The sequence below is a fragment of the Zootoca vivipara genome, chromosome 6 (genome assembly GCF_965207765.1).
Source record: "Zootoca vivipara chromosome 6, rZooViv2.hap1.1, whole genome shotgun sequence".
Lineage (NCBI taxonomy): Eukaryota > Metazoa > Chordata > Lepidosauria > Squamata > Lacertidae > Zootoca > Zootoca vivipara.
The window spans coordinates 90,236,840-90,307,250 of NC_142589.1; the positions used below are offsets into that span (position 1 = coordinate 90,236,840).

At 47.7% G+C, this 70,411-nt stretch overlaps 3 protein-coding genes across 16 annotated transcripts in view; all 3 read left to right on the forward strand.

Annotated features, from left to right (window-relative positions):
- Window positions 1-9,210: 9,210 nt before the first annotated feature.
- Window positions 9,211-32,863, forward strand: ANGPTL4 (angiopoietin like 4). Its single transcript, XM_035120070.3, has 7 exons — window positions 9,211-9,887; window positions 13,178-13,288; window positions 16,835-16,970; window positions 27,138-27,251; window positions 28,798-28,896; window positions 30,392-30,667; window positions 31,264-32,863. The coding sequence occupies exons 1-7, from the start codon at window positions 9,390-9,392 to the stop codon at window positions 31,443-31,445; spliced, it is 1,416 nt and encodes a 471-aa protein (XP_034975961.2). The 5' UTR covers window positions 9,211-9,389; the 3' UTR covers window positions 31,446-32,863.
- A 7,707-nt stretch (window positions 32,864-40,570) lies between these two features.
- On the forward strand, window positions 40,571-57,847 carry RAB11B (RAB11B, member RAS oncogene family). Its single transcript, XM_035116891.3, has 5 exons — window positions 40,571-40,870; window positions 47,770-47,965; window positions 51,113-51,306; window positions 52,507-52,587; window positions 53,655-57,847. Exons 1-5 carry the CDS (start codon window positions 40,831-40,833, stop codon window positions 53,798-53,800), a joined length of 657 nt encoding a protein of 218 aa, XP_034972782.1. The 5' UTR covers window positions 40,571-40,830; the 3' UTR covers window positions 53,801-57,847.
- Window positions 57,848-62,313: 4,466 nt separating this feature from the next.
- Window positions 62,314-70,411, forward strand: part of MARCHF2 (membrane associated ring-CH-type finger 2) — a 15,624-nt gene continuing 7,526 nt past the window's right edge. The window contains exons 1-5 of one of the 14 annotated variants that reach the window (XM_088673012.1): window positions 62,314-62,499; window positions 62,795-62,888; window positions 66,905-67,159; window positions 68,832-69,060; window positions 70,133-70,411. The exon at window positions 70,133-70,411 is cut by the window's right edge and continues 1 nt beyond it. In XM_088673012.1, coding sequence (XP_088529138.1) covers window positions 70,384-70,411 — 28 coding nt within the window. In that variant the 5' untranslated portion in view covers window positions 62,314-62,499; window positions 62,795-62,888; window positions 66,905-67,159; window positions 68,832-69,060; window positions 70,133-70,383. The other 13 variants (XM_088673013.1, XM_088673005.1, XM_088673006.1 and 10 more) reach the window with 13 other exon arrangements.

A 70,411-nucleotide genomic window follows, 5' to 3' on the forward strand; every position in this document is an offset into this window, starting at 1 on the left:
GGCAGGAGCTGGGACCAAGCAACGGGAGCTCACCCCGTCAACAGGGATTCGAACCGCCAACCTTCTGATCAGCAAGCCCTAGGCTCAGTGGTTTAACCACAGCGCCACCTGGGTCCCATGTTAGATCATAGGTCCACCATTATTCAAGCATTTTAACAATCGTCTATAAACCTTTTTCATGGCTGGGGCAACCCAGTCAGATGGGCGGGGGATATGTAATAAAGATATCATTATTGATATCTTATTGATATCTTATTGATATCGTCCCTATTTTCACTGGAGAAACGTTGGGGGATATGACTGTGCAGGAGAGATGGAAAGCAGCAAGGCTCCCTCCATCAGCCTTGCCGAAAAGCACCTCCTACTGATCATTATAGAAGCAACTCTTAAAGAACTGGTGTCGAAGTTTGGTTTTTTTTCCCCCTCTTCCCTCCCTCTCCCTTTCCCCTTGTGTGCTGTGGTTTGTGTGTTCTGAAGCCTGAAGGCAGGGAATGTCTTGTTTTGATTGCCTGTACATGAGCTGCTCAGATAGACTTCCCGGCTGAAGTACAAAGACTCTGAACAAATAACGTAATAATAATAATAATTCTGGGAACTGTAGTTTGCTAAGAGGTCCAGGAATTGTACCTCTGTGGCCCTCGGCACCCTTAACGGCGGCAGCATTCTTTGGGGGAATCCAGGTCTGATAAAGTGGTATATGTTTGGGTTGGAGGCGTGCAGAGTTTTCAGGAGACGCCCAGGCAGAGATGATTCCTGCCAAGCCTGTAGTGGCAGGGAGTTCCACAGGGCAGGGCCCGGTCCCCACCACATGAAAGGTTCTGTCAGGGCCATCTTAAGCATATCCGGCGCCATGGTGCATAGATCCCTCCGGTGCCCCACCCCCCATTTCCCAGAGTTGCCAACCTTTTCCCGAGCCTCTGCGCGGATCACTCTCCTCCCGCGGAGGCTTGGGAGGCAAGCTGCACGCCCGCCAGCCATATGGCTGATGGGGCACACTGAGCGGGCGTGCAGGAGGGAAAGGGGAAGCCGCTGGCAAAGCCGCACAGCTCCCCTACTCACTGGGGCACCCCTGAGAGGCCAGCGCCCTGGCATGACGTGCCAATGGGAAAGACGGCTCTGGGTTCTGGCCGGCTGAAACTGCGGGGCGTGGGGAACCACCCAAAGTGCCCATCAGAGCATCACAGTGACTGAGGTGGAGCATAGCTCTTTATGGCTTTTCTGAAGGCAGCCCTGTACAGGGAAATAAGAATAATATTTATACCGTGCTCATCTGGTTAGACTTCCCCAGCTACTCTGGGCGGCTTCCAACAAAAGATTAAAAATACATTAAAACATCAGTCATTAAAAACTTCCCTAAAGAGTTTTTTTTTATTTTCATATATGTTGGAAGCAGCCCAGAGTGGCTGGGGCAATGTAGTCAGGTGGACAGGCCATTATTATTATTATTATTATTATTATTATTATTATTATTATTATTATTATTATTATTATTATTTATTTAGTGAATTAACACAAGAACCTTGGCCCAGTAGCAAATAGGCAAAAGAACTTGGGAGAAGGGTACGAACTCAGTGATGGAGCACTTGTTTTGTGCAGAGAAAGTCCCAGCTTATTATTATTATTATTAATTTATTATTATTATTATTATTATTATTATTATTATTTTATTAGTGAATTAACACAAGAACCTTGGCCCAGTAGCAAATAGGCTATTATTATTATTATTATTATTATTATTATTATTATTATTATATACAACCCTTCATCGAAGGATCACAAGACAGTTTACAACATAAAAACACAAAAATGTACAATAACAAACAAAACAATAACACCCCACGGGACACCCTACAACATTTACCCGATGAAAATAGGGATGTCAATAATAATAATAATAATTTCATTTTTTTATATCCCACCCATCTGACTGGGTTGCCTCAGCCACTCTGGGTGGCTTCCAACATATAAAAATAACAATACTGTAGAACATTTTTTTAAAAAAATTAAAACTTCCCTATACAGGGCTGCCTTCAGATGTCTTATAAAGGTTGTATGTTATGTCCTTGTCACGGTGGGTCTCATAACTCCGTCCCCTCCAGCGATTCTCCGATGAAAATAGGGACATCCTAAGGAAAAGCGGGACGTTCCAGGATCCATTGGGAAACCGGGAAGGCTTCTGGGAATCCGGGGCTGTCCCTGGAAAATAGGGACACTTGGAGGGTCTGCTGCTGCTGCCTGTCACTTTTCCGGTGCTACCTCGCAGGGTGGTTGTGAGGGTCAAAGCGGGCAAGGGAGGGAAATGAGCACTGCAGGAGGAGAACCGGGAAGGAAGGGAGGCCTCGCTTCGCTCCCCGAACGGCTCTCCCTTTGTTCTTGGCACTGCCTGCATGGCTTTGATGCAATCGGGGCTTTCGCACATCCTTTATTCCTCCCACACTCCCTCCTTCCTTCGGAGGTTACTGTGTGAAAGGTCGCCGGCAGCCGCAAGCAAAGGAAATCTGAGGTCTCTCTCCGGCAGGCGCCGCGCGATTGGCAGTTGGGGGTCTCCGAATATGAGCCCTCTCTTTCTTTGAGCAACAAAGCGAGCCTGCGCTTGCAATTAGAACCACATGGGCCCTCCGGCCAGTGCAAAGAACCACAGCTTCCCGCCTGCGCCGCCCGCGAGAGACGGCGCAGTTAGGGCCGCGGGGAATCTGAATTGCACTGAGGGCATTAGAACGCTCCCCCACCTGGCCCAGTATCGCCCGCACTGACTGGCAGCTGCTCCCCAGGGTTTCAGGGAGGGGTCTCTCCCCACCCGTGCCTGGAGATAGAAGAAAAGGGATGGAACGGCTACCTGGACCCTGAGATCACCCTCTGAGGCCCTTCTTTGTGTGCCTCCTCCGCAAGAGGTCTGGAGTGTGGCAACATGAGAACGGGGCCTTCTCTGCAGTGGCTCCCTATCTGTGGTATGCTCTCGCCAAAAGGGGCTCTCTTGGCGCCTTCATTACATATCTTTAGACACCAGGGGAAGCCAGTCCTTTCCCCCCTCTTTGGCTAATTCAACAGTCTTTTTAGACTGTCTCAGACGCTCCAAGTTTCCCTATTTTCCAGGGACAGTCCCAGATTTATAGAAGCTGTTTAAAAACAACAACAAACCACTTCTTCTTTTCTTAAAAAAGCAGACTTATCGGCAGTAGAGCTGTTGCAACAAGCCAGTCGTATGGACCCAGGGGTCAGCAAACTTTTTCAGCAGCGGGCCAGTCCACTGTCCCTCAGACCTTGGGGGGGGGGGGACAGACTATATTTTGAAGGGGACAAAAATGAATGAATTCCCATGCCCCACAAATAACCCAGAGATGCATTTTAAATAAAAGGACACATTCTACTCATGTAAAAAACACCAGGCAGGCCCCACAAATAACCCAGAGATGCATTTTAAATAAAAGGACACATTCTAGTCACGTAAAAATATGCTGATTCCCGGATTGTCCGCGGGCCGGATTTAGAAGGCAAATGAGCCGGATCTGGCCCCCGGGCCTTAGTTTGCCTACCCATGGACTACTCTGTCAGTTTTTGGTTTCTTTTAGTCAGAAGTCAGCAAGGTTTTACCTGCCTGGGCCAGCCAAGTCCCACGGAGATCTCTCCGTGGGCCGGATCGCGGGCACGCGATTTCTGGCGTCTGGGCATGCGCAGATGCAATTTCCGGCGTCTGGGCATGCAGACGCGATTTTCAGCATCTGGGCATGTGCAGATGTGCTTCCCACCACCACACCACACCAGTTTAGCACAGTGCACAGGGACTCGCCAAGCGGGCAGCTCGGTTCGGTGGGGGGACACGTAGGCTGGTTAAACTGCCCCCGTGGGCTGCAAGCGGCCCGCGGGCCACAGGTTGCCGACCCTTGCTCTAAGTTTTTAAGAGCTTAAGAACCAGGTCAAAGGGGGGTCCCATCCAGTCCTGCCTCCTGTTCTCACGGTGACCAACCAGATGCCTCGATATACAGCCCACAAGCAAGACCCGAGCACAAGAGCCTTCCTGCGGCTTCCCGCAACTGGCAATCTCATTCCCTCCCCCCAATCTTAAATTCAGTTCTTCAGATCTCCACAACAGTTCGTCAGTGTAACCACAGACACGAGGACCCAGTGATGCTAAGATGAAGGAAGCAGGGGAAAACCCAAGCTGTCCCACAAGGTTTCTGGTGAGAAACGTCCCCTGGGTACCCGGGGGGGGGGGGAGAGAGAGAGAAGGGATTTGCTCAGAGAATATTTCCTGGCTTACTTTTGGTCGAGACACTTGCACCAGAAAAGATGCAAATGCAGATGGTCAGATCCATCCATTTCCACTGATCTCAGCTTTGCATTTCCCCCAGTCCTGAATTCGCCACATGTCCACGGCAGTTTGCAAGTTGTTGTTGTTTTTCTTTTTTCTTAAAAGAGGCTGGACTACATGGGCCAGTAGCCAAAAGTGGAAAAAAGCAAAAGTTCCACTAAAGGAAGAACGGATACAAAAAAAACCCCCATGGAATATGCAGAAATGGCGAAACTTACCGGAAGAATAGGAAATCAAGATAACAAACCTCTCATAAAAGAATGGAAATGGTTTACTGAATATTTGCAGATAAATTGCAAACAGATAAAAAACATTAGCGGGATTATTGTACAGCAGATAAATAAACGAGGAAGTTAAATCAACTTGGATATGCAGAAGATAGAAAAAATGAATTGAAGGAACCGCAGAAATATGGAGGAGGGAGAAAGGTTGTTTTCTGCTGCTCCAGAGAAGCGGACACGGAGCAATGGATTCAAACTACAAGAAAGAAGATTCCACCTAAACATTAGGAAGAACTTCCTGACAGTAAGAGCTGTTCGGCAGTGGAATTTGCTACCAAGGAGTGTGGTGGAGTCTCCTTCTTTGGAGGTCTTTAAGCAGAGGCTTGACAGGCATATGTCAAGAATGCTTGATGGTGTTTCCTGCTTGGCAGGGGGTTGGACTGGATGGCCCTTGTGGTCTCTTCCAACTCTATCATTCTATGATTCTATGAAAGAGGGAAGGAGGAAGTCAAATTCAGAAACGTTAAATCGATTGTAAAACTAGTGGAATGTAGCTAATGGGGTGACTTGACACCCACCCCCCCCCCCCGGAAAACCAGCTCTGCCTTTCTGCTCCTTACGCAGGCCAGAAACCTTACAAATCCACAACATTGTTCTCTTCCTGGATGACGTGAACCGCCCACACCCCAACCCACCTCAATGGGTCACCGCAATCCATTCAAGTTTGTTCTGTCCTGAACTTTTACACACTGACTCCCTCTTCCCCCCTGCGGCTCCGAAGGTCAAGTGTGGGAAGAGGAGGAGAACAGGACAGAACGAGGGGATCACATTCAACCAGCAGATTGCACCGGATAACCTGTCTCTGAAATCAAAGCAGCCGTGTGCCACTGCAGCTGGAAAAACGGCGTCCAGGACGAGAGGCTGGGAACTGCAGCTGTGGGAACGTATAGGCGCCCTTTTTTTTTTCAACAACAAAAAAAAGAGGAAAACCCTCAAAGTGGTTTTAGGACACATCAAAACACCAAATAAAACCTTCCAGAACAAAACAAAATTCAAGCTTCAAGGAACATATTTCAACTCCTTCTCTAAGGGACATTTTGCTTTCCTCATTTTTATTCACCTTGTTGTTGTTTAGTCGTTTAGTCGTGTCCGACTCTTCGTGACCCCATGGACCAGAGCACACCAGGCACTCCTGTCTTGCACTGCCTCCCGCAGTTTGGTCAAACTCATGTTCGTAGCTTGGAGAACACTGTCCAACCATCTCGTCCTCTGTCGTCCCCTTCTCCTTGTGCCCTCAATCTTTCCCAACATCAGGGTCTTTTCCAAGGATTCTTCTCTTCTCATGAGGTGGCCAAAGTATTGGAGCCTCAGGTTCATGATCTGTCCTTCCAGTGAGCACTCAGGGCTGATTTCCTTCAGAATGGATAGGTTTGATCTTCTTGCAGTCCATGGGACTCTCAAGAGTCTCCTCCAGCACCATAATTCAAAAGCATCAATTCTTCGGCGATCAGCCTTCTTTATGGTCCAGCTCTCACTTCCATTCACCTACCAGTACTTAAATTTATACGTATAGCTGCCCCATCACAGAAGTACTCTAAGAAGACAGTGGTGTGTAGTGGTTAGAGTGTCGGACTAGGAACTGGCTCAAATCCCCACTCCTTCATGAAGCTCACGGGGTGACCTTGGAGTCAGTCATAGCCTCTTAGCCTTCCTGGCAGGGTTGTTGTAGGGATAAACTGAGGAGGGGGTTGACTCCTTGGAGAAAACGGTGGGTTATAAATGTGATAAATAAGCTCTTCTGCTGACCTGCTTAAGAAAGCTCAAAGGGCCAGACAGATGGAGATGTCAGTCGCCAACCTGGCGCCCAGAGATCTCCATGTGGTCGCAATTGGACCTGTGCCACTTGCAAAATGCGCCTGGCTAATTTCGAACACTGGCTACTACAAGGTGGCAATTTGATTTGTAAGATGCAATTCTGGGCTGCATCAGTAGGAGTATAGCATCTAGATCTAGAGAAGTAATAGTACCACTGTATTCTGCTCTGGTCAGACCTCACCTGGAATACTGTGTCCAGTTCTGGGCACCACAGTTCAAGAAGGATACTGACAAGCTGGAACGTGTCCAGAAGAGGGCAACCAAAATGGTCAAAGGCCTGGAAACGATGCCTTATGAGGAACGGCATAGGGAGCTGGGTATGTTTAGCCTGGAGAAGAGAAGGTTAAGGGGTGATATGATAGCCATGTTCAAATATATAAAAGGATGTCATATAGAGGAGGGAGGGAGGTTGTTTTCTGCTGCTCCAGAGAAGCGGACACGGAGCAATGGATTCAAGCTACAAGAAAGAAGATTCCACCTAAACATTAGGAAGAACTTCCTGACAGTAAGAGCTGTTCGGCAGTGGAATTTGCTACCAAGGAGTGTGGTGGAGTCTCCTTCTTTGGAGACCTTTAAGCAGAGGCTAGACAGGCATATGTCAGGAATGCTTTGATGGTGTTTCCTGCTTGGCAGGGGGTTGGACTGGATGGCCCTTGTGGTCTCTTCCAACTCTGATTCTATGATTCAGTTTGCCTTCAAAAGCAAACTTACCCAGCTAACAGCAATTCAAACCAAAACGCTGCCCGCCCCCCACTTTGAAATTTCCACTTCTCCAAATTCCGCAGGGCAGTTCTGCAGCCAGGTAAAGCACACAAAAAGGCACCCGCTTGGGTAATGCACACAATATTAATATCTGCACATTTTACTTGGCTGGAGAACTGGAGTGCAATCTTTGGAGACGTGCCCTTTCCGAAGGGCGGCTGTGTTTCGGTTCTCACCGAGATTCAGAAAGCATGACAACAAGGAGGAGCCTCGCTGTATCTTAAGGGCTGACACATTTATTGCTGCTTCAGCTCTCGGTATCAAAAGCCCGCGCCCCAATGACACGTGCTAGCCTTTGCAGTGCCACAGGACTCTTGTTTGTTCTTGCTGCTGCAGTTCTCTCCTGGAATATTGGCAAACCCCCATTCCGTGCCTAAGCCCCTCATATCCATTATGGGAATGATTAACAGCACATAGGATTGTTTTAATGTCTTCTGTGAGATAACGCATACCAAGGCTAAGTCTTCTTCTTCTTCAGTGATCCCTCGTAGCCGAGTAAGATTGTCTTCCATGAGCACAGTCTTAACCGTGAGTCCATAAGTGACCGTGGAGGCCAATTCTGGATCCACACGTCCTTCCACAGTGGGGACATTGGTTTCCGGGCGAGAGTTGATCCCGGTGAGGGTTTGCAAAGTGTGCCTTCCTCTTAGCACGTTTCTCCCTTTTGTCCTGAGTCTGCAAGTCTTCAAAGCCCACGACACCTTTGGGAAAGTCTGTTCTCCAATTGGAGCGTTTGCAGGCCAGTGTTTCCCAATTGTTGGTGTTTATACTAAAGATTTGCCTGAGAGAGAGTCTTAAGACCTCTTTTGTTGACCACCAGCATTACGCTTTCCATTTTAAAGTTCGGAATAGAATACAGTCGTAACCTTGGATACCGAACACCTTGGTCCTCGGACGTTTGGGCTCCCAAACGCTGCAAACCTGGAAGTGAATGTTCGGTTTGTGAACATTCTTTGGAACCTGAATGTCTGGCGGGGCTTCCGATTGGCTGCAGGTGCTTCCTGCAGCCAATCGGAAGCCGTGCCTTTGTTTCCGAACATTTTTTAAGTCGAACGGACTTCCGGAACGGATTCTGTTCGACTTCCGAGGGACCACTGTAGTTACTTGGGCAGGCTATTGCTAGGCATCCAAACAACATGACCAGTCCAACGACATTGATGTTGAAGAATCATTGCTTCAAGAAGAAGTAACTCAGCAACAGAGTAAATGCTCTGTGTGGAAGAGGCAGGGTGTGCCCAAGACACCATCCCACTTCAAGCAACTGGAAAGTGGCACCGCAACATGGGAGCCAACTCAAATCATAGCATCATAGAGCCGAAAAGGGTCCTACGGATCATCTATCTCAACCCCCTGCAATGCAGCTGCCCCATACGGGGATTGAACCTGCAACCTTGGCGTTATCAGCCCCACTCTAACCAGATGATGTAGGAGGCCAAGGTCCCTCCCCTCTATAAAATATTTGAGGGGGCTGCGGCTGCCTCCCCAAAATTGATAGACATTGCCATTCAAATGGGGTGTGTGTGTGTGCCTCTTGTCATCAATTTTGCGGGGTGCAGCTTACATGCCCCCCAATATTGTATTCAAGTTGGCACCCTTGGTTCTAGAATGCTTTGGCGTCAGTGCCGGATCAAGCTCTTTCGATGCCCCTAGGCAGTCGACATCTAAGGGAGGCCCCTTGCAAATTATCTCCTAATACGTTTTGGATGCTACCAACCCACAATTTTAATAAACCGATTTCAAGATCAAATCAATGTTATGTTGATACGTTGTCGCGGGGCCCCTAAAAGCAGCCTGCTCTGCCTCTGCCTGTTTGGTAACCCGGCACTGCTACGCGTGGGTCGCGGCTACCGAAAGAAACACAAAATCCTCTCCGCGACGCGAAGAGATAGTTCTGTCCGTTCCTCGGAAAAACAAACTTGCCCAACGTGACAAGTTAGCAGCCATGCGATAACAACAGCTCTGGGAAGCTGCCAGCGCTTCCGGGCCCCACCCTGCGCTCCCAGGATCCGTCTTTCTGCAAAAGAAAGGAGGAGCGCCGGGACTGGAGGGCGGGGGGGGGGGTGCGCAAGGCGAAGCTGCCGAGGCCATGTGCGCGCGGGCGGCGCGGGGCGGCGTCTATAAAAGGAGGCGCGTCCGGCGCGGCCTCTCCAAACCGTGCGCTCTTGGCGAGGTGGCGACTGTTGCGCGCTGTGCTCTGACCAAGTTCATTGTCTGCTGGGGCGATGCGTTCGTGGGCGCTGCTGGTGCTGAGCGCGGCGGGGCTGGCGGCCGCCGCCGCCGCTCCGCCTCCTCCTCCTGCTGCCGGTTCTTCCAGGAAGGAGCGCGCCTCCAAGGCAGCCTCTTGGGACGAGGTGAACGTCTTGGCGCACGGGCTCCTGCAGCTGGGCCACGGCTTGCGGGAGCACGTCGAGCGCACCCGTGGGCAGCTGCGCGAGATGGGCGGCCGCCTGAGCGCGCACAACGCCTCGCTCGGCAGCCTGGAGCGCTCCGCCGACGAGCAGCGGCAGCAGCTGGGGCGAGCGCAGCGCCTCCTCGACGGGCGCCTGGACGACCTCTCTAGCCGGCTCGGCGCACTCGCCGGCGACCTGGCGGCGCACGAGGAGGCGGTGCGGGAGCGCCTGGAGCGCCTCGATGGGCAGCTGCTGCGCCAGGTGGGCGCCGAGAACGCCAGCGGCAGCCCTCGAGGGAGCGGACAAGCGGCAGAGCTGGGCGACCTGCAGGTGAGAGTCCCGGGGTGCTGCCCCAGAGGGAAAAGGAGCGGAGAGAAGAGGCATTCTGAATCCGAAAGGGGCTGGAGCAAAAGCACTCTGCACAGGCTCAGGGGTGCCCTTTACCTGAGAGCTATAGAGATAACAGCCCTTACCTGTTCACAGTGCTTTTCTTCTAGAAAATAAGGTGCTGGAACTCACTCACCCTTGAAGTTCTTGCAGTAACCGCCACACTTTTAACAAGGTGCCCTTGAGTACCCCCAGAAAAAAAACACTGTTCAAAAAGTTACCTGGGGTCGCCCCCCCTGAAGGATGGAGGTAGCTGCCCTCTAGGAAATAGAGACTGAGTGGGGAGGAGAGAGAAACCTGGCTTTTTGTCTTGGCGTTCAAATATTATGGGCTTTATCTAGCCTCAAATGCTTTCTTGTTACTTTTCGGGTACCATACGAATATCTCAATTGAGACTTTTTCTAAGCCGTGCGAAGGGCTGTGAAATGTAAATCGTTTGATTAATAAAAGGAATAGGTCATGCAGGGAGAAACTGGGGCACCCCATAAATTGGCATTAGTGCCTCTTTGCAGAAGAGCTTTGTTGGACGTCTGTGTGGGCACCAGATACAATAGCCTGGAGGGCTAGCAAAGGTTGAGATAGGACAGTATTTCCTTAGGGCAGAGGTTTTCAACCTTTTTTGAGTCCACAGCTCCCTTGACCCAATTACATTCTTTCTGCAGCTCCCCTGTGGGGCGCAGGAGCCCATTTATGTCCTCCCTTGCCTGCAGAGCTGGCAGCTTCTCACCCTTTTTCGAACACCCCCCTAAGTTGAGGAGTGCTCCCTCGGCCTCCTCTCCTCTCTCTTCTCCTTGGGAGTCTTCTGGGTAGCCGCTGCTGCTGCCCCTGGTCTCTGAGCTGCTCCCCCTGCCCCAAAGAGAGGTGCCTCCTCACACTGCCCCACAGGGGCCTGGGAAGAACCCCCTGGCCTGCCCCAGAGGCACCATTTGCCTGCGGAGGTTTTTTATCCAGGGCTGCTGCAACACCCATCATTTAAGGCACCCCAGGGTGCTATGGCATGCTGGCTGAAAACTACTGCTTTAGGGAACTGGCAAGAGGTTGGAGAGGTGAGAGCCTGTCCCGAAAGGAGGGTGCTATCTATCCTCTGGGTTTTCTCTCCCTTAAGAAAGTTTCCCGTTCATAAAGATTTTTGCCTATGCTGGGTTTTCTCTATTGGCATCATTTGGAGTGGTATTGCTTATTAATTAATCAGTGTGTCTAATGCTTTAGTGAGTGCATGATAGGTCCCTCCTCCCAGCAGCATGCAATATAAAGCTTGAGCGAGGGAGGACAAAAACTTGACAGAGGGAGACAGAGAAAAGTATATGCAATCCTCAGAGAGACCCTGGAACCTTACGATCTTAGTATGTGGCTAAGGGGAGACAATGGAGAAAGAAGATGTTTAGGTGGAAACGGGTAAGCAGGGGAGGAATATGCAGTTGTTGCAATCACACACCCGTAGGCTCCACTCGCAAGAATTTATAAAACATGTAGTAATTTACTTGTTATCCAACGAATATGTGTCTACATCCCTTATCAAGTTGCGCCGTTTGCAATTGCAGCAAAGAAAATCCGAGTGTGGCTCGCGAGCCAAACGCTAGCCGTTTGCAAAGGTGGTTAACAGATGGAACTCGGAAAATTAGAATGTCGTCGAAAAGGGCATTTATTTCAGTAATCCAACTTAAAAGGTGAAACCAATATATGAGATAGTTGCATGGCATGCAAAGCAAGATATGTCGAACCTTTATTTGTTGTCATTGTAATTATTTGTCAATTATAAATGGAATGTAATTAATGAAATGTAATAGCAATGTTTATTTTTGTATTATTGTAACTATTTGTTTTATTGTGGAATTTCCAAAAGAAAGCATTTGTAAAAATTAAAATTAAAATAAAAAAATAATAAGTTGCATTACTGAAATAAAGGCACTTTTCGACGATATTCTAATTTTCCGAGTTTCACCTGTATTAAGAGTAACCCTGGGAGGTTCCAAGGTTTATTTCAATGTTGGTTCCCTTTTAAACAGAGCGTGCAACTGCCCATGCTTTTGTTCACAATGCCCTATTGATACGAGCGCTAAATATTGATTGGCCTTGAGTGGGATGGGCTTCTCCCGCCTTTGCAAGAATTCCTGTTGTTCTGCAAACAAAGCCCAAAGTGGCATTTCAAGTGTGGAGCCTTAATTTGCCGGGGGGGGGGGGGGAGGCTTCAGAGCTTTCATTGGTTCCCGGCACTTCTGCGAGACAAGCTCTGCTCTAGGGATTGCGAGTGACCCGCTTTGCAAGGTTGTTGTGAGGGCGAAGCAACTGCCTATTTCAAAAGTGCAGGGTGTGTAAAACGCAGAGGTGTGGGACATTCCTAGGCTTCCACTGTCATCCTTGACCGTTGGCCGTGTTGACTGGGGCTAATACGAGTTGGAGTCGGATAACTTCTGCAGGGCAGTGCTAGAAACTCATCTATATCTAGATATATCTTTCTTAAACCTGTCTAGGCGCCATTCCCCGTCTCCCCAATGGAGTTTAATATTGTTGTTGTTGTTGTTAATTTCATTTCTATACTTTTATATTTTAAAGAGAAAAACGCTCAACGTGGTTTACAACGCATTAAAACAGGGGTCGGCAATGTGCGGCCCATGGCCCGGATGCGGCCCACGAAGACCGTTTTACTGGCCCATGAGCTGCCACCGATCCAAGCGGCCTGCTCAACGAGTCCCCCACGTGCTGCGCTAAACCAGCCCACCGTGGTGCGGGGACTCACCGAGGGGTGCCGGAAATTGCATCTGCACATGTCCAGACGTTGACAATCACTTCTGCACAGGCACGATTTTCGGCGTCTGGGCATGCGCAGAAGTGATTCCCGGCATTGCGATGCGCCAGTCCGGTCCACAGACAATCTCCATGGGAGTGATCTGGCCCATGGCCGGTAAACCTTGCCGACCCCTGCATTAAAACATCGCATCAAAAAATCAAGGAAAACATTTCAGATCCTTCTCTGAGCGACAATTTTGCTTTCCCCATATTTATCTACCGGCTTAATTTCTAGAGCTGTCCCATAGCAGAAGGACTCTGGCCCATATTGAGTATACAGCCCCCCCTCCCCAATCCGACTCATTTAAAGCCATGAACAGGCAGGGAGGGGGCCATTCTTAACGCTAGAATATTCATTTTCCTATTCCCTTCTTTGACTCTGAACGGACAGCGCCGGACGGCTAGGGCCAGTCTGCTGAATGTGTGCCTTTGTTTCCAAATTTCAGAATTTGATGAGTCGTCAGAACCTGAAGATTGAGGAGCTGTTCCATAAGATTAAGCAGCAGCAGTACAGAATGGATAAACAGAACTTGCAGATCAAAAGTCTTCAGAGCAAGGTATGGCCTACAGTTCGAAATTCTGGTTCAGAGATGTACTTTGCACGTGCCTAAAAGCACCTACGGTACCTGCAGACTGAATTCGTTTTTTTGTGAGGGGGGAGGGCAGGGAAATATAAACCGCTCTTTATCTCCAAATGGGTTCCACAGCAGAATATATATATATATATAGAGAGAGAGAGAGAGAGAGAGAGAGAGTGGTGCCTCGCTAGACGAATTTAATTCGTTCCATGGGTCTTTTCTTATAACGAAAAATTCGTCTAGTGAATCCCATAGGAATGCATTGAATTTTTTTTTAAAAAAAATTTGCGCATAAGAACGCATTAATTGAATTTCAATGCATTCCTATGGGAAACCGCGATTCGCTAGACGAATTTTTTGTAAAACGAATTCGTCTAGCGAGGCAACCTCCGCTAGAAAAAACCTTTCGTTAAGCGGAAATTTTGTTAAGCAGGGCATTTGTTAAGCGAGGCACCACTGTATAATGAACATTATAGCATAAGGCGTAATAAATTTAAGAGGAATAAAGTAATGCAGCCAGCTAAAAAATGTTGCTGTCTAAAATATCTGGGCAAATAAACAAAAGCTTTTAACTTGGCAGTCCAAAAAAAAAATACATTGTCAGGCATACCTGAGAGAGGCACTTTTCTCATGCTTAAAGGCACTCTTTGCACATTTAAGTGCTGTGATAATGGCAGTATCAAATATGGGAAGGGTTTAAGAAAAAAAAAGATGGTTCTTGATACCAACATATTTCACACTAATCTGCAAAACTGCTTCTTCCCAGTCAGTCCATGTAGTGATTATAGATACTACTCATAATTTTATTATTTGTGCACCAGCCACTGGGCAGCTTCCAACAAACAAAAAAGCATAATAAAGCGTGAAACATTAAAAAAAACTCCCCTATTCCGGGTTGGCTTCAGATGTCTTCTAAAGATTGTATAGTTACTCATATTTTTTCCGTCTATAAGACGACCCCATGTATAAGACGCCCCCTATTTTTTGTGGCAACAACCAATCGCCAGTCCACCCATGGCACTACCGTATCCATGTATAAGATGCCCTCTAACTTTTGACATTATTTCTTAAGGGAAAAAACCTAGTCTTATACATGGAAAAATACGGTATCTCCCTGACATCTGATGGGAGGGCGTTTCCACAGGGCGGGTGCCACTACTGAGAAGGCCCTCTGCCTGGTTCCCACTTATTGCAGTGAGGGAACTGCCAGAAGGTCCGCAGAGCTGGATGCTGGTGTCCAGGGTGGAGACGCTCCTTCAGGCGCTCTACTGGGCCGAGGCCGTTTAGGGCTTTAAAGGTCAGCACCAACACTTTGAATTGTGCTCGGAAACGACCTGGGAGCCAATGAAGGTCTTTCAGGACTGGTGCTATATGGTCTCGTCAGCCGCTCCCAGTCCCCAGTCTAGCTGCCACATTCTGGATTAGTTGTAGCTTCTGGGTCACCTTCAAAGGTAGCCCCACGTAGAGTGCATGGCAGTAGTCCAAGTGGGAGATAACCAGAGCATGCACCACTCTGGCAAGACAGTCTGCAGGCAGGGAGGGTCTCATCCTGTGTACCAGATGGAGCTGGTAGACAGTCGCCCTTGACACAGAATTAACCTGCACCTCCATGGACAGCTGTGAGTCCAAAATGACTCCCAGGCTGCGCACCAATTTGTTGTTGACAAAGGACAGCTGTAGAAAGGGCCCCATTACCTTCAGTAGCTTAGGGCCTCATCAAACCTCAATCCGGCCCTAAACCTGAAGGAAAGGACGTTCATTGTAACTGTGTTTTTCTGGAGCTGCAAAAATCTATGCAAGGGGATGCGGGAATTGTAGAGGAAAAGTTTCCACCCTCCGTCACAAGCCACATGTCAAGGCACGAGGCAGGGATCTGGTCAACACAGAATTGCCTTTGCTCTGTGTGTGTGTGTGGGAGGGAAATCCCATACAAATTGGGCCGCTAAGCGTTCCGTCTTCCTTGCAAAAACAACTACAAACCTGATTTGCAAGATGTTTTGTTCTCCGACTGCTGCAAAACAGCTCGTAGTTATGTAAGTGTTCCTGATGGTTTTCCAGAAACGATGGCAAGTGCAAGTCTAGTCATGGAGAGGTCAGGCTCCATATTGGGGTAGCGGAGGGTTCGGATCCCGTTTTGGTCTCTTCTGCACAGGCCCAGCTGCCTTGGTGCAACAGGTTTAGAAAATGCTTCGCTGTTTCTAGCACTGTCTGGCTGGGGCTGGATTTAGGTTTGAGGAGGCCCTAAGCTACTGAAGGTAATGGGGCCCTTTCTATGTCCAGCTGTCCTTTGTCAACAACCAAATGGTCGCTGCTTTTTTGTGTTGAATATATGCTATATGGCAGGCATCCCCAAACTGTGGCCCTCCAGATGTTTTGGCCTACAACTCTCATGATCCCTAGCTAACAGGTCCAGTGGTCGGGAAAGATGGGAATTGTAGTCCAAAACATCTGGAGAGCCAATGTTTGGGGATGCCTGCTATATGGTAATTGATGGACCTCATAAGTATCTCAAGCCATTTGCCCATGTGGCCATTCAACCAGTCCATGCAGAATGTAGGCACCCTATATATAGAAAGGAGCAAACCAGGGATATTTTAGGGAGCAGGCTAGCAGGCGGGGCCCATGACTTACATCCTAGGAGCCTACACAACCCAAACACTGTTGCTGTATGTAGGTTTTATTTTATTTGTTTTTATCTTATATTTTGGAAATGTACATCCAGGTTTTTTCCTTTATATTTTTTTTTGGGGGGGGGGCAAGAGAGTGGGGCCCTAAGCTATAGCTTGTTTAGCTTGTACGTAAATTCGGCACTGTGTCTGGCAGATAATTTGCCAGTCCCATCGCCAAAAGATCCCTTGATATAAGGACGCCGTTTCTATCTCCCCGCTTCTGCACTTTCTTTCTTTCTTTCTTTCTTTCTTTCTTTCTTTCTTTCTTTCTTTCTTTCTTTCTTTCTTTCTTGTTTTTTATTTATACTTTTCAAACTCATACATCTCATTAGCTTTACAATCAATTTAACATTTCCAAATTTTGACTTCCTTCCCCCTCTTTCTGCGGTTCCTTAAATTTATTTTTAATACCTTTGCATATCCAAGTTCATTTAACTTTCTCATTTATCTACTGTAAATCTCTTACAAAACTGCAGGTTATTACATCAATCCTGATAATGTTCTTATCTGTTTACAATTGATCTGTAAATATTCAATGAACCCATTTCCACTCTTTATAAAAAGTTTATCTCGATTTCTTATTCTTCCGGCAAGTTTCGCCGTTTCTGCATATTCCGTAATTTTTTGTATCCATTCTTCCTTTGCTGGGACTTCTGCTTCTTTCCGTTTGGGGGCAAGTAACATTCTTGCCGCTGTAGTAGCATACATGAATAAATTTCTACACAGTTTAGGTAGTTCTGTCCCCAAAATTTCCCAAAGAAAAGGCTTTTTCACTTTCCTCTTGCTCTCTGGAAGGTAAATTATATTGCCCTCTCATTCTCTCTTTTCTTTTCTTCTGCCCTCTCCCAACCCACAGGTCAACATGCTGATTCCTTTGCACGTCCGAGAGAACGAAACGCAGGGTCCGAAATGGAAAGCGAGTGTTCAGCGAAATGTGGACCGATCCGGCAACCACAGCCAAAGTCCCCGGCCAAAGTCCCCGGTGATGTCGAGTGAGTCCCACACCTTGCCCCACACATATCTGATGGCGGGGGGGGGGCGGAATCCCTTTACTTAAATATTTCCTTTGCTTAGAAGCGGAATCTTTTGGAGGCAGAGGGGGCTGGTTGAACATGGGGAATTGCCTCGTACCAGGTCTCTAGCTCAGCATTGTTTAAACCAGTGTTTCTCAAACTTGGGTCTCCAGCTGTTTTGGGGACTACAACTCCCATCACCCCCAGCTCGCAGGGCCGGTGGTCAGGGATTATGGGAATTGTAGTCCAAAAATACAGCTGGAGACCTTAGTTTGGGATACACTGGACACTGATCAAGGTTTCAAACTGGGGTCTTTGTGAGCCCTGCCTTCTCGTCCGGCTAGCCAGAGCAGATTCTCCAGTGCTGAGCTGTGGGCTAGGGCTGGGTTTCTAGAGGTGAAATAATCTGCCTTCCAATCCAGCCATGCCAGCAAGATTGAGCTTCCACATTTGGAAGCAGTCTACCTTGGAAATACCAGCTGCCAGGTGGGATGCAGCTGGCTTTTGGCCTCCCTGGAAGCCCAACCACTTTGGGAAGCAGGGCTCTGGGCTAGACCCCAGCAAGGGGCAGTTTCGTTCGTTTTTAAGATGCAAACAGAGATTGGGGACTTCTTGTCGACAGAGGGGTGGTGGTGGTGGTGGAGCCCAGGGGCAAGAGTTGGGCCTGGTCATGATAAGAGCCCCTAGTTCGAGATGCGCCAGAGCCCTGATCCAGACTGTAGCCCATTGTCTGGACTCAGCAGCTGAGGAATGTGGTCATCTGGAGACATGAATGTGTGGTGTCTTACAAGTTAAAACGTGGCCCTGAGGATCTGAAGACAATGCTCTTTAAAGATCCCAAATCAGGCGCTTTTTTTCAACCAAGGCATAGAAAATTGCCTTGCATCAAGTCAGAGCATTGGTACAAGCACAAGTGAGAGTGCTTTCATTCCCCATGGCTGTGTGTGGACAATTACAGTAGTGATTTTCTAAGCGGAACAAATCTCTGCAGCTCCTCTTCCCAAATACTGTATTTTTCCATGTACAGTGGTACCTCGACTTACGAACGACTCGACAACCGAATTTTTCGACTTACGAATTTTTCAACTTACGAAGGTGCCTTCGGAACGGATGAAATTCATAAGTCGAGGCACCACTGTATAAGACTAGGTTCCCGCCCCCCCAAAAAATAATGTCAAAAATTAGTGGGCATCTTATACATGGATACATCTCCCACATACCTGCCAAGTACCCCGTTTTCCCTGGGAAACCCCCGTTTTTTCTTACCTTTTCCCGGCGGTCCCCCGTATCACTTCGTCTCCCGTTACTTTCCCTTATATTCTCCTGCCAGCGGCCATTTTATTTCCTGATTTGCCCATCTATGGACACCGAAAATGGCCGGCGCCGGCTTCAAAAGTCGCATCTACGCATGTCCGGAAGTGCGTAGACGCGACTTCCGGTGTCAGCGGCGGCCATTTTTTGTGCCCATAGATGGGCAGAGCGACACCGGAAGTTGCATCTATGCACTTCCGGACATGCGTAGATGTGGCTTCCGAAGCCGGCGGCGGCCATTTTTTGTGCCCATAGATGGGCAAAGTGACACCGGAAGTTGCGTCTACGTAACTTCCGGTGTCACGCGGCTGCCGGTCCTGGATTCTGCAGTCCGGGACTTGGCATGTATGATCTCCCACACTCCATTTTATTAAATCTGAGCCCCCCCCCAAATAGTCTTATACATGGGGGCGTCTTATAGATGGGAAAATGTGGTACATCTTGAGCAGCAATTCTGAAGTGGCTTTTAGGTTCTGTGGAAATTGGATAACACACCACTGCAGCTTAATTAATACCAGCCTTGTGAAAAAGTTGTGTTATACACATTACAAAAACTTGCTCCGAGCCGAGGTGCCTCCTTCTGTTTGTACAATATATCCTGTCAAGGAAAATGTACCTGACCCAGGCAGTTATAGCTTGCTGCTATTTAAATTTACACACTGCCCTATACCCGCAGGTCTCTGGGTGGTCACGACATGAAATCACAAGATAAAAATCACAGAATACATAATCCAAATAAAAACAAGAGCAACTCAATAACCTCCTCTCCCCATACGCATTTTAAAAGGGCACTGGATGTCATTTAATTATTATTATTTATTTATTTATTTATTTATTTATTTTATCACTCTGGGCGGCTTCCAACAAAATATTAAAATACAATAGTCTGTTAAACATTAAAAGCTTCCCTAAACAGGGCTGCCTTCAGATGTCTTCTAAAAGTCGGGTAGATGTTGTTCTCTTTGACATCTCGTGAGAGGGCATTCCACAGGGTGGGTGCCACTACCGAGAAGGCCCTCTGCCTGGTTCCCTGTAACTTGGCTTCTCGCAGCCACTGGTTAAAGAGGAACCTTTTTGCCTGGCGCCTAAAGGTGTATAATGACGACGCCAGGCGAACCTCCCTGGGGAGAGCATTCCACAAACAGGGAGCCACTGCAGAAAAGGCCCTGTTGTCGTGTTGTCACCCTCCGGACCTCTCACAGAGGGGGCACACGAAGGAGGGCCTCAGATGATGAATGCAGAGTTCGGCTAGGCTCATTTACTGTTGGTGCAACAACATCTGTCAGGAACATCTGTCCCATCCCCCTTTGGTGCAGCATCTGTCCCATCCCCCTTTGGAAGCAGAGGTTGGATGGCCATTTGTCCTGGATGCTTTAGGTTGGTGGTTCAAGCCCACCCAGGGATAGCTGTAGACAGGAGTCCTGCATTGCAGGGGGTTGGACTTGATGACCCTCAAGGTCCCTTCCAGCCCTACGATTCTATGGTTCCATCCCTGATCTAAGAAGATGTGTCTCCCCTGCTCTGAAGAAGGAATGCCTCTTCTCAACGGAGGTGCCCCTGCACCTCTCGCATGCAGTGGGGAGAGCAGGGACGGGGAGCTTGCGGCTACTGGGATATTACTGGGCTCCCCGTTCCCATCGGGCCCAAGCCGTTGGACAATGGGACTTTTGTTGCCCCAGACATTGGAGGCACCAGCGGTTCCCCCATTCCGACATGCCTCTCTCTCTGCTTCGGCACGGCATTCGATGTGGGTCGCAGCCGTGTTGGAGCAATCGCGACACCCGCTACGGGGAATTCGAGCTGGGAAATTCGAGACGGCTTCTCGGCTCCCAACCAGGCCTCCCTCCCTTCCCCCCCCTCTCTCTCTGGCTCTCAGCCAAGTGTGCAAGAGGTGAAATCTTTGCTAGGCATTCCCAGGAGCGACGAGGTTAATTGAGGAAGAAAGAGAGATGTGGAAGAGAGTCTGGGGCAGGAAGTGGGCGGGGGGGGGGGAGAGAATACCGTGGCTGCGCACTTGGGCTGGCATCCCTCCAAGTAGGGGAAAGGCAACGCTCCCCCTGCGGTGCTGGGATTCCAAAATAATTTGGCTGTACCAGGGCGGTGGAAACCTCGGTGGCTGAGCAAGGCTGGGCTTGCCTCTTTGCTGCAGGAGCAGTTCTGCAGGGAGTTGCCTCCAAGAGTCCAGGGGGCCGTGCTGCCTCCCTCCAAGATCCCCAGACTTCATCTTTCATTTCCATCTTCCTCTGCTAGGAACAGAGGAAGCTGCCTTAGCCAGGGTCCGGCCACTGGCCCATCCAGCTCGGAGGATCAGCCCCATAGGCAATTGTTACCAAAAATGTTAAGGGACACCCACTCCACAGGAAGCCAGTCCTTCAGCCTTCAAAATTAGGAAGCATTCCCTGAGAAAAACAGACACTTTATTTGAGATTCAGATACGTAGCCATGTTGGTTACGTATATGAAATAAATTTCCAGTAGCACCTTAGAGACCAACTAAGTTTGCTTAAGGACGCGGGTGGCGCTGTGAGTTAAACCACAGAGCCCAGGGCTTGGCGATCAGAAGGTCGGTGGTTCGATTCCCCATGACGGGGTGAGCTCCCGTTGCTCGGTCCCAGCTCCTGCCCACCTAGCAGTTCGAAAGCACGTCAAAGTGCAAGTAGATAAATAGGTACCGCTCCGGCGGGAAGGTAAACGGCGTTTTCATGCGCTGCTCTGGTTTGCCAGAAGCGGCTTTGTCATGCTGGCCACATGACCCAGAAAAACTGTCTGTGGACAAAGGCCGGCTCCCTCAGCCAGTAAAGCGAGATGAGCGCCACAACCCCAGAGTCGTTCGTGACTGGACTTAACTGTCAGGGGTCCTTTACCTTTTTTAAAAATAATAATTCTAATAATACTTCTTCTTTGGCGATCCCTCATAACCGAGTAAGACCGTCGTCCATAAACACGGTTTTAACAATGAGTCCGTAAGTGACTGCGGAGGCCAGTTTTGGATCCACACGTCCTTCCACAGTGGGGACATAGGTTTTCGGGCAGGAGTTCATCATGGTGAGGGTTTACCAGGCGTGCCTTCCATTAGCACGTTTCTCCCTTTTGTCCTGAGTTCAAGTGTCTTGAAAGCCCACAAAATCTTTGGTAAAGGCTGTTCTCCAATTGTAGCGCTCGCAGGCCAGTGTTTCCCAGTTGTCGGTGTTTATACTACATTTTTTAAGATTTGCCTTGAGGGTGTCTTTAAACTTCTTTTGTTGACCACCAGCATTACACTTTCCATCTTTAAGTTCGGAATAGAGTAGTTGCTTTGGAAGACGATCATCAGGCATCCGCACAACATGACCAGTGCAACGAATGTTGAAGAATCATTGCTTAGATACTGGTGATCTTTGCTTCTTCCAGTACACTGGCATTAGTTTGCCTGTCTTTCCAAGTGATGTATAAAAAATTGTCAGAGACACCGTTGATGGAATCTTTTGAGGAGTTGGAGATGGCGTTTATAATACTAGTAAAATAATACAGTGGTACCTCTACTTACGAATGTTTCTACTTACGAACGGAGCTCCGTCCGCCATCTTGGTTTTTTTCTACTTATGAATTTTTAGATAGGGTTGCTTCTACTTACAATTTTTTTCTCCCAATGCATTCCTATGGGATTTGACTTACAAATTTTTTCAACTTACAAATGTGCGTTCGGAACACATTAAATTTGTAAGTAGAGGTACCACTGTACTAATAAAAACTCTGCCGCTGAGCTACAAGGGCTTCAACAAAGGGCATATGCCCCAGTGGGGGTCTCCCCACACCCTGGCATATCTTGCCTGGTATGTCTTCCTTCTCAAAGAGGCACCTGTTGAATCCCCCCCCCCCGCGCGCTCCAGGGTGATGCTCCTTGGGGAGCGCAGGAGAAAGGCCCGGATGGCAGCTGTTATGCTATGCAAGGAGTGGAAAGACCCAGCTTATTACGGCCATGTGCGATGTTGTGTCCTGAGCTGGGGGGGGGAGGGAGGTGGGGGGAAATGGGTGAAAGTTGAAAGCCTTTCCTTCAGGGCTCCAGTCTTTTTTTCCCGGCAGTTCCCAGGCTGAGATGCCCTTTCCCCTACTTAGCTCTCTCTCCCGCACCCCCCTCTGCACATGCTGATCTAATATCTGGGGGGGGGGGGCGGCAGGGGCGGCTCTGCAGCTGGGAAGAGAGATGGCTTTGTGTGTGTCAGAGGCTTTTTCCTGGAACGTGCTGCGGTCAGCCTGCAAAAAAACAAAAAGCACGTCTGCCCGCTACCCGGAGAGTCCGTGACTCAACGCTAGCTGTGACTCAGGGGAATCTGGTGGGACGCTCGGGGAAATTGCTGCTTTGCATCTCTCCTCCGCTGGAGACGTGCAGGGCAGCATCGCATGAGGCTTAGCCGTGCCGTCGCCTTTGCACACTTGGACTACTGCCGTGCGCTCTACGTGCGGCTACCTTTGAAGGTGACCCAGAAACTGCAACTAATCCAGAATGTGGCAGCTAGACTGGGGACTGGGAGCGGCCGCCGAGACCACATAACACCGGTCCTGAAAGACCTCCGTTGGCTCCCAGGACGTTTCCAAGCACAATTCAAAGTGTCAGTGCCGACTCTTAAAGCCCTAAACCAGGCACCCCCAACCTGCGGCCCTCCAGATTATGGGCCTACAACTCCCATGATCCCTAGCTAACAGGACCAGTGGTCAGGGATGCTGGGAATAGTAGTCCAAAACATCTGGAGGGCCGAAGATTGGGGATGCCTGCCCTAAACTAAGGCCTGGGGGCCGGATCCGGCCCAATCGCCTTCTAAATCCGGCCCGTGGATCGTCCGTGAACCAGTCTGTTTTTACATGAGTAGAATGTAGGCTTTTATTTAAAATGCTTCTCTGGGTTATTTGTGGGGCATAGTAATTTGTTCATTTTCCCCCCCCCCCAAAAAAATCTAGTCTGGCCCCCCAGAAGGTCTGAGGGACAGTGGACCGGCCCCCTGTTGAAAAGGTTTGCTGGCCCCTGACCTAACTCATGTCCGCAAGGTTGCACAAAGGAGGCAACGTGAAAATACGCTGATCTATGGGATTGGAGGGGAAAGGGGGGAGTTCTGCAGCTCGTTGCTTTCTTGGGGTGTTTTTGCCAGAATCTATTCCTCTGCATTCCCCCCCCCCCATATAAAAAAACAACTCTAAAAGCCAAATGGCAAAGCTGAAGGCATCTGGCTCGTTTCTTGAGAACTAGCGACGTGATTTTGTTTGGGGCGGGCTCCGCAAAGCCTCTGCTGCTTTTTCGAAGGCTTGCCCCTTCTCTCCTTTCTGCACCCCATGATTGATTCCACCCCACGGCCTTTCTCTGCAAGTAGAAGCCGTTTCCAATATCCTACGTGGTACAGCCTCCGCCAGGCCGTCTGATGCAAGCATCTTTCCTGGCTGTGCGTTAATATGCACCTCCCTCCCCGCCGAGAAACTGGGGGAAAGTTCATGTTTACTCGCAGGAACTCCCTCTTTCCCCGACTTCCCAACCTGGTATCCCCGCCCTCTTCCTGATCTCCTGCTGCTGGCAGCTGTTTTGAGAATCCCAGCTAAATTTATCCAAGGCGGGGTGGGGGGTGGGGGCTGCTGAGCCCAGAAGATGCAGCGCCTTTGAGCCAGGACAGAGGCTTCCTTTGTCTTTGGGAGAGCGGGGAGGGAGGTCCTCCCCCCTGCAGCTGTTTTTAGCCAGAGCAAAGTCCCTTCACGCCCTGCCACATCTCTGCCCTTCGCCTCCTCGCGTGCCGGATGCGTCTCCCAACTGGACTTTTGACACGGGGCACTCGAAACCCTGACTCGCTGGCAGATGGCACCCGTCCCTGGGCAGAGTCCAGCCGCCTGCGAGGGGCTCGGCGCTTGGCACAGCTCAGGGGTGGTGCAGAGAGAAGGAACCCTGGAATTGTAGAGTTGGAAGGGACCCCCCAGGGTCATCTAGTCCAACCCCCTGCAATGCAGGAATCTTGGCTAAAGCAGCCCTGACAGATGGCCATCCAACCTCTGCTTAAAAACCTTCAAGGAAGGAGAGTCCACAACCTCCCAAGGGAGACTGTTCCATTTTTATTTTTAGAGAAGAGCAGAGGCTTTTTGTGGACTACAGCCGTACCTTGGAAGTCGAACGGAATCCATTCAACTTCCAAAATGTTTGGAAACCCAAATGCCGTTTCTGATTGGCTGCAGGAAGCTTCCAGAATGTTTGGAAACCATTCAACTTCCAAAATGTTTGGAAACCATTCAACTTCCAAAATGTTTGGAAACCAAAATGCAGTTTCTGATTGGCTGCAGAAGCCCCATTGGACATTTGGCTTCCAAAAATAGTTCGCAAACCAGAACATTCGGGAGCCAAAATGTTGGAGAACTAAGCTGTTCAAAAACCAAGGTACGACTTCGGAACGTTTCGGCTCCCGAACGCCAAAAACCTGGAAGTAAGTGTTCTGGTTTTCCTGATGCCGAACGTTCGGCGCGGCTTTTGCTTGAGTGATGGAAGCTCCTGCAGCCAATCGAAAGCCGTGCCTCGGTTGTCAAACATTTCGGAAGCTGAATGGGCTTCCGGAGCGGATTATGTTTGACAACCGAGGCTTGACTGTACAGTGAAAGGAGTTTGAGATTCGAGATATGAGCAGCGGAAGGAAAATGATAGAATGGATGTGATGGATAAGAGATTGATATGCAGTAGAAAAGGGTTTGAATAACAGCACTGCGGAGATGTTGGCGGGAGGTCAATCTCCGAAACAAAGATATTATGATTTGGAGATACTGTAAAATGTGAAATTCTGGGAACGTAATAAAAATAATTCTATTTGGAGGAATCATAGCTTGGGTAGCTCAGTGGTTGGAGCATACATCGGCAACCTCCAGCCCGTGGGCTGGATACGGACCACGGAGGCCATTTATCTGGCCCACGAGCCGCCTGGTCACCGAGCCACCCACTCGGCAAGTCCCCCATGCGCTGCGCTAAACCAGCGTGGCGCGGAGACTTGCCGAGTGGCCCCGGAAAAAGTGCCTGCACTGAGGCTGGGAATTGCGTCTGTGCAGCCGCAGAAGCCATTTCCGGCGCTGCGGACATGTGCAGAAGCCATTTCCGGTGCCCTGGACATGGGCAGTGCAGCGACGGAAATCGCTTCTGCGCATGTCCAGCCCACAGACGATAGTCCGTGGGAATGCTCCGGCCCATGGCCAGAAAACATTGTTGACGCCTGGGTTAGAGCATGGCGCTGACAATGCCAAGGTTACAGGTTTGTTCCTCGTACGGGGAAGCTGCATATTCCACAATTTCTTTCTTCTGATGCCTCCCGTGAAAAGCTGTGGTGATTTACTGGTTTTCCTCCCCCTCCCAGCACCTCCTTTTTAGAGGTACAGTCGTACCTTGGATCTCAAACCCCTTGACTCCCAAACGATCGAAACCCGGATGCGAGTGTCCTGGTTTTCAAACGATTTTCGGAAGTTGAGCATCCGGCGTGGCTTCCGATTGGCTGCAGGACGCTTCTGCAGCCAATCGGAAGTCACACCTTGGTTTTAGAAAAGTTACGGGAGACAAACAGATTGCATTCTGTCCAAGAACCAAGGTTCGACTGTATACCCTCCAGTACCCGCATTTTTGTGTGGCTAGTAATCACGGCAGCAAGACCCGAGCCCTGCGACATGACATCGTGGCCGCCCCTGACCATGTGCAGAACATTTCTCCCCCCCCCCACTATTTGCTGTTTAGCTGCAAGCGCAGCACATCTGGGATCCGGACTAACAGAATTCCAAGCTGCATGGGGAGCAGTTTCCGGCAGGCTTCAGCTGTGGCTTCTCTTGGGAGGGGTGAGCTTTGGCAACACAGTTCCCCCCCCCCACCGTGCTTTTGCCGCCTGCCAGCTGCTGTCTGGAACTCTGGCCCTGCAGTTGTTAATGTCAGGCTGACATTTGGCCGAGAGTGGCTTGGGCGAAGTCCGAGTGGCGTTCCGTGTTCACGTGGTGGCCGCATCGCACAGGGTCCTGTTGCGGTTCCCGCCTGCTCTCCCTATTCCTCGTTCCTCCTCCTCCTCCTCCTCCTCCTCCTCCTCTTTAAACATTAGATTCATCTGCAAGTTAATAGTCTACCAGTGGTCCTTTTTACCTGCAGGCATGGCAAACATCTGTGAACCTCAACACAGCCAGCTATTAGGTCTTTATTTATTCAGAAGTATTTCTAAACCGCTTCACATTTTGCAATCTATAAAACACAATGACGCAGGAATGCGAGAGACGGCAAAGCGACATTATACATAGATTTAAAACAGAAATTTGGAAGAAGGAGAAAGAAAATAGCTGTGCAGTTAATAATAATAATAATAATAATAATAATAATAATAATAATTATTATTATTATTTATTTATTTATTTATTTATTTATACCTCTCCCATCTGGGGGCTTCCAGCAAAATATTAAAATGCAATAATTCATCAAATATTAAAAGCTTCCCTAAATAGGGCTGCTTTCAGATGTCTTCTAAATGTCAGGTAGTTGTTTATTTCCTTTACATCTGGTGGGAGGGCGTTCCACAGGGCGGGTGCCACTACCGAAAAGGCCCTCTTGCCTGGTTCCCTGTAACTTGGCTTCTCACAGCGAGGGAACCGCCAGAAGGCCCTCGGTGCTGGACCTCAGTGACCGGGCAGAACGATGGGGGTGGAGACACTCCTTCAGGTATACTGGGCCGAGGCCATTGAGGGCTTTCAAGGTCAGCACCAACACTTTGAATGGTTGCCTGAAAAACATACTGGGAGCCAATGTAGCCCTTTAATAAGGTCGATCAAATTAATGCTTGTTCCAGGATACTAACATGGCTTTTGCTTCTTCAATCTGCAGAGTTCCCAGCAAGCTGTCACCAGCTGTTTCTGGAAGGAGAACAAACCAGTGGTGTTTTCCAGATCCAGCCCCCTGGATCCCAGGTTTTTGAAGTCTTCTGTGACATGACTCCAGGTAAAAATGTGACGTGTATAGAAGCGGGAGAGAAATTTGATATAGTTTGCTTGCTGATCAGAAGGTCGGCGGTTCGAATCCCTGCAACAGGGTGAGCTCCCATTGTTTGGTCCCAGCTCCTGCCCACCTAGCAGTTCGAAAGCACATCAAAGTGCAAGTAGATAAATAGGGACCGCTCCGGCGGGAAGGTAAACGGCGTTTCCGTGCGCTGCTCTGGTTCACCAGAAGTGGCTTAGTCATGCTGGCCACATGACCTGGAAGCTGTCTGCGGACAAACGCCGGCTCCCTCGGCCTATAGAGCGAGATGAGCGCCGCAACCCCAGAGTAGGACACGATTGGACCTGATGGTCAGGGGCGTCTTTACCTTTACCTTTAACCTGGTTCTCACTTGACAAAACAGCCTGCGAACCGTAACACAGCCCTCCAAAAATCTGCCCCGCTCTGAGTTTTCTAGTTAGATTCTCCAGCCAAGTATTGTGTCCAAAAATTAATGTGCTTGGGTAGAAGTGTGCATGTCAGTGCATATGTGAATGAAAATAGCACACACACACACACACACACACACACACACACACACACACACACAGTGTGCCACGTTAGGAAAATTGCCCTGCAAAAAAAATGTGTTTATCAGGCAAAGTTGCATACAAACATCTCTGTATCACATGGGTAGGCAAACTAAGGCCCAGGGGCCAGATCCAGCCCAATCGCCTTCTAAATCCGGCCTGCGGATGGTCCTGGAATCGGCGTGTTTTTACATGGGTAGAATATGTCCTTTTATTTAAAATGCATCTCTGGGTTATTTGTGGGGCATAGGAATTCGTTCATTTTTTTAAAATGAAAAAAAAAATAGTCTTGCCCCCCGCAAGGTCTGAGGGACCTTGCTGAAAAAGGTTGCTGACCCCTGGCAGTATCAGGAAAAAATTGCACTCGGATGGCAATGAATTTTCACAACTTTAAAAAAAAAGAAAGAAATTGCAAAACTGAAGGAGCGAATTTCAGATTGGGAAAATGAGAAACTGAAGTTGACAAATCGAAATCCTGGGATAGCTCCGTTGGTGGAGCGTGAGACTCTTAATCTCATGGTTGTGGGTTCGAGCCGCACGTTGGACAAAAGATTCCTGCATTGCAGGGGGTTCAACTTCCAACTCTACAATTTTATGATTCTATGGCCCATTCCTGCCGGTTTGCTGGTTGGATGTCTTTGGGTTCAGGTATCACCTGGAGCCTGGAGATCACTGATTGGTCTGGAGGGGTAAGGGTAGTGCCTTGGTTGGGTTGTGAGGGCCGTGACTCGGTTTCCCCGCATTTCTCAAACTGGGAGGCGAAACGTTTTTGCAGCTAAAGGGCCTGTCTCCCCAGTCCTAGTTCACTGTGTGTGTGTGTGTGTTCAAGGTACTAAAACGTGTTGCACACACAAAAATCATATGGAAAAGCTTACAGATCAAAGCTTTTGTGTGTTTGTGTGGGTGTATTTTGGGGGGCAGGGGGCACAAGCCAGATGTCTGCAGGCTGCTTGAAAATTTCCCTCCATTTTATTTTGCAGATGGTGGAGGCTGGACGGTGATTCAGAGACGCCTGGATGGCTCTGTTGATTTTGACCAGCTGTGGGAAGCTTATAGAAATGGATTTGGGAATATGAGCGGTAGGTCTCTGCCGCTTGCTTCTCTCCTCCCTCCCCACCCCCACCTTTATTTTATTTTTATTTTTTTACAATTGCTACCTGCTCTTGCGTAGGATCAGGGCTCTGAAAAAACACTTGCACTGCACAGCACCGCAAAAGGAAAGACTTCGCTACATGCTGGATTGGGTTGTTGTTGTTTTTTAAATGCATTATTTCTGTTTCTCAAATGTAATTATAGGTTTCATGGTTAAGGTTACGTTAGAACCAGTGGTTTTCAACTGTTGTGCCGTGGCACCCTGGGGTGCTTTGAAGAGTGGTGAGGGGTGCCACGGACAACATTTTTGGTGCCTATTTTCAAATCGTAGAGCCTTTCATATACAGGTGAAACTCGGGAAATTAGAATATCGTCGAAAAGTGCATTTATTTCAGTAATGCAACTTGTTATTTTTTTATTTTTATTTTAATTTTTACAAATGCTTTCTTTTGAAAATTCCACAGTAGTAAAACAAATATTTACAATCATACCATAATAAACACGGCTATTACATTTCATTAATTACATTCCATTTATAATTGACCCGTCTAACGACAAATAATTACAATTACAACAAATAAAGGCTTGACATATCTTGCTTTGCATGTCATGCATCTAGCTCATATATTGGTTTCACCTTTTAAATTGCATTAAATGAAATAAATGCACTTTTCGACAATATTGTAATTTTCTGAGTTTCACCTGTCTGTTATTTACAGTCAACCCAGCCAGATGGGTGGGGGGATATAAATAATAAAATGATGGTGATGATGATGAGACATGTTTGTCGTAAGCAATGTGGGTTTGAGGAGGAAGGAGAATAGAGAAGGAGAAGGGGTGGGTGAGAGAAACAGTAAACCTTCATTCTTTACAGAGTATTTTTGTCAGCTTTGAGTGGATAGGTCTCTCGTTAACTTTGACAACTGTAATCGCTCTTACATATGTTATCACTGGGTACCGTATGTGTCACACAACAGCCCTGTGAGGTAGGCTAGGTTGAAAAATTTGTGGCCAGGGAGTCTCATCCCTGAGTGGCGCTGGGTCCCCCTTGTCTCAGATCCTGCCCTCTAATGGCTAATTTGCTTTTCTCGGAACCCATAATCTGAAGTGACATTGTAAGCTCCTAGAGGTCGAGACCTGTCTCTTGTGTACAGTGACGTACCTTAGACCCCGAACACCCCAGAACTCGGATGTTTTGGCTCCCAAACGCCGCAAACCGGGAAGTGATTGTTCCGGTTTGCGAACGTTCTTTGGAACCTGAACGTCCAGCGCAGCTTCCGATTGGTTGCAGGAGCTTCCCGCAGCCCATCGGAAGCCGTGCCTTGGTTTCCGAACGTTTTGGAAGTCGAACGGACTTCCGGAATGGATTCTGTCCGACTTCCGAGGTACGGCTGTATATCTTCTGTTGTTAAATAGCGTGATGGGCCCTGACGGGATCTTTTTTCTTTTTGTTTGTTTGTTTCTTTGGCCGTTCTCTTTCAGGCGACTTTTGGCTGGGCTTGGAAAAGGTCTACCAGATCACGAAAGATGGCCGGTTCCACCTCTCGATCGAACTTCAGGACTGGGAGGGCAGCTCAGAGAGGATCCAGTTCCTTTTCAGCCTGGGGGGAGAAGACACAGCTTACACTCTCAGCCTCCTGGGCCCCATCCTCGGGCAGCTGGAGAATGCCATGGGCGACTTCCCACAGCTGCCCTTTTCCACGCGGGATCAGGACCATGACCTCAAGGGCGATGCCAACTGCGCCAAGCACCTCTCAGGTCAGTCCTGATTTTTATTTTATTTTTATTTTTTCCTTTTCTATAATTTTTATTCAATTTTCTCTTTAACATTTTAAAATATCAATTTAAACCACCTTAAAACAGGCATAGGCAAACTCGGCCCTCCAGATGTTTTGGGACTACAACTCCCATCATCCTTAGCTAACAGGACCAGTGGCCAGGGAAGATGGGAGTTGTAGTCCCAAAACATCTGGAGGGCCGGGTTTGCCTATACCTGGTTTAAGCTGCTATTCTTTTTTAGTTGGGACCTCGCTCGCTTTCCATTTTGGGGCTAGCAAAACATGGGCTGCTGTTGCAGCATACATAAATAGTCCTTTTTGACACCTGGGAATAGATTCATGCCATCGCACTCCGAGCACCAAATTCTTTTAGCAGCACAAACGTAAACATGTTTGCCATGGAAGCAAGCAAGCCCCGCTGTGTTCAATGGGACGTATTCCCTCGCTGCAGTGCTGCTCAGGATTGGAGCTCAAGAATTGCCATTTTCAAATCATTTCCCAAGTAATTAAAATCCATTGTTTTGTTGAGAGGCCCTTGGCTGATGCCTGCCCTTTCTGTTTCTTTTTGCTCCAAAGGAGGCTGGTGGTTCAGCAGTTGTGGCCACGTGAACCTCAACGGAAAATACTTCCGCTCTATCCCGCGCCAGAGGCACGAGAGAAAGCAAGGCATCTTTTGGAAGACTTGGAGAGGGCGGTATTACCCTCTGAAGTCCACCACGATGAAGATCCGGCCTGCGGAGATGGGCCCGGCACCCTAAAATGCCCAGGAGATCGCAGGAGAGAGTCTGGGTGGCCCTCCGTATTCCTGCCGTGCCGCCGAGATACAGCTTCAGCCCGTCGCTCCTGTCCGGGACGATTTGTGGGGGGTCTCTGTCGGCTTCCAGTTGAAAGCCTTCCTTTTGCAAGAGTTTGTGTTGGGGTGGGCAAAGCAACGACTGTCATCTTCGCGTTGGGAGAGCGGCACAGGGGACCGCTTGGGTGGGTGGGAAAGGAACGGGTATCAGGAGTCACCTCATGGGCATGCTGGGCGCTGGCAAGAAATGGCAGTTCAGCATCTTTGAGGTCTGGTGTTAGCTTGAAGGCCAGCTGGGATGAGATCTTGGGCATCTGGTCTTCTCTAGTGCCATCGTGTGATAAAATTGGGCTTCTTGCTAGCTCCGGCAGAGATTTGTGCTGCCCACATGTCTTTATACCCACTCCCTTACGCCTCGAAATGAGGAAGGCCGCCTTCTCCCGTGGAATGTCCCAAAACATTTTGGTACCAACAGAAGGAGGGGGGTTGCCCTGGACAAAGGGTCCCCCCCCAAGGGGCTTCTCCCTCTCCATGGCAGTAGCCAGCAGGACTCTCTGCTGCCACTCTCATTTCCCACAATGCCCCCTGCGGTAGCATCTCTCTGGGGCATTCTGGGAAATTTAAATGGTTACTAGTCCTGGCGACAGGCTGGATATTTTCTTTTTTAAGGGTTTATTTTTTGGGAGGGGGACAAAGCAAGGATTGGCTCGCTGGTGATTGTTCAGATTGTGCGTACCAACGGCATATCCTTGGCTGATTAAATATGTAGTTGTGATTGAGCCTTGGGGTGTCCTAAAATCGGACCACCCTCCCCAGGCGTCCCTCGTGGCAAATTGTGCTTGGGTCCGTCCTTCACTGATTGGCACAGGGTTTGGAAGGATGGAGCCACTGCGAAGGGCATTGGGCTGACGCTGGTTGGGGGAGAAAGTTGGGCAGGGCGGCACCTCCTCCCTCACCCAAGGAGGAGACATTGGTCCTGTTGCAAACTGCACCTTCACGCCTCCCCGGTTGCTGTTGTGTCCAACCGCCCCTTCCCCATTCCTTCCTCGTCCGTTTTTTTTAAGTCATATTGACTCAAGTTTTGCTCCAGTGTTTAGCTGCTTATTCTTGTACATATTAGCAGTTGTGCTAGTTGGTGTGTTGTTTTTAAGAGTGCTTTTATCCTGGTCTTTCTTTTTTTATTGTGGTTTTAAAACGAAGCATTGGTGAGTGATGTGGTTATAACTTATAAACGTTGCCTTGGAAGAGGCACCAGTAAGATGTGGGAGGGTGGGGGAGAGTTGATTTCTGCTCTTAATTTCTCTCTCTCTGTCTCTTTTTATACTTTAAATGTGTGACTCTTTGGTCAGTGAAATGTCTTTTTAATAAAACCTGTGAACTGGTCGTGTTGCAATTCCTTGCCGCACAATGCAGTGGGTTTGCCCTGTGGGTGGTGATGGGTCGTCTCTCCTTCCTTGGAGGTTTTTAAGCAGAGGTTGGATGGCCATCTGTCCTGGATGCTTTAGTTCCTGTATTGCAGGGGGTTGGACTGGATGACCCCCGGGGGACCCTTCCAGCTCTACAATTCTAGGATTCTGTGAAACTAAAAAAAACAACTCTTTACTTTAGCTCGGATCTGTATAATCAATTAAAGTGACACACACACACACACACACCAAAATTCCTTTAAGTTGGGGGTGGGAATTGGGAGTCCAGAAACAGTTTGTTTTAAAAAAACAACAGCTAAAAACGGTACGTCTAGCAGTTATTTTTGGATTCAAGGCAGCGGTGGGAAAACTCCCAAGTTGCACTTCTAACAGAGTTTGTTTGCTAGAGAAGAATACAAAACACGAAGCTGATAAAAAGCAGATAAAGACCCTCTGAGTTGCTGGGAAATGTCATCCTGGCCTCCTCTCTTCTCTCAAAGTCTGCATTGGAATCTCCTCAAAGGAGGAGCACTATTGGGCTTTATGTCTTAGGAGGAAATCACCGGACTTTTCCACTTTGGGGGCTGTGGGCTGCGAATCCAATCACAATTGGCCATTGGCCTATGGAGGTAACGTATAGAATCCTTAAGTGGGTTCCCTATCAGTAGGAGAAAATAACAGAGGCTAACCAGAGAATATTGAGAAGCAAAGCGGCTAGTAAGCCTGATCTTTATTCAAGGAACTGTTGCAACAGGGTCCCCACTCACCACGCGCAGGAGGGAGGAGAACCCCGAACAATGGTGCGCAAGCCCTTATAATAGATGTTTGAAATTGCCCACTGTGGAGCCCAAGAACCGCGCCCCCCCCCCCAAAAGCATTATACATACATCACAGAAGGAGGTGGTCTACAGCAGAAATCCTGCCTGTCAGGAGACCTGATAATGGTCACTGAATGCATTACCTGGGCAGCCTGGCCATTCTTTTGTGATGGTTAATACTTTAGTTCCTGAATCCAGGTCACAGGCTCGCCCTATTCATAACACAAATACGCCCTTAAGACAGGATTTGCAAGTGAAAAGACAATTGGGAAGGCTTTCCCCATTTGCCTCCCCGACTGCAGAGGAATATCTGAGGTCATTGGGGAAGTCAAGGAAGCTCAGTGGGTGACGTCTCTGCCTACCTCACAGGGTTGCTGTGAGGATAAAATATGGGGGGAGACAAAGAACCATGTATGGCACCCCAAGCTCCTAAGAGGAGGGGGGGTGGATCTTTGTTGGCATCTGCCTGTTTCAAGAGACAACGGAGCTAGCCTGGGATGAAGTCCAAACTACTGTGATAGCAGCACCTAAGCGACCTCCCTAGGGCGCAACCCTGCCCAGAAGACAGGACATCTCTGCCTCGCTGATGTGGTCCAAAGGAAAGAGCAAGACATTTGGAACCAGCTTGGCGGCAGGAATTGCCCGAAGGAGGCGTACAAGGCACCATCCAACCATCTCAGGTTGGATTTGTGTAGGCTTTGCTCCTGAGCCTTTTTCTTTTTCTTTATAATTTTTATTGTTTTTCTTTTTTAAAACACAAAATATAACAACCTTTCAAATACAGTGGTACCTCTACTTACGAATGTTTCTACTTACGAACGGAGCTCCGTCCGCCATCTTGGATGCGGTTTAGATAGGATTTTTTCTACTTACGAATTTTTAGATAGGGTTGCTTCGACTTAAGAATTTTTTCTCCCAATGCATTCCTGTGGGATTCGACTTACAAATGTGTGTTCGGAACGCATTAAATTCGTAAGTAGAGGTACCACTGTACATTTGCTCCGCTGAGCTCGTGACTTCCCTCCTTCCCTTCAACTGGTTTTTCAATTTCTAATAAGACAATGAATGGACAGAGGGAGCAGAATGGGAGGAGGAAGTATTTGGAAGATGGAGAGGTGACAGGGTTTAGTGAGCAGGAAGAGTCTGTGGCAGAGAGCAGTTCAGACTTGGAGGCTGAAGCAGAGGCCAGAAAGGAGTGGGGGGGGATCAAGAGGCTGTTGGATAATCCAGGGGGTCAGCCCCTCCTGCTGTGGCCAGCTCCCTTCCCCCTTGATCTCCAAGAATGTGTAGAGAAATGAAAAGAGCAGAACAGAGAGCAGCTGTGCACAGACACCATTTGAGACTGGGGGGGGGGGACCCAGGAGGGAAGGAGAAGTGGGGACCTTCAGTCCTTCCAATCGCTTCATAGGTTCAAGGCCTCCTAGGAACACTTGCTGAGACCAGCGAGGCCTGAGCTCTGCAGTTTGCTTCTTTGAATCATTGGCCTCCAATGATTTGCTGATTTTGTTGCTGATACTCAGAAGCACCACATCTTAGAAGCAGAAGCTGGTTCTATCCACATGCTCAGAAGCACTTTGCCGCTGAATTCTCTCCCTCCCCACTCCCAATAATTTCCGCTTTGTAATAATTATCTGTGTAGGGCTCTGGTGTATGGAAGTGGGCTGGTCTTCAAAAGCTGCAAATCCTGCTTCTAGCTGGAGCTCATAAAGACACAGCTGATAGCCAAACGTTAGTCCTACTCAAAGCACACCCATTGAAATGAATGGACCTGTTGGTCAGGTTCATTAATTTCAATGAGTCTATGCTGAACAGGACTCACATTGAATGCAACCTGCTGCAAATGATGAAGATGATGGTGATGTTATTATTATTTATACCCTGCCCATCTGGCTGGGTTTCCCCAGCCACTCTGGGTGGCTCAGAACAGAATATTAAAAATACGATAAAATATCAAACATTAAAAACTTCCCTAAACAGGGCTGTCTTCAGATATCTTCTAAAAGTCAGGTGGTTGTCCAAAATGACTCCCAGGCTGTGCACCTGGTCCTTCAGCGGCACAGTTGCCCCATTCAGGACCAGGGAATCCCTCACACTCACCCGCCCCCTGGTCTCCCAGAAAAAGTACGTCTGTCTTGTCAGGATTCAACCTCAATCTGTTAGCCGCCATCCATCCTCCAACCACCTCCAGACACTCACACAGGAATGACTTTCTAGTGAGAGAGAGGAAATAGTGTTGTTTTTCTTTGTAAAAGAATTGCTAAAGGAACTCTGCTGTACTGTACGTACAATCTCTGGAAACTGTCAATGAAAAGGTTCTAGAGCTCCTCCTGGTGGCATTGAGAAAGAACATCTCTGTTAAGGGTATCCATTTTGCAAAATACAGTGGTACCTCGGGTTAAGAACTTAATTCGTTCTAGAGGTCCGTTCTTTCTTTCTTTCTTTTTTTGGAGGTCTGTTCTTCACCTGAAACTGTTCTTAACCTGAGATACCACTTTAGCTAATGGGGCCTCCTGCTGCCGCCACGCCGCTGCCGCCGCACGATTTCTGTTCTCATCCTGAAGCAAAGTTCTTAACCTGAGGTACTATTTCTGGGTTAGCGGAATCTGTAACCTGAAGCCTATGTAACCCGAGGTACCACTGTATTGTTGATGTTCAGCTTTAAGACCAGAGGGACTGCAGCCATATACAGTGATATCTTGGTTCTCAAACTTAATCCCTTCCGGAAGTCCGTTCCAAAACCAAAGTGTTCCAAAACCGAGGCACACTTTCCCATAGAAAGTAATGCAAAACAGATTAATCCGTTCCAGACTTTTAAAAACAACTCCTAAAACAGCAATTTAACATGGATTTTACTATCTAAGGAGACCATTGATCCATAAAATGAAAGCAATAAACAATGTACTGCAGTCTCACAATCAATCAGTAGTTGAAATGGTTTCCGCACAGTCACAGAAACAAAAAGAAAAGCTGCAAAGACGCAAAATACAGTCATACCTCAGGATATGTCCGCTTCGGGTTGTGTCTTTTCAGGTTACGGACGTGCCGAACCCAGAAGTCCCGGAATGGGTTACTTCTGGGTTTGGTGTGTCCGTGATCTGTGTGCATGCGCAGAAGCGCCGCATTGTGTCATGCGCGTGAGCAGATGCAGCTCTTCATGTTGCGGCCTTTTCATGTTGTGAACGGGCCGCCGGAACGGATCCCGTTCGCAACATGAGGTACCAATGTAAATAGCAAAAACAGACAGACCTCAGTGTAACACTCAAAACGGAAGCGTGGCACTCAAAACAGAAGTGTGGCACTCAAATCAGAAGCGTAACACTCAAAACAGAAGGGTAACACTCAAAATGGAGCATGTTCCGAAAAATGTTCACAAACCGGAACACTTACTTCCAGGTTTGCAGTGTTTGGGTTCCAAATTGTTTGAGTACCAAGGCATTTGAGAACCAAGGTACCACTGTACAGTATACCATGTATCTTTGCTGCCCTCTTGCAAAATGGTCAGGGCCATTTATAAGCATTGCCAGCTACATAGGCCGTGTGCCCCCTTCTGCTTAGACAGCTGCCTGGCAGTGCACCAATCTGTAGGTTGCAAAGTCCAAAGCTCCAAAGTGCTTTTAAGTGGTGTGTGTGAATTAGCACCACCACTTAGTATCATAACTGCTTATTCCGGGCTTGCAGGCTGTGCTAGAGATTAATCTTGCTGTTATAAGAAAAACTGCTCCCTTTCCCTTATGGGGTATCCCGGAGCCCGTACAGAGTCCCTAAGTCCTTATCGGTAGGAGAAAATAACAGAGGCCAACCAGAGTACAGTATATTGAAAAGCAAAGCAGCTAGTAAGCCTCATCTTTATTAACTGTTGCAACAGGGTCTCCACTCCCCACATGCAGGAGGGAGGAGAACCCTGAACAATGGTGCGCAAACCCTTATACTACTAGACTTTTGATATTGCCCACCCTGTAGCCCAAGACCACCACCCCAAAGCATCATACATACATCACAGAAGATGGCGGTCTACAGCTGAAATCCTGCCTGCCACGATACCTGACAATGGTCACTGATTGCATTACCTGGGCAGCCTGGCCATTCTTTTGTGATGGTTAATACGTGCAGGTCACGGGCTCACGCTATCCATACACAAATACGCCCTTAAGACAAGATTTGCAAAAGCAAAAAGACGATGGGAAAGCTTTCCCCATTTGCCTCCCTTACTGCAGAGGAATATTTGAGGTCATTGGGAGAGTCAAAATGGCTTCAGGATTGCTCTCCCATGCTATTTCAGACACATGGTTCATATAAGATATGTATGCATTTAGATATGTATGCATTCATGAATATTTATTCTATATCTGAGTCTTGAAAATTCTTATAACATTGCTTTGGTCAATTCCCAATGCAGGAAGAGCTGCAACTCAGCTTTGCATGCAGAAAGTCCTGGGTTCAATCGTCAACATCCTGGCGTGGGAGAACTTGTGGATTTGCTGGGCTGTGACTCTCACGATCCCTGGCTATGGCTTATATTCCCCATTCCTGCCCTAGAGGAGTACAGTAGGGATGCGCCAGAGGTGGGGAAATTGTGGGGTCCCTTCCAGCTCTACAATTCTATGCATAAGCAATTGTTAGAATTGGGGAAAAGGACATTTGAAAGGTATCAATTTGAAACCGTACTGGACTGTTTAAGCTTTTGCAAATGTGCTAGCAGTTTTATCGCTGCACCGCTAGCAATAAAAGTGAACAAAAGCTTCCAGCCCTCATTGTTTTCCGGGCGCATATGATGCTCTGGGTAGCAGGCAGTTGGAATCTGGATTTCTGGCAGTTGGATTGTTTCGTTTTAATGTAATGTCTTATATTTCTATGCCGCTTTTCACTCACGTGAGTCGCAATGCGGCTCACATACAACAAATGCCAATAACGTAATAGAACATCACAATAACAGCATAAATTGTATAACACAATGAACAAATCATCCATAAAACGATAGCAGGATCTGTCCTTCAGATTGTGCTCACAATGAACAGGCCCCTTAGCAAACTACAGTTCCCGGGATTCTTGGGGGGGGGGGAGAGACATGTGTGCCGAATGTGCCTATTTTCATACCACCCACACTGTACCCAGATTCAAATCACATAGCTTCTCCCCAAAGAATTCTGGGAACTGTAGTTTGCTAAGGATGGTTGCAGGGCCTGTCCGAAGCAGCTGTCTTGGGTAGCGCAATCCCATGGGGGCGTCAGGCAGCGAAACAATATGTTTGGAATTGTAACTCTGTCAGGGGCAAACTACAATATCCCAGGATTATTATTGGGAAGACATGCGCTTTAAATGCATTGGTGTGGTTGTGGCCTAATGTCCTGTTGTCCAGCACAGAGTCTTCTTGAATTAGCCAATTACATTTCAGTGACTGGTTATGGCTTTTTATTTTATTCCTCACAAAACACATGATCAACCCCTGGGGTATTTTAGGCTGTGATTAAATACCCTTGGTATGGTTTTCATTTTCTGTTTTGCGTCAACCGTTTCTTTCCAAAATGGCATTTTATGGGTATCTTCGTTTTTTAAGTGTTGTTTTTTTTATTATATGCTGTGCATCACCCATATATAGATTTTTTATTTTTATTTTAATGATTCAACTATCATAAAGCATTCTTTTAATGGTTTATTTACTTAAGTGTTTCAAAGTATGCTTTAATCTGCTTTGTTTAGTCAGAAAAGCTGGCAGGAAACACTTGCATGGTGTGGTGCTTGTGGATGGGAACGCAAGGCAATCTCAGGAAATCGTTTGCTAGGCGAGAGCTTGCATAACGAGTCCATGACTGCCATTGATTCCTATGGAGAAATTTCTAATGTGTTCCTGACCTCGGAATTTTGACTCAAAAATGAAAAAACAAAAACAAAACCCAAAACAAAACAAAACAAAACACAACCACCCCAGGAAAAAACCCTCTGAAACCTTGCAACAGGTCCAGCTGTTTAGATATTTGAATCTGCATAGTGTACTGTATAAGCGAAGTTCGGGTACGGATTCCTCATGTTTGGATTAGTGAATTTTCTCGCAATGAGCATTTGGATGGAAGAACCTGCCTGTGTATCTGTGTGTGTACATATAGAATCACAGGATCATAGAGCTGGAAGGGGCCTCCAGAGCCATCTAGTCCATAAAAAGCATATGAGCGTGTGTGTGTAAACACATAAATGGATATAAGTAAAAATTATATATATATATATATATATATATATATATATATATATATATGTATGCTTTATATATATTTATGAATAATATATATATCCATATATATAATAAATACACACACACACACACACAAAATATGTATGACAGTGCCTTTTTCCCCTCAAAAAATTGTTTAGGAGTATTCTCATTTTCATATTGAAATACTGCCCCTCAATGAGGCCAAACTTTAAAAAATCTGTGGGGTGTGTGTATGTATGTGTGTGTGTATATGTATGTGTGTGTATATATATATATATCGAAATATTTTATACACACGTACACATATATCCAAAAAGAAAAAGGCAGAAGCTGTGAGGAAAATCTGGAGGCGCCATTTCCCCTCAGAGGGCCAGCAAAGCCCCTCCCCCCAGGTGTGGTTTGTTTTTTTGAACCCTCATCCCTGAAACCCCGCCAAAAAAACAAAAAACCTCAGAGCGAAACCCCAACCGCCAACCATGACATCCCGCCTCCCTCCCTCTCTCACTGGCCCGCACCCTTCCTTTCCCCCGGCTTTCATTGGCTGCGGCGGTGTGCGAGGGGCGCCGCTGAGGCCCGCCTCCGAAGGCGGGCTGCCTGTCTTGCCTCTTGATAAGCGCAGACGGCTGCCTGTCTCTCTATCTCTCTCCCTCTCTCTTTTTTTTTATTTAGGCTCCTCCCTTTCCTCGCCCGCCTCCCCCGCCCGCCCCTCTCAGAGCGGACCCCGCCCTCCGCCTGCCTCGGTGCCTGTCAGGGGAGAGGGAGTCGGCCCGGCTTTGGCCTGGCCTAGTCCGGCCCCTTCCTCCTCCTCCTCCTCCTCCTCCGCCCGCCTTCCGCGAGCGGGACGGAAACCGGGGAGGAACCCGCCGAGGGCGCGAGGGAGAAGAAGGAGAAGAAGAAGAAGCGAGCGGGAGCGGCGTCGCCATGGGAACCCGCGACGACGAGTACGACTATCTATTCAAAGGTGAGAGGAGCGGGGGAAGGAGTGGATGACGATAGTGCGGGGGGGGGCGCCTGGCAGGGAGTGGGGCGGAGAAGCCCCGCCCCTACCCGGAGGAGGAGGGGCTTGCCCCCGTGTTCGAAGAGGGAGGAGCTTGCCCCGGGTTCCAAAGGGGAGCGGTTAGCCCAGGGTTCAAAGGGGTGGAGTTTGCATCTTCGAAGCAGGGGGAGGGGCTCGGGGGGCTCCGAGGTGTATTGGTGTTTTTTTCCAAGGAGGGAGGGGGCACTTACCAAAGGAAGCTGCTTGGTTGATTGATTTATAAGCCGCCTTCCCGTACCGTTGTTAGCTGTGCCCAAAGCGGATTACAACAAACATCATCTGCTTATCAAAATGCAAAACAGGTGTGGGGGAGGGGCTGTTTACAAGAAGTCCCAAAGGGGGCAGAAATCAACAACTCAGTAAATGTGAAACAAATTCACCATCGCTACCAAAACAACAACAGTGTTCTGTTTTTGGACTACAACTCCCATCATTCCTAGCTAGCAAGACCAGTGGTCAGGGATGATTGGAATTGTAGGCTGAAAGAAACAGCAGGAGACCCAATTTTGGGAAACACTGGTCTAGACTCAAATGCATAGTACATAGCAGGGAAAAGTTGTTGGACTCCAACTCCCAGCAGCTCCTGGGCCCATCCAACTGCCCAGTGGTGATGGGAGTTGCAGTTTATCCCAAATCTGGAGGGCTGAACGACTTCCCACCACCACAGAGAATGGAGTGGGGAACAACCCCAACAGTTGCACCTACTCCTCCCGCCCCCAAGACAGATTGCAACCATGGCCCGGTTCCCATTGGATGGTGTTCAAATTACAAGTTTTTATCTTTCTTAGGGTTGCTCAGTTGAGATTGATGGGCCTAACATGGTGCATTTTCATTGATTGAAATGGATCTGCTCGAGTTTTGTTTTTTTAAAAAAAAGAGTTTTGTGGCACCTTAGGAGGCTGATTAGAGTGCTACCTCGGGTTAAGAACTTAATTCGTTCTGGAGGTTCGTTCTTAACCTGAAACTCTTCTTAACCTGAGATACCACTTTAGCTAATGGGGACTCCTGCTGCCACCGCCCTGCCGCCGCACGATTTCTGTTCTCATCCTGAAGCAAAGTTCATAACCCGAGGTACTATTTCTGGGTTAGTGGAGTCTGTAACCTGAAGCATCTGTAACCCGAGGTACCACTGTAGTAAGAAAAGTTGTGGGAGGAGGGCTGGTCTAGTGTATGAAAGGGCTATTGCGGGAAGGAGGGAATTGTTTGCCTCCCCTTACTTTGAAGGGGAGGGGCACATGTTTGGAATGGTGGTGGAAATCCAGCAGTGCTGGGGCAGGGGGGTTTAGAGGAGGAGGTATGGAGGGGGGGGGCTGGAGGCTGAAGAAAGGCAAGGGAGAGGCCTGGGCAGAGAATATGAGGAGCAGGAGTTGGAACTTGAGAAAGAAATGGGAAGTGAGGGGCTTGGGAGATGGGACTTGGCAGAGACTACCATATGTAGGAGTAGGATGGGGAGATGGAAGTATGAAAAGAAATAGGGAAGAGAGGGCTTGGGATGGTGGCTTTTGAGAAGGGAATAGGGAGAGAGAGGTTGTGCTGACACTTCAGATGGGCTGCAGTCACCCGCTTGCTATAGAAAAATGTGGGGTTGGTTTCTACATCCCAATTCCCCATCAGGTGTCTAAGTGTTCCTGAAGTCCGTGATTGGTCAGAAAAGAATGGATAGAGGCAGGATCCATTGAAAGCAAGGCAGGTCTTTATTTTTCTGTTGCAACAGAGCCCGCACCCCACTACAAGGTGGTGAGGACCCAGAGCAAAGGTGTGCAAGAACCTTTAAAGACACTTGAAATTGCCCAACCCGCTTCACTAAAGACCACCCAAAAAGCATCATTCATATGTCACAGAAAGAGGTGGTCCACAACAGAAATTTGAGTATGGCTTGTCTCCTGTCTGTCAAGATAATGCTTGCTGATTGAATTACCTGGCCAGCCTGGCTATTCCTTTTGAGGTGTTGTTGTTGTTTGTTGTTGTTTAGTCGTTTAGTCGTGTCTGACTTTTCGTGACCCCATGGACCATAGCACGCCAGGCACTCCTGTCTTGCACCGCCTCCCGCAGTTTGGTCAGACTCATGTTGGTAGCTTTGAGAACACTGTCCAACCATCTCATCCTCTGTCGTCCCCTTCTCCTAGTGCCCTCAATCTTTCCCAACATCAGGGTCTTTTCCAGGTAGTCTTCTCTTCTCATGATGTGGCCAAAGTATTGGAGCCTCAGCTTCACGATCTGTCCTTCCAGTGAGCACTCAGGGCTGATTTCCTTCAGAATTGATAGGTTTGATCTTCTTGCAGTCCATGGGACTCTCAAGAGTCTCCTCCAGCACCACAATTCAAACGCATCAATTCTTTGAGGTGGTAGATCCCTTAGTTCTCTAATCCAGGTCACAGGCCTACCCTATTCATGCACAAAATATGCCCTTAAGATAGGATTTGTAAGTGAAAAGAACTACTGTACTGGGAAGGGTTTCTCAAATATATTGCCTTCTGGGGAGGAAATATTTAGAGTCATTAAGAGAGCCAATATGGCTTTTGGGATTGTACTGTGTGCTAAAATACAGTGCAATTTTCTCAGGGAATATTTCTTAAATTCTGACGGGTTTTCTGTGGAATGTGTGTCTTCTGTGTGTGTGTACTTTAAAATATTGTAACACCCTTATAGCATCCTGGAGGATCTGTAAAGCTGTAAAGGTAAAGGTACATCTGACCGTTAGGTCCAGTCACGGACGACTCTGGGGTTGCGCGCTCATGTCGCTCTATATGCCGAGGGAGCCGGTGTTTGTCCGCGAACAGCTTCCATGTCATGTGGCCAGCATGACTAAGCCACTTCTGGTGAACCAGAGCAGCACACGTAAACACCGTTTACCTTCCCGCCGGAGCGGTCCCTATTTATCTACTTGCACTTGATGTGCTTTTGAACTCCTAGGTGGGCAGGAGCTGGGACCGAACAATGGGAGCTCAGCCCCATCACGGGGATTTGAACCGCCGACCTTCCGATCGGCAAGCCCTAGGCTCTGTGGTTTAGACCACAGCGCCACCTGCATCCCTGTGTAAAGCTGTAGGAGGTTTTTTTGTTGTTGTTTTGGGAAGTGGAAGGAAGGCTTGGAAATTGGGGACTGTAAACTGAAGGAGGGGGCTGAAAGGACCATTGAAACTGCACATGTGTGTTGAAATGGGTAGGGTTTTGATGTGGATTTCTCTGTTGTTTTCCCTGTTTATTTTACGCCTTTGTGTTCTGCGGGACCCCAAGGTAGTTTCCAGCAATAAGTGTTGTGGTTGGAGATGCGCTTGTTGCATATGCATATCCACACCTTTCTAGGGAGCATGGGAGTCTGGGGTAGGGGGGTGACTGAAAGCAAGAAGGCCTGAGGGGATGCGTTAGCAACTGGCAGGGTGCTGGCAACTGGTGGGGCTGGGTCTTACAGAGAAGAAAAGTGGGGTGGGAGTGAGGAGCAGGTGGTGGTCGGTGGGCTGGATTTGCAGTGCAGCTTTAAGGCTTATGGACAAGCTAAACAAGAAGAGAAGGGGCTTAGTGATGTTGTGGTATTTAGAGCTAAAAGGCGCATCAGCGTGTGTTCAGGGCTGGGGGTGCTCTAGTGGAAGATGCAGATGCTATTGCCCAAACAGATTTAGGTCTTGAGGCAGTGCAGTGTGGTATTGGCAGATGGATGGGCTGGGGCGGATTGGTTCACTGAGAGGGAAAGAAAGAATCAGCATAAACATGATAGAGAGTGTTTAGGGACTGGTTTGTGTGGTGTACTGGGTGGCTTTAAATATTTTCACTTTATCCTAATGGCTCAGGGGAGGTTATCACTGAACAACATGGAGAGTTTCCAGTCCTGCAGATCTAAATTCAGTCTAGATCACTCACCAACTCTCTTAGTTTAACCAAAGAGACTAACTCCGTCTTCTGTAATTGATTCATATTTTCCTAGTCCTCTCTATTGCAGTGTCCGCACACCCACCTCAGGTGCAGTTGTTGCATATAGACATTTTTGTTTTGCTCCGGGTGTCTCCTTTGGGCTCTGTCTGGATCAATATCCGGCAACTTGTGTTGGAATTGCAAAAGCAACACTTGTGTGCTGTTTACAGTAGTGTTTAGCTGTGTATCAGATGCCTCTGTTTTTTAGTTCAGCCGTCCTAAAAAAAAATAATGATCTGGCAGTAGAGAACTGGGGTCAGTGAATGGGTGATTGGGAGGGAAGAGAAAGAGCAGCAGGATCGAGCTGGCAGCCCTGGGCAACAGAGATTGTCCAATCAGCAGTTTAGCAGTAATTGGTGTCATTAACCTGAGAGCAACTGACATCTGTGACCTAAGAATCAATCAGTTTTGGGATGTTTGGCGGTTGCCATGAAAGTGGTACATAAGCTGCGGAAAGGTTACGGAACGGTGATGCAGTCCGGTCCCAACAATGCCATGTTTGTTGCTTGCTCCTTAGAGTTTTGGTGTGCTTTTTAAAAAGCCGAAGAGTCACTGCAAAACCCAGTTACTTCTTCGGGGAGGAAAAAAATCTCTGCGATGCAGTTCCTGCAGTTAGCATTAAACCTAGGTTTCTAAACCCTATCAAACATGTTTGCCAAGTCATTCTTGCCTGTAAAATGAGTGTAATGGTGGCCAATAGCAAAGTAAAAAAAGGTAAAGCAGTTCATAGAGTAAGTGATGTATCTGCATATAATTAGGTTGCTGACATAAAGTTACACACACCTGTGCTTCTTGGAAGTAAACAAACCTTCCACAGGTAAGAATTGCTGGGCTGTGGCTAGAAGGCAATGTTCTAGTCTGATTTCCTTAGCCAAAGGCAGGGTCTTTCAAATAATGCCTTATGGATTAACCCCACCACATACAGAGTCTCTGTGCATATTACTGTGGACCAAGGTGTTTGTACAAGTTAGATCAAGGTGTAATAGATCAAAGGGTAAGGTGAGAGTAGAACCAAAGTCTGGGGCCTTCGTAAATATACTACTTGCCAGTCCTGCTGGTAAATTCCCCAATCCAAATATTATATCAGGGTTTCCTTTGTTTTCCTTGCCCACACACTAGTTTCCGGTGGTGGTGGGAGGGGCAAACTTTTGATATGAGGGGCTATTTTAGACGAGCAGCTCACCGCATGAAAGAGAGGTGTAATGAAGGAATAACGGCTTATTATGTTGCATCTCAAGCCCTTTGTTGCACAATCTCCCCATTCTATTCCATATCGCTATCCAGCCAGAGCCAATTTGAATGTAAAGGCCTTGCTTGCTTCTGAAAGGCACCTCGTGTGCTCATAAGAACAGTCCTACTTTGTCAGATCAAAGGTCCATCTAGTTCAGCAGTTCTCTTCTTGCAGTTGTTACCGTATATGCCTCCCCTGGGAAGTCCACAAACGGGGCATGAGGGCAATCACCTTCTCCTGCTTTTGCTGAAATTCAGAGGCATGTCACTTTTGATCCTGGGGGGGATTGTGCACCCATCTGGGCAAGCATAGAGTCTCCACCCCTCCCCCTCCACAGATTTGTCTGATCCCCTTGTGGGATCTTGTGGAAGCCAGTTCAGAGTTTAACCATGTGACTTTTGTGAATCTCTTCTTCATTAGGTTGGGTTGTTTTTATGAGAGGGAGACAAACCTCTGCCTATCCACTTTCTCCACACACACTGCATAATTTTGTGCACCTCTCTCATATCCCCCTCCCCTTCATCTGTTTTTAAATGGAAACAAAGACCAAAAGACCAACTCCTGTGACTCAGCCTTTTGGTTGACCTTTTTGCACAATTGTCCCTCTCCCGGCATCCTCCTGCTTGTTGGCCCTGTTGATTCTGATGTGGGAGGAACAATGCCCATGTACAAAGGAAGACTTCTCTTTGAATGGTTTGAACCAGTTTTGCCAAGTGAATTCATGGTGCACTGTTGTGTGACCTCCCTCCCTCCAACCTGCCCCCTTGGCTGCCCTGATGCATTCAATGCCTGATGAGGAGCTGTGCTTAACTTCAGGGAGTATTGGAGGAAGCCGATCAGTAGCTTCACCTACAGGTGTCCAGCAAGAGCATCTTTGAGGGCCCAGGCTGGGCTTTGGGAGATAGGGAGGAAAGGGGCTGCTGCAGCAGCTTTTCCAGGAAACACTTGGAAGAAACCAAAGCAGGAAATGGTGGGGATGGATGTTGGTTTGGGCAGTGTGAGGAGAAGTGTGATGCAAATGGCTGGAAGAGAGGTACTCAGCAGTAGAAATGATAGGAACAGGAACTGAGTGGCCCCTGCGAGAAGCTGAAAGTTTTGGGGGCAGCTCTTGGCTCTGGGGTTGTCATTAGTCTGCACCATGCGTCACTCCAGACTGCCCTGTGAGGTCACATCCAGGTTCTGCTGAGAAGCCCTGGCTCGGTTGTGGGTTGCTGGCCACATACAGGGCTGTTTGTAGGGGAACAGTTAAGGCTAGAAGCGCCAGCTTGCGAGGGCGATGTTACACGAGTGAGCATCGCACCTTGCTCCCTGAGCTGGGCACAAGCTTCCTGGGCTTTGGGAAGGAGGCGCCAAGGGAACATTTAGGGAACTAGCTGGGTCCCCCCCAGTCCACTGACCACATACCACTGGTTTTGTAGTGCTTTTGGGGGGGTTACTCAAGGGAACACAGTACCAGCACCTTTCCCCCCCCCATGTTAAAAGTGTGGCATTTACTGTAACAACTTCATGGTGAGTACTGGCACCGTGGGGGGGGGAGCACTGGCCGTTTACTGTGGGGAGAGAGCACCATTCTCTGCAATACTTTGCCTTGCCTACCATCACCCTGCCCTGTGTTTATAAATGCCAGCATGACGAATGAATGCTGACAGCACTGTATTGTCTTTTCTCTTTCTTCCCTCCCCAGTTGTGCTGATTGGAGACTCCGGGGTGGGGAAGAGCAATCTCCTATCCCGCTTCACACGCAATGAGTTCAACCTGGAGAGCAAAAGCACTATCGGTGTGGAGTTTGCTACCAGAAGCATCCAGGTGGATGGCAAGACGATAAAGGCACAGATCTGGGACACGGCCGGCCAGGAGCGATATCGTGCTATCACCTCCGCGTAAGCCTCAAAAGCTGCTCTGATTCATGGATTGATTATTTGATATATTTTAAAAATACAGTGGTACATTGGTTCTCAAGCGTCTTGGTACTCAAACAACTCAAACCCAAACATTGCAAACCTGGAAGCAAGTGTTCCGGTTTGAGAACTTTTTTTCGGAAGCTGAACGTGCTCCGTTTTGAGTGTTATGCTTCTGATTTGAATGTTACTCTTCAGATTTGAGTGCCACACTTCAGTTTTGAGTTTTACACTGGCAATTTGAGTGTTACACTTCTGTTTGAGTGCCACACTTCTGTTTTGAGTGTTACACTGTGGTCTGTCTGTTTTTGCTATTTATTTTGCGCTTTTGTGGCTTTTTTGTTTCGTTTTTGTGACTGACAGCTACTGATTGGTTATGTGACTGCAGTACATTGTTTATTGCTTTCATTTTATGGATCAATGGTCTTGTTAGATAGTAAAATTCATGTTAAATTGCTGTTTTAGGGGTTTTTAAAAGTCTGGAATGTATTAATTTGTTTTGCATTACTTTCTATGGGAAAGCACGTCTTGGTTTTGGAATGCTTTGGTTTTGGAATGGACTTCTGGAACGGATTAAGTTTGAGAACCAAGGTACCACTGTATCTCTAAGTGGTGTACAAAAAACTGAAGCAGCAACAGACAACTTAAACAAAACATTACAAAAAAACCCACACAGTTACATGTAAAAATGTTACATTGATGTAAAGTTACTAATATCTATAAATCAATACAGTCATACTTCGGGTTACAGACGCTTCACGTTGCGTCTTTTCGGGTTGCGCACCGCATGAACACGGAAGTACCCGAACGGGTTACTTCTGGGTTTCGGCGCATGCTCAGAAGCACAAAATTGCGCTTTGCGCAGAAGTACCGAATCACGACCCGCACATGTGCAGACGCGGTGCTGCAGGTTGTGAACGCTGCGGGTTGCAAATGTGCCTCCCTCACGGATCATGTTCGCAACCTGAGTGTCCACTGTATCAGTCCATTTTCCTCATGACACACCCTCCCTCTCAGCCTCCGGGTTCTCGCCCAGGGTCCAGGCAAACTCTCACCCACAAAAGATTTGTAACAAAAAGAGTTCCCAGAAAGAGCGAACATCACCTTAGTCTCTCTCTTTAGACTTGTTTTTTATGGACAGGCCCAAGGCACTTCCTCAGGCTGCCCGCAGCTGTGTCCCATTCAGCTGCCCTCTCCACACACAGTACAGCAGGTTTGTTGAGTTTCCCAGGGGGTTCTAAGGATGAGACGAGGGGCCCTTTCCACTCACAGCGATTGATTTCTAGAGGGTTATCAAGTGTCTTCTGAGACTGTTGCAAAGCGTGCTGGACTCCGTAGACCTCTGTCTTATTCAGCCCATTGCTTATGCAAGAGCATGTGCTTGGGATCACTGAATGCAAATTAGCCAACTCTCACATCCTGGCTATGCAATCTTCTTCTGAAATTTGATTTCTTAAAAGTGACTTGCTGGCAGTCTGGGTTTGTGAGTGTGTGTGTTGAGGGGGCAAACAGCAAATTGGCTCATTCCAGGATAAAGGAATTCAGGCTGAGGTGGCGGAAGATTGTGAATTGTGTCATAGGCCTGAATTGAGTCAGTGCTCAGATAGGCTTCTCTCCTGGACCAGGTCCTCGCAGTGAGCTTCTGATTCAGCTTGCCTGACCTAATATCCCCCCTATCCTTTGTTCATTTGAGTGGCAGAGAAACCTAAACCTGCCCTCTCAGACTCCTTCACATTTGCTCATGAATTTTTCAGAGAAGCTAATGTTTGTTTCAACATCCCATGACACGGGAAGCTGCTATATACAGAGTCTGACCACCGGTCCATTAGTTCAATATTGTATACACTGATTGGCAGTTGTTCTGTGCAGGGTTTTAGAGAGAAGGGCCCCAGGCATAGGCAAACTCGGCCCTCCAAATGTTTTGGGACTACAACTCCCATCTTCCCTGATCACTGGTCCTGTTAACTAGGGATGACAGGATTTGTAGTCCCAAAACACCTGGAGGGCCGGGTTTGCCTATGCATGGAGAAGGCTTTCACAGCCCTCCTCAGAGATGCCTCTGGGGGATTGAACCGGGGATCTCCTGCAGAGCATGCAATGAAGCCCTTGCCTGGTAGCTCTTGGCAACAAATAATTGCATGCAGGAAAGTGAGTGAGCCAACAGAGAGGACGTGCCTGTCTCTCCTGTACCTAGCACTGACATTAAATGGGGTACGGGGGAGAAGCCCCTTCATCTGCCCCCAGCATAGAAATGCAGGGGGATCTCCATCCCTCCTTCTCCACCCCAACAGGCTCCTAGGAATTTTCACAGGCTAAAAGCTTTTTTTTGTGCCCTCCCATAGCTTGAGTAGCAGCTGAGATCATTATGCAGACATAGGTGGCATAGATAGGGTTGCTGCGCAGAGCTCCTGGAAAGAGCACTGACTTTAATATCCTTTCACTTCAACCTTAAATGCATGATCTTGGAGGTAATCGGGGAAGGGGGTGCTTTTGTGAAGTTTGTGTGTGCAAGATGTAGGGTTTTTTAAAAAAACAAAACAGAAAGGTGCAAATAAACAACTGCTCAATTGCTGCTTTAAAAAAATCCATTAAGCAGTTGAATAAACATGAAGTATCATAATAAATTTACTTAATTTAATACCCAGTGTTAGTTTCTTTTAAAAGCAAAATTTGTTTGCTTACTTGCGTGAGTTGCTGTTCTGATGCCCTTTATCCTCCTCACAGGGGTCCAGCAGCAAAGTGTTAATTATTCTGAACTTTACACTGTCCTTTGTACACAGGATGGAAGATAAACCTGGCTTATACTTGCATAATTTTGGTGATCTGTAACTTAACGGGCTGAGTTCTGCAAACATATGTGGGCCTGTTGCAAATCCTGAAAATCTTGCCATTCATTTTTGTTTGCATGGGCAGCTTGTGTCTAGTTATCCTCTAGTCTGGTGGAACTCTGCCTGATCCGTCTCCTATGTGACTGCCCTTCAGATAAGACCACTATCGTGCCCCTGTCTTCAATTTCCCCATATAAACATAATCCGCTTTTCCATCCAGTTTGTCAGTGTCTTTCAGCAACCTCTGTGTCCAGAGACTCTTCTGCAGGCTGAGTAACACCTGTCTAAATAACTTTTTCAGCTATTACCGTGGTGCCGTTGGAGCACTCCTGGTTTACGACATCGCAAAACACTTGACATACGAGAACGTGGAGCGTTGGCTGAAGGAGCTCCGGGATCATGCAGATAACAACATCGTCATCATGCTGGTGGGCAACAAGAGCGATCTGCGTCACCTGAGGGCTGTGCCTACAGACGAGGCCCGCGCTTTTGCAGGTTGGGTTGTTACAAACTCTGGATGTTGATGCTCTTTAGCTGCCTGGCTCTTGTGGCAGCATTGGCTATGCTCCCTTTTAAGTGCCGAGGGAGTTTGCAAATTGGCCACCTGGAAGAGGAAGAAAAACGATGGCACACAAGTTTTTCTGTGGCATAAAGCTTCTGAGAGGTTGTGATTTTATGAAGCAGCAGTGGTGTGTGTGCTTAGTGCAATGAAGTCAGGTCCTTGACTGAAAGAAGGCCCCCAATGTGTTGGACAACAAAGAATCTCGGGTTAAGTGGTTTTTGAAAAGGCTTAGGTAGAGGCAGTGGTGACCATCACAAAAATATTTAATATATAGTTCTTTTTTTAAAAAAATTGCTCAAAGTACATACATTACTTTGGTTACTCTTATAAGAGGCTGTGGGACTCACTGGTTGTAGTATTGGACTTGGTTCAAGGAGACTTGGGCTTTAATGTCTGATCAGCTGTAAAATTCAAATGTGAAATTGGAGTGAGAGTAAACTGACTCACTCTTAATTCACCTCCTAATTTTGATGTGAGGATGAAATTGTATGTGTCTGAGTATGGGGTGGGGAATGCACAAGGGGACACCAAACTCGGAGGAAGGACAACTTAAAACTAGGAATTTTATTTAGTAATAAAGGTAAGCCAGTATTCATCCCCATTTTACAAATTTGGGGATGCAGACAACTGACGCTGGGAAATGAGGTTGCTGAAGGTTTCAAATTAGATCATGACTGGTACTTCTGATTCATAACGTGACACTAAAATATCTGCCTTATTTATGCTAGTTTGCAAATCTGAATTGTTTTCAATATGCACAGCCAAGATTGGCTACTGGGTGCATTACTGAACTGAGGTTAATCTAAAACAAAAGTCGAAGCTTCCGAACTTTTCACTGTGCTGGAATAGGAGATAGGGACCGGCGTAACTGTTCATAGAATTGTAGGATGGGAAGGGACCCCAAGGGTCATTAGCCCAACCCTTTGCAATGCAGGAATCATAGCCTCATAATGTGATTAGGCATGCTAACTAAGCCAACATTTCTCCTAGTCTCCAGAATTCCGTTATCTAATCTGCTTTTGAATTCTTTAAGGGGTGGGAAGAAAAAGAGATTTCTTCCTGTTGCTTGACTCTGAGGAGAGTGCCATCTGTGCATGAAAATAACTGCAGTGATTTCCTCCCCTGCCTTGCAGAAAAAAACAACCTGTCATTCATTGAAACTTCAGCACTCGACTCAACAAATGTAGAAGAAGCCTTCAAGAACATCCTTACTGGTAAGGATTTCCGTTTAGATTATCTTTCCTGATGTGTAAAGTGCATATGGGGCAATGGAAAGGAAACACAGGTCTGGATTTGATCTGTGGTCACTACACAGGTGCCAACCCCCTGTGGTCCTGGGTGCCCGAGCACCCACAAAATTCCCAGTGAAGGCACCAGGCACCCACAAATTTCAGTGCCAGGACTATACACACCGCATGGCACCCACGGCCCCGGGCATTATTGGGTTGTTATTGTTTTTATTTTGATCATGTATTTTATGTTTTTTCTATCGCGATTTTATGGTGTGAACTGCCCTAAAATCTGTGGGTATAGGGCAAGTATACAAATTTAATAATGATGATGATGATGATCATACCACCAGTCTTGCTACTGCAAGTGGAGCAGGGCTAGGGTACCCGTGTGCCCCCCCCCAGGTGCATGTGACTTGGGGCATTCCCTGGAACATGTGAGAATTGCAAAGGTAAGTGGGTCTCAACCTGGTCCGTGACTGACTGGGTGACTGCTTAAAACCCCACATATATGCCACCTTGGGAGGACAGTGGACTACAAATATAAGAAAATGCATAATAAATACAACCATGTGTGCCCTGTGTTACATGTGCTGGCTTACTTGGTGTGGGTCCACAGTCAAGAAAAAGGGAGAAAAGTGGCTTCCACTATGCAAGGGCACACAGTATACAGATTGAATGCCTTTGGCTCTCATCATTTCCTCAGGCTGCTCAGTGCAGAGGGCTGTAGGCAAGACATGCGTTTGGTTATGGACTAAACATAGAAAGTTTTCAAGGTGTGTTCCGTGGAATTCTCTTGCTCCTTAGTAATGGCAAGGAAGCTTGACAGGATCACGGCCCTGCAATGCGCAGCAGCTGGGAATGGCAGTGGGTTGGCAGGGCAAAAGTCCAGGCCACTGAGCCGAGGTTTTGTGTTTTGGGTGACTGGTTTGCAGACATGTAGGACCCAAACGGCTCTTCTTTGGACTCATTGCTGTGGGGAGTGGCTTCTTCCCCCCCATGGGACACATGTGCTTGTTTCTGAGCCCCCCTCTCTGGTCTCCTTTTCCTAGAGATCTACCGCATTGTGTCGCAGAAGCAGATTGCAGACCGGTCCGCCCACGACGAGTCTCCCGGCAACAATGTGGTGGACATCAGTGTGCCCCCCACCACCGACGGACAGAAATCCAACAAACTCCAGTGTTGCCAGAACCTGTGACCTCCCTGGGGCTGCCACCTGCCCCTCCCTTGGCCTGTGCTTCAGAGGGAAAACTCCTGTGCACCTTCTCCTCACAGCAGCTCCATTCAGTGACTCTCTCTCTCTCTCTCTCTCTCTCTCTCTCTCTCTCTCTCTCTCTCTCACTCTCTCACTCTCTCACTCTCTCACTCTCTCACTCTCTCACTCTCTCACTCTCACTCTCACACTCTCACTGCCCTGCCCCTTCCACCTTAGAGGATTCCTCTTAGGGCTTACATTCCCCTTCCTCCAAATCCTTTCTAATGTGATTTTTTTTGGGGGTTTTAAATAAGAAGCATATAGCAGACAGGTGGGTTTGTGTGTGGGAAAGAGAGACAGAACATCTACCGGTGGTCAGTTGCCCCGGGACACTTGTTAAACTTCTTTTTGTTTGGTTTTTGTGTGCATGTGTGAGAGCGGGAAGGATGCAGAGGTTGTTGTTGTTCTAATAGAAGAAATAGCTGCACTTGGGGAGCACAGGAGGAGTGTTGCTCTTTGTTTCCTCTCAGGCCATTCTCCAGGCACAAGAGAAATTCTAAACTAAGAAAACACACACTTTGGGCTTGTCGGAAATGGTGGCAGTGGTCTTATCCTTTTTGCGTGAACACGCTGTAAGTCCGTTGAAGATAACCTTTCCCCCGTTGCTTGTTCTTTGTCCTTTCCCTTACTGTTTTAATGCTGAGTTGGCCTGGCTGTAGTTTTCACTGCTTTCTACCCTGGGAAGTCTCTTCTTCTCAATACCTATATATATATAATTTCCAATTCGGTTTGGGAACAATGAAGTATGTCTGTGCGCTGCATTTCCCCCCCCCCCAAAAAAGCTGCAGGCTATATGAAGTGGCTTCTAATAGTGATTTATTTCTGGCTTTATGTTAATCAGTCTAATGTACAACGAAGTGCCAGCCTAATGGCTTTATTAGAGCCTTTTTTTGTGATCTGTAGAAATCACACATCTTCACTTGTACCTGGAATCCTTCTTTCTCAACTGTATCTGAGATTCTATCTCTGCATGCTTTGTGCTCTCTCTCTTTCTCTTTCTCTTCCTCTCTCTCCCAATCCCCACCCGAGCTTTCTCTTCTCCTGATTCCCTGCTCCTTCCGCTCCATGCACAAAAAAAACACACCCTGGTGTGAGTGTGAAGCAATATTTTTCATGCTATGTACATAACTCGCACTGTTAAGGTTATTTGAATGGTTAGTTGTAGACAACCAGATACTTGATAACGCCTCCTTTTTGTAATACTTGAGCATAACCATAGCATCTTGGGGTTTTTTTTTTTTTTTTGGTTATCTCCCGGTGGTTCACTTGCTTTCAGTTCTGACCTCCTTGCACTGCAGACCCCCACCCCCACCCCGCCCCAAATGCTTCTGCCACCTCCCTTCTCTCGTCCTGCTCCCTTGAGGTTTGAAGGTTTCTGTTTTTCTAAACGATTACACTCCACTGGCAGGGCTAAACACCAGCCAAACTTTAAAAAGTTAGCTGGAAAAGCATTTCTCTCCCTGAAACCATCCTGTGCTAGCTTGAGAGGGCTTCATTGGCTGTTGCTTTCCTCACCTTTCGACTGTTCTTGTGCTGTTGGGGTTTTGGGGGTTTCTGAAGCAAGGGCAAATGTTGCATTGAAGGGTGGGGCCCACCAGATAGCTTTGGCAGGCGGAAGAGAGATTATGCTTATTGGCCGTCTTTCAGCAACCATGCAGTGATTGTGAAATATCCTGGATCCTGCCCGGTCCAATAGGTGGAGATGGGTGTTGCCTGCCATTGCTACGGCTTTCCCAATCGGGTTAAAAGCGTTTTAGCACCCAATCTTTAACCCCTTGCATAGATTATCACATGGAACAAGGGTTTTCAGTTGGTTGACCAAGTTAAAGACAACAGCTCTGTCTAGTGGGGAGCTTTTAAACCTTTCATCCACTCGAGAGCACCCCTTCGTGCCCGTGTGAGGGGGAACAAAACTGCTGGCTTGCTGCTGGCTGAGCTCAGACAAAGAGGCGGTCTCTCCCTGGGATTTGTGACCAGTCTTGAGAATGTAACTGCTGAGTCGCAATGTATGAGAGAAACGAAGAGGGCATTCTTGGAAGAGCCCTTATTGCTTCTTTTCGTTTTCTGTGGGTGCAGAATCTTAAAACGATCAAGAGTAGATTCTGGAAGGTGGTTCACTGCTGGATCCAGCCTGTTGGCTATATAGTTTTCCATCCCAGGTGTCAATAATGCTGATCATGGACTGGGGATTGTGTGGCCCGTTGCTTTTGATAAAACTAGTGTGGATCTGAGTTGCTCTGGCCTTCGAGGTCATTTCTATGGAGATGTCTCCTGGGGCAGGCTTCCCCTGCTGCATGAGATGCGTCCAGCTTGCAAAAAAAAGGGGGGGGAGGCTAAGGGCCCTTGCTATTGTCTCAGCACTTCCTCCCTATGTTTCCATCATGAGGTGAGGGATTTGCCCTCGGTGCAAACACAGACGATATTGTGCAGCTTCGGAAGCTACACTGTCACAGATGAGGGAAATTGGCGTTTCTGGTTAAATGTACAATAACCTCACGCCCACCCACGCCTTAAGAGAACAGGCATCCGCAGTGGCTTTTGATAGGACTTCCCAGGTTAAAAATCAAGAGTTACAGTTTAGCCTCTCCCAAAACATGGGTGAGGTGGCCCCCTGATTTCTTGAGAGTTCCTCAAGAATGAAGAGAGAGTTATTCTGTGTGGGATTAAAGTGTTCACATTTATTAGGCACTGAGCTCCAGTTCAAACTGAACTTTGAGCCAGCTTTGGGTTTTGCCTGGAGGGCTTCTTTCCACGTTGGGGAAAAGATCGCAACTGACCCACGCAGGTCATTTGACTGATGGGCTTTCGGAGAGCATCACACTGTGGAGGAACGATTCCAGGATGCTCTAAAGCCAACTGCTTGCCCTCCACTTGTTGCTGAACTGCAGCTCCCTGTCAGCCCCGACGAGCATGGCTCGTCGTACGAGTTGTAGCTCAGCAACATCTGCATGGCCAAAGCTTTCCCACACCTGCTGTAATAGAAGCTATGGGCACCCCTTCATTTTTTAGGGATCTAGAATTGCATTACGTAGTGTTGGGAGAGAAGGGAAGAGGGTGGAAGGAGAACAAGCCAAGCTGCTTGCCAGCGCTTCATGCTCAATTATTTTTAAAAATGACAATTCGGTTGCAGCATGTCTCACTTCCGTGAGCAGCAGGCGGCTTTGAGGACCTCCACTTCTCAATGCACCTCTCTGTCTTCACTTGGGACACTCCCTGCCACAGACACTTTCTTGAGAGACAACCTGCCAACTCTCTGCAGCCTATTGTACTGTCGCTATCATTGGTGGTGGAGCCTCGAGGCCTAGGGAAGTGAAAGCTGATTGAGTGGCCTTCTCCCTCCGTACAGATGACAGAGGCTATAGTCAAACAGTTAAGCAGCCAAGCTGTGTGGAAGGATTGTTTCCCTATTTCTGCATTGTGCTGCTTTCAAAGCTCGCTTGAAGTGGGAGAAAGAGTCTCTCTACACTCTCCTCTCCCTGCTCCTTTTTTCTCTTGTGCGGAGCAATCCTTTCTACTCCAGCATGTCATGGTTTCTCTGAGGGACTAGGGCCAACTGAACTATTAGTGGTGCTCGGCAGCAGGAAACCAAGCCCGTTTGAGATATATGCCAAGGCTCGTAGGGTGGTAAGCAAGACCTCTCTGACAATACTCTTTGGGATGGGGGGAGCACCGTAAAGAGGCCAGTGCAAGTGTATTTTGCTTAGGGAATACAACAAGGGGCACCACCAAAAGTCTTGGAATAGGTGGCAGGATACTGGCAAGAATTCTAGAAAGGTTTCTGAAGCTTGCTTTCACAAGTAAACCCTTTAGATGGCTTTGGGCTATACTCTTTGCTTGGGAGGGGGGGAGGAAACGGGTGAGGTTCCTTTCATTTGCTTCCTGGTGACTCTTCTGTTTAAAAAGTGCAATTCCCTTTGTAAATACTCATTTGATTTATTTCTTGTGCATGGTTATTATGTATTGTGGATATATAAAGATTGCCAAACCAAATGATGCATCTGGGTTTGTTTTGTTTGTTTGTTAACACTGAATCGGAGTCTGGCACAGAGTTAAAAGGAACAGAATTCGGCTTCCTGGAAATCTTGTCTTGCTTTTCTTTTTTGGGAAAAAAAAAAGCAAGATTCTAGTCCTCATGGCAAGGAAGATACTTTTGAAAGTATGTGCATACAGTCTGGTGAGAAGCCATAGTGGCAGCTGGATAAGTCTTTCAGTGTCTGGAAAGGACGTAAGCTAGAGATCTACACAAATTTTCTAAAACCTGGTGCTTGTGGAATAACATTACCTTTCCCCTCTGTCCCCCGCCCTTGCCACAATGCTGTGTTTATGATTCTCAACTGCATAACAGCCCTTTTTGTTGCATACCCATTCCCTTGCTGTGAACATAGCCTCGATTCTGGCTTTTGATGCGGCTCTTTGAGCTTTCTGAGCTCTGTTGACACACTCCCTTAGAGTTACCAGTTACAAGTCTCTGGTGAAAGAATTCTGCTGCATTTACAACAGGACTTTTAGTGCGTGGTGCAATGCGAACTCTCTGCCGCTGTGCTGAAAACTTAAAGAGAGCCCTTTACCAAGTACCTATGCTCATGGTTAATAAAATTAGTCCGTTTCCCCAAGCAATCTTTGCAAAGCATCTTCACATTTAAAAAACCCCACAAAAGCCTGAGCCTGGCATCAGCTGTTCTGCTATGTTTAAAAGTCTCCTAATTTGGATATTTCCCAGGATCTATGTACGGTACCTTGGGATCTTTTTAAGCCCCATTGAACACAGTGGAATGTAGTGTGATCCTATATGTTTATTTGGAAGCATGATTACGGATGGGGCAATAAAGAAATAACAAATAAATTGAATGAGTGGGCACCTTATTATTTCAGTTATTTTTTACTTGTCCCATAAAGGGAATCGTACAGGTGGCTAAAAGGGGTTGGCGGCTAAACGACCAAATCTTGTAGAACTTTCTGTAAGTCTGCTGTCACACGCTGAACCGAATGAGTTACCGTGGGATGTCGTAAACATCAATAGTATACAGGTAATTCGTGACTTAAGCGTGTTCAACGTGTACATTTAGCTTTACGCGTTTGGCAAAATAAATGAATAAATAGACGGGGTGGAAAGGGGCTGGGCATCCAGGGGGAAAACCAAAATCTTCGGCAATCCCACCCATCACGTTCCACGGCCCGGGCCCCCTTAATCGTTAGGGCAAGCTGGCTCACTTGGCCCCACCACCGACTTCACCTTATGTATCTCCCCCACTCGCAAGCAGGCAGAGACTCTGCCTGCGTATAACCTGCTGCTTCTGCTCCTCTCACTTCAGTCCTCTCCTGGTCCTGGGAGACAGTGGGGCAGGAGGAGGAGATGTGGAAAGCCCTTTGCTCTCCACCAGCCTGAACTATCTACGCCTCTTCTGCACCTATTCCTTACTCTCCAGTCCTGCAGCTTCTCGTGCCTCTGACTATCCTCTCCCAGCTGTTACCAGCTTTCCCAGATCACGGATCCCTTCTTCCAAGTCAGCCTCCGACCCCGTTTCTCCTGCTGCCAGGGTGGATTTGATTTAAATCAAATCGATTTAAATCATGATTTAAATCACAAGTCAGTAAGACTTGATTTAAATCATTTCCTTTTACAGAAAGACTCATTCTTGCTGGTATAATCTTAATATTTACAACCAAAGGAAGGTTGCATTTTTGGAATAAAAAAATTTATGAGTAGTCTTTAGTTATATCAAAAATTATTGATTTGCTTACACTATTAGAAATACAAAGACAGATAATTATGAACTTACTGTGAGGTTTAATAAGTTAACTGTTTATGTTTGGACAACTTTTCTGCTGTACTTTATTGGAAGGAGAAAAATAATCATTTCCTTAATTTAAACTATTTGACTAAAGAAATAACATCATAGCATATTAACTGATGTGGTTAAACGTTTTTCGTTTGTGTTTTTTTTTTAAAAAAAACTTAGACTGAGTTTTAGCATACATGAAAAACTTAAAACAAATCCTTATTTCCTGTTGAAAAGCCTTTGGACTATAATGTAACTTAAACAGAAAACTATCTTTAGAAAGATTTTTCCTCCAAAAGCATTTTATTTTAAAAATCTGATTTAATTTTTTTTAAAATCCCGATTTTTTTTATTTAAAAAATCATTGATTTTTATCCACCATGCCTGGTGCCCACTCCTCAGTGTCCAGCCTGCCCCCGCCAGGAAATGGGACCGCAGACCTCCCGCCCTCTATTGACTCCATGTTGCAATGAGTCCAGGGTGGATTGCCACCTCCATGGTTTGGGTCAGCTCTCCCCCCTCAAAGCCTGACATTCTGGTTACACGTTTATTGGGCATATTTAAAAATCCCATCAATTTAAAAACAGCACACAACAATGTCTTCTGCGGAGTGGAATAGTTGGAAAGGGGTGTGGCAATCGGCTGACTTCGCTGTAAGCTGTAAGTTTTATCTGCTATTTATTCAGAGCAGTGTTCCCCAAACGTGGGTCTCCAGTTGTTTTTGGACTACAACTCACATCATCCTTAGCTTGCAGGACCAGTGCTCAGAGATGATGGGAACTGTAGTCCAAAAACAGCTGGAGGCCCATTTTGGGGAACCATGATTTTGAGCAGGTGGCGCTGTGGGTTTAACCACAGAGACTAGGGCAGGGGTCGGCAAACTTTTTCAGCAGGGGGCCGGTCCACTGTCCCTCAGACCTTGTGGGGGGGCCGGACTATAGCTTGAATTTTTTTTTTTGAACGAATTCCTATGCCCCACAAATAACCCAGAGATGCATTTTAAATAAAAGGACACATTCTACTCATGTAAAAACACCAGACAGGCCCCACAAATAACCCAGAGATGCATTTTACATAAAAGGACACATTCTACTCATGTAAAAACATGCTGATTCTCAGACCATTCGAAGGCCGGATTTAGAAGGCGATTGGGCTGCATCCGGCCCCCGGGCCTTAGTTTGGGGACCCTGGCATAGGGCTTGCCGATCAGAAGGTTGGCGGTTCGAATCCCTGGGGACGGGGTGAGCTCCCATTGTTCGGACCCTGCTCCTGCCAACCTAGCAGTTCAAAAGCATGTCAAAGTGCAAGTAGATAAATATGTACCGCTCCGCCGGGAAGGTAAACGGCGTTTGTGTGCATTGCTCTGGTTCGCCAGAAGCGGTTTAGTTATGCTGGCCACATGCTGTACGCCGGCTCCCTCAGCCAGTAAAGCGAGATGAGCGCCACAACCCCAGAGTCGTCCGCGACTGGACCTAATGGTCAGGGGTCCCTTTACCTTTACCCTGCTTGTATAGGGGATGTGGGTGGCACTGTGGTCTAAACCACTGAGCCTCTTGGGCTTGCTGGTCAGACATTCGGCGGTCTGCGACAGGGTGAGCTCCCGTTGCTCAGTCCCAGCTCCTGCCAACCTAGCAGTTCAAAAGCACGCAAAATAGTGCAAGTAGATAAATACCGCAGGTTTCGGTGAAATGAGCCATGCTGCTTCCCATCTCTCCCACTGAGCCAGCCTGATGGAGTGGCTGCCCACAATGGCAGCTGAGGGAAGAGGAGGCTTGGTGGGGCTGGCCTGTCACTGCTGAGCCGATGGAGCAAGCTTTCCCACAGCTGTAATGTGCAATCGCATCTCTTGTTTACCGCTAGTTTTTTTCCCGGGATCCCTGAGTGCATCTCAAGATACCCAAATGCACTCCCATGCCCGAGCAGTACGTACCGGTACCAGTATTATGGAAATTGTAGCAGAGCAGCAGCCCAGGGTTTTTTGGGGGGGTGGGATGGGAGAGAGCAGAGGTTGGCCACCCACACTCCTCCAAAGTGCCAATACAGTCCGTTCCTACAGATGCAGCAGGAGCTATCAGTTTATTTGTTTTTTTAAGATCGGTATGTCCTTTTTGCATTATTATTATTTTTTAAATGCCCACTCAGTTGAGTAGGCTCGGTTTCACTTAATGTTTGCTTTTGGGTTTGTTTGTTTTTAAGTTCTATTTAAATGTACTTTATTCGTCATTAAAATCCCGAAAGAAAAGAAAAAACGAATAAATGTTGGTGGTATTTTTCACCCTCTATATTTGTCCACCTAAAGAGGGATAGGCATCCTTGTTCGAATGGGAACCTGAAATCAACGTCTGCTCCCCTGCGAATCTCTTGCCTTTCCCCCTTGGTTGGCGCAGATCCAGCCAGGTGGCGTCGCTGGGCGTCGTAAGAGGCCCCGCCCCTTCTCTTCCTCTTCTTCCCCCAATCCCGGACAGCAGCAGCGGATTGATTGGCCGCCTGGGCCGTGACCGTTACGCCTCGCGCCGCGCCGCCTGACTGCGCGTGCGCGAGCGCCCCCCCCAAAGGGGGAGGGCGCCACTTCGCTCGAGGCCGCGCCATTGGCTGCTTTCCGAAGCCGTCCCCGCTGGCCCGGGAGCTGATTGGCTGAGCGGAGGGGGAAAGTGGGCGTGTCGGGCGCTTCCAGTCAGGTGCGGACGCCGCTGACAGAGGCAGGCGGAGGCGGCCGCCGCCTCCTCCTCCTCCCGCGCTGCTTCTTCCCCAGCATCCGCCAGCCTGGGGAGATGGGGCGGCCGGAGGCTCGGCCCTGAAGGGAAGGCGCCAAGGAACGGGCCGGCGGAAGGGCGGGGCTCTGGCGGAAGGGGCGGGGCGCAGGTACGGAGGGGAAAGGGGCGGGGCTTGGGGTTGAGTGACAGGCGCTCCAGGAAGGGGGCAGGATGGGGCCTGCGGGTGTTATTTGGAGGGGCTCTGCCTTGCTTGATCGCCTCCCCCTCCCCGCCTCAGAATAGGGCAGCCTAACCCAGAGCCCTGCTCCCAAATCCCCACCCCAGTGGGAAGGCTGCAGGTACACTGCCTCTGGATATGGAGGCTCCATGGGAGGGACCCCGAGGGTCATCTAGTCCAACCCCCCTTGCCATGCAGGAATCTCAGCTAAAAGCATCTCTGACAGGTGGCCACCCAACCTCTGCTGGAGAAAGGAAGGAGAGGCCACCACCTCCCCAGGGGAGACCCTCCCACTGTTGAAGGAAACTTACCAACCAAAAGTAGGTCCCTGAATCTTTTTTTTTTGTTTAAAAAAAAGAGGGAGGGAGACCTGGGTAACTCAGGCAATTCCAGGCAATTCAACAGTTGGTGTGTGAGCACTGGACTGCCCCGTAATTCAATGGAAAATTCTACGTCCTGTACCTTTGGCCCTCCGGATGTTGCTGAATGGCATCTCCCGGAAGCCCTGGAAGGCATAGCCAACAGCCAAGGTTGGTGGATGTGATGGCAGTTGTAGTTCAGCAACCCCTAGAAGACCAAAGGTCTCCTGTACCTCTTATGGCAGTCCCTGCTCTGCATTACTTTAACATTGTGTGAAGTAGAAGTGGGGGTGACGGGTGCTTTAGCCAAGGAAGAAGATGGCTGGGATTCTTGAGCTGTGTTAGAAACTCAGGTGTCAAATGGCTCCTTAAACCAAGGTTACAGTTGCCAAAACAGAATATATACTTGTCATTTTGGGGCGAGACGGCTCTAAGGTCTTATTTTTCAAATGATGGACTGACCGTGACTGAATGTCAGTTAAACAACTGGCTAGTTCGGGTGACAACCTTGAGCTAGGTATAGAACTTTGAGAACGGAAAAAGAAAAGTCACTTGATCCCGGGACAGTCCACATATATATTGGCCTGTCCCAACCTCTTTTTCTTAATAGTAGGGACACGGACCATTCATAACTTAAGAATAACTAGAGAAACTGTAAGCAGGGCAGTGGGGTGGGGTAAATGAAGACAAGCGACAACAGTTAGCTATGACGTTCTTCACTGGTCCTTCTCAGGCTGCACAGAAAAAGCATTTTGGTTCCTGAAATTCATTCTTATTGTGCAGGTAAGATATAGCAGATAAAATTCTACAGGATGGGGCATGAGTGTGTGGAAACAGCCCAGATCCAAGGATCCCCAGGCATGCACCTTCAGGTACTGTAGTGTTAGGCTCCATCCTGGTGCCCAGGCATCTTCACTTGGTTGCAGGTAGCTGACAGTTGGGTGCAAAATGCACCTGGCATCTGGCTAATTTCAAACACTGCTGCCATCTCACTGATCTTCATCTTGGTCTCAGCAAGTGGTACCAGAAACCACTTGGACTCCTTTGGGAGGAAGGGCAGGATATAGATTAAATAAAGAAAATACTGCCCTTGTGCCTTCTGGGCTGTTTTTAGGGTGGGAATGACCCCCAAACATTGTGTGTACTCAAAATATTTAAAAAATAAAAATAAAATTGTCCAGTAGCACCTTAGAGACCAACTAGGTTTGTTCTTGGTATAAGATTTCGTGCATACCAAGAACAAACTTAGTTGGTCTCTAAGGTGCTACTGGACAATTTTTTTATATATTTCGACTGTGTCAGACCAACACGGCTACCTACCTGAATTGTGTGTACTGCTCTTTTTAAAAAACAAACCTGTTTTAAGATATTTAAAATGCAGAGGCTGCCTTTCTAACATGATATACTTACCTGTGTGCATTCATACAAAATATTAGGATGGCTTACATCATTGTGTGTGTGACTTTTGTTGTTGTTTAATTGTTGAGTCGTGTCCGACTCTTCGTGACCCCATGGACCATAGCACGCCAGGCACTCCTGTCTTCCACTGCCTCCCACAGTTTGGTCAAACTCATGTTAGTAGCTTTGAGAATACTGTCCAACCATCTTGTCCTCTGTTGTCCCCTTCTCCTTGTGCCCTCCATCTTTCCCAACATCAGGGTCTTTTCCAGGGAGTCTTCTCTTCTCATGAGGTGGCCAAAGTATTGGAGCCTCAGCTTCAGGATCTGTTCTTCCAGTGAGCACTCAGGCCTGATTTCCTTCAGAATGGAGAGGTTTTATCTTCTTGCAGTCCATGGGACTCTCAAGAGTCTCTTCCAACACCATAAGTCAAAAGTGTTTGGCTTTATTATTATTTTATTTAAACGTTTATTCAAAAGTTACAATAAATTTTCAATCATACGATACATTTTCAATCAATATATATCTGGAGGGCTTCTTAAATATTCATCTGCATAATGGAATGAGCATCCCAATTATTTTCCTGTAAAAGAGATCGCTGGAAAACTTAAGAATTTTGTTATTCATTTAATAACTTGTGAGTCCGTGAAGTATGAGCACTGCTCAGGCTTGTTAAGTCTGCACAGACGTTCTGTTTGGTCAGTTGCTCTGATCCTGATTTTGCACATGCATTGAGTTGGTTAGAGCCTGGTGCTGACAGCGTCCAGGTCATGGGTGTGATCCCCTTATGGGTGCATATTCCTGCATTGGAGGGGGTTGAACTAGATGACCAATGGGGTCCCTTCCAACTCTATGATCTATGAACTCTCCCCATGGCTGTGAAAAAATTGTGTAGAACTAGTGTGGTGTACTAGGTAGTGCCCTAGTCTAGATTGAGGTTGAGAGACCTCAGTCTAGTTAAAATTCTCAACATGCATGTTGTTGTTTTAAAAAATGAATAGGGCCCCAATGGAAAGTGGGTACTGATAATTAACTGGATTGCAGCAGGCAGAAATGTAGGGTGGGAGTTAACCCTTTTCTTCCTTGCTGTGCAACCAGCTCCTTTGAAGCTGCTGTTTGCATTGGAAGGATATACTACACAATTCACAGTTCCATCCCCGCATACCCGCTACTTTAGGATAACCCTTGGTGAAGTAGCCTGCAGTCTCCAGAAGTCCATGGCACAATAAATTGGTAAAGTCTTTAAGGTGCCCACAATATTCTTTGTTGCTTTTCCCTTGGGGCTGTGCAACACACATCTTAAGAGGGAAAGAAGACTTCGAGGTGTATGTTTTGAGAATGTATAGGCAAAGTAATCCTTCCTCACTCCAGAGAAGAGTTTGCGCTCAACTGGTTGTGGGACCAGTTTCACGCTGGCTACGTTTTAAGGGATGTTGCCTTCCTTGGGTCGGGTGCTTAGAAATCAACCAAATGAAAAGGGAGGAGCTGTTCCCTATTTTATTATCCAAGCGACTGCTTTTCAGAATGTTGAAGACCACAAAGGCAGCTCTTTTTCCAGGAACAGTCCTTCCTTCCTGGACATTTGCTGACTGATGCAGGCCGCATGCATTCCTTGAACAATGGGGATCCTCTTGGGAGATGTTCCCACGCCTTTTTGTTCTTTAATTAACTAAGAGATAAATACAAAGTCTGCTGAGAATGTTGTCCGTCTCCCCCCGCGCGCCCCCCCCATTGCACGCACATTGCGTTCCTTCATCTTCAAAACCGCGTTGTTGCTAATACAGGTGAAATTCAGAAAATTAGAATATCGTCGAAATGTGCATTTATTTCAGTAATGCAACTTATTATTTTTTATTTTTCTTCTAATTTTTTCAAATGCTTTCTTTTGGAAATTCCACAGTAATAAAACAAATAGTTACAATAATACAAAAATAAACAAAAATAAACTTCGCTATTACATTTCATTAATTCCATTCCATTTATAATTGACCCGCCTAACAACAAATAATTACAATTACAACAAATCAAGGCTTGACATATCTTGCTTTGCATGTCATGCATCTATCTCATATATTGGTTTCACCTTTTAAGTTGCATTACTGAAATAAATGCACTTTTCGACGATATTCTAATATTCCGAGTTTCACCTGTATGTCATGCTTGTGAGAATCTGGGGCCTGCACAAATGCAGAATAAGATGTGTGTCGTTTCTGTTGACATGCTGGGATAGCTCAGTTGGTTAGAGCATGGTGCTGATAATGCCAAGGTTGCAGGTTCGATCCCTGTAAGGGACAGAGTTATGAATATTCTTGTACAGTCGTACCTTGGAAGCGGAATGCATTGGCTCCCGAATAAATTGGCTCCCGAACGATCGAAACCCGGAAGTGAGTGTTCTCCTGCTGCCAATCAGAAGCCACGCTTTGGTTTTTGAACGGTTGTGGGAGTCGAATGGACTCTCGGAACGCATTCTGTTCAAAAACCAAGGTACCACTGTTATCCTCAGGGTCCCTTTCCACTCTATGATTATTTTTGATAGAGTGTGTGTACAGGCCTCACTTATGGTCATTTGTCATTTTAAGATTTTTCTCCATTTTGCCTTGATGAATGAGACACGGAAGCTGAAGAAAGTCTCCTTTTGTCACCTGGATGACCCACCCACAGAATGTCTCAGCCTCTGGCCCCCAGGCATCCTACCACTGACCTGACTGCATTGTGATTAGGACGGTGGACCATGTTACCTGTCAACCAAGACCCACCTGAGCCAGAAACTCTTAAAAGGAGCTTTGATGCCATATAGTCTCTTGGCCTTTAACGCTGCTATTTTACACTCGATTGTAAGTAGTCACAGCAGGGAAGATTCACAGATGGTATTTAACTCCCAGTAGGCTTGCTGAGAGGACATGGGTGGCGCTGTGGTCTAAACCACTGAGCCTAGGGCTTGCCAATCAGAAGGTTGGCAGTTCGAATCCCCACGACGGGGTGAGCTCCCACTGCTCGGTTCCAGCTCCTGCCAACCTAACAGTTTGAAAGCACGTCAAAGTGCAAGTAGATAAATAGGTACCGCTCCAGTGGGAAGGTAAACAGTGTTTCCGTGTGCTGCTCTGGTTTGCCAGAAACGGCTTAGTCATGCTGGCCGCATGACCCGGAAGCTGTACTCTGGCTTCCCTCGGCCAGTAAAGCGAGATGAGCACCGCAACCCCAGAGTCGTCCGCAACTGGACCTAACGGTCAGGGGTCCCTTTACCTTTACCTTTAGGCTTGCTGAGATGTATAAGACTGAATCAGATAAGTGCTGGAGATGCAAAGAGGTTGAGAGAATGTTCTTTCATATGTGGTGGACCTGTAAAAGGGTAAAAGAGTACTGGGAAATGATCCATAATGAATTGGGGAAAAAAATGTTTAAAAGTACTTTCCCCAAAAAATCCAGAGTCTTTTCTTGTTGGGCATAATTCAGACTGAAATTCCCAGGGGTCAAAAAATGTATGCTACTTCTGTGGCCCGTGTTTTGTTAGCCCCCAAATGGAAAACGAGCAAGGTCCCACTCAAAGAAGAATGGCAACTTCAGTTGACAGAATATGTGCAGCTTGCAGACTTAACATATAGAATAAGAGAACAAGAAGAACATACTTTTAGAGAAGATTGGAAATGTTTATTGAATATATGGGAAATAACTGTGTACAGCTGAAAATGCTGGCAGCATTCAGATAAATTCAACAGTGTAAATAAGCTTTGGTAGATGTAATAATTGAATACTGAATGGTTTAGTTTTTGTAAAATATGCAGGGATTTATGATATGTAAAATGAACCATGGAAAGAGAAGAAGGGATGTCATTGATATCTTAAGGATGTAAAAATGAGTACTTTTAATTGTAAAACAGAAAATTTGATAAAAATTATATATAAAAAAAATAGAATGCAAATTCAAAAAAAAGTACTGGTAGGTAAGTAACCGCAGCAAGGAAGATAGGCTTAGACCAAGCATAGGCAAACCCTGGCCTTCCAGATGTTTGGGACTACAATTCCCATCATCCCAGCTAACAGGACCAGTGGTCAGGGATGATTGGAATTGTAGTTCCAGACCTCTGGAGGGCTGGAGTTTGCCTATGCCTGGCTTAGACCAAACCATTTGCCTTATTTTCTCGAAGCCACCTTTGGCCTCCTCTTTTATTTCCGTTTAACTCTGAATAAACTTCACGAAACTGCTTGTTGGGATCTTGACTGCATTTCTGCCAGACCCAAAGAGTCCTCTTGCATGCCCAGCCCATGTTGGCGTCCTGCTGCATGACAGGGAAAAGCAAGCTGTGCTGGACTTAGGAAAGAGATGGGTATGCTGAGTGATCTCTCTGTCAGTAGCTGCCATGGTCCCCCCAGGAAGCACTCCTGTCTGGGGATGTGTGACAAGGGCCTTCTGGCGGTTCCCTCGCTGCAAGAAGCCAAGTTACAGGGAACCAGGCCGCGAGTTGTACTGGACCCGACTTTGACCAGCGCTTTCTGTCTCTTCCTCAGGCCTACCATGATTCTGCTCTCTGGCTGCTGATACCAGCGCATCCTCGGTTGCCATGACAACGGGCGACTGCTGCCACCTCCCCGGCTCGCTGTGTGACTGTCCGGGCAGCGCTGCGTTGTCCAAGTCAGTGGAAGATTCCGACTTTGGGCGTCCTCAGTACGTCACCCAAGTCACGGCTAAGGACGGACGGCTGCTCTCGACAGTCATCAAAGCCCTGGGGACGCAGAGGTGAGCCCGAGGCGCCCCAGGTTTTGCGATGTATTGGTCCGGGGATGTTAGCCTGGTTAGCCGGCAAGCCGGCATCCTTTGACCCTGAAGGGCCAAGTTCAGTTTAGAGTCAAAGAAGCAGAAAGCCTTTTAGTGATGGTTGGGGGGGTGGGGGTGGGGCTAGAGTTGGAAGGGTATCTGCAAAAACAAATCTGTGCCACCTCCTGTTACCCAGTTAAAACAGCTTTTTATTCAGAGGACTGGAATCCTACGTAGTGTGAGCAGTGTTAGAAATTCAGATATATTAGCAAATCGCCAAATGGGACCTTAAACCTAGCTTGCGGTTGCCACAATGGAATGTCTAGGTACCATTCCCCCCCCCCCCCCAGTGAAGAAGAAGAATTAATTTCATTTCTATACCGCTTTGTATTTTAAAGAAACAGTCTCAAAGCAGTTTAAAATATCAAGTAAAACAATGCAGAATAAAACAACATCAAGCATTAAGGGAAATGTTTCAGATACTACTCTAAGGGACATTTTGCTTTTCCCCCATACCTATTTACCTGCTCAATCTAAAGAGCTGCCCCGTAGCAGAAGTGCTCAAACAAACCCTTCTGCTGACCTGCTTAAGTAAGCTGGAGGGGCCAGCCAGATGGAGTTGTCGGCTGCTAGCCTGGCACCCAGAGATCTCCGCGTGGTTGGGATTGGACCCGTGCCAGGAGCAGAACATGCCTGGCGGCTGGGGAATTTCTAGCACTGGGGTTTGAGGAAGAAAGGATGCAACTCGGACGTTGCGTTCAGAAGCACCTGGGTTCAGTTCCCAGCATCTCCACGTACGGTCGGGAGAATCTCCCTGTCTAAAACCCCAGGAAGCCACTGCCAGACAGTGTGGGCTGCACTGAGCTAGCAGACCAAAGGTCTGACTCTGTAGAAGGCAACTTCCTGTGTTTCTTCCTGTGCTGGAGCGGCTTATCTATGGTCCTTTCCTGTTAGTCCGACTATCTCGCCCCTTGCACACAATCTCTCCGGACAGCCTTTGTGATGCTCCGGCTGCTGCCTGCTGGAATTTATCTCACATTCTCTACATTCTCAGGTAGAACACACGAAGCGGAATGCCTTTGTTTTCAGAGGATGGAAAGATGCAGGCAGATGCAGCCGTCCTTCCCACCTGCTGCTGTTCATGCCCTCGGTCTTCACGCGAGGGCTGAGAAAAAGCAAGCCTGTTCAAGGCTGTCAATCAGGGAAGGCGGATACTTTTGGCCTGGCGGGCCAGGTCTTTATCTCCCTGCCCCTGTAGGCCAACTTTAACTAGTGGACCGGGGGAACCCGACTGCTAATCCTTTGATGTCACAAGAATTTCTGGTGATTGATT

Coding starts and splice junctions, on each gene's coding strand:
- ANGPTL4 (XM_035120070.3), top strand. CDS start 9,390: ATGCGTTCGTGGGCGCTGCTGGTGCTGAGCGCGGCGGGGCTGGCGGCC. Junction 16,971..27,137: donor AAAGTCCCCGGTGATGTCGA/GTGAGTCCCACA, acceptor TTCAATCTGCAG/AGTTCCCAGCAAGCTGTCAC. Junction 30,668..31,263: donor CTGCGCCAAGCACCTCTCAG/GTCAGTCCTGAT, acceptor TTTGCTCCAAAG/GAGGCTGGTGGTTCAGCAGT.
- RAB11B (XM_035116891.3), top strand. CDS start 40,831: ATGGGAACCCGCGACGACGAGTACGACTATCTATTCAAAG. Junction 40,871..47,769: donor GTACGACTATCTATTCAAAG/GTGAGAGGAGCG, acceptor TTCCCTCCCCAG/TTGTGCTGATTGGAGACTCC. Junction 52,588..53,654: donor CTTCAAGAACATCCTTACTG/GTAAGGATTTCC, acceptor TCCTTTTCCTAG/AGATCTACCGCATTGTGTCG.